The 71,119-nt window shown below is 46.6% G+C and overlaps 1 protein-coding gene across 5 annotated transcripts; it reads right to left on the bottom strand.

The window, feature by feature from the left end:
- Positions 1 to 18,574: 18,574 nt before the first annotated feature.
- E2F8 (E2F transcription factor 8) lies at positions 18,575 to 36,242 on the bottom strand. 5 transcript variants are annotated; one of them, XM_046684606.1, is made up of 13 exons: positions 36,154 to 36,242; positions 32,983 to 33,109; positions 30,901 to 31,179; positions 30,377 to 30,533; positions 28,420 to 28,734; positions 28,036 to 28,197; positions 26,216 to 26,353; positions 25,034 to 25,237; positions 24,392 to 24,479; positions 23,604 to 24,135; positions 20,143 to 20,275; positions 19,631 to 20,025; positions 18,575 to 19,267 (listed from the first exon to the last, which is right to left on the bottom strand). In XM_046684606.1, exons 2-13 carry the CDS (start codon positions 32,995 to 32,997, stop codon positions 19,085 to 19,087), a joined length of 2,601 nt encoding a protein of 866 aa, XP_046540562.1. In that variant the 5' UTR covers positions 32,998 to 33,109; positions 36,154 to 36,242; the 3' UTR covers positions 18,575 to 19,084. The 5 variants fall into 5 exon arrangements, with proteins under 5 accessions (XP_046540562.1, XP_046540560.1, XP_046540561.1 ...); XM_046684604.1 differs by lacking the exon at positions 36,154 to 36,242 and adding an exon at positions 34,863 to 34,977; XM_046684605.1 differs by lacking the exon at positions 36,154 to 36,242 and adding an exon at positions 34,291 to 34,436.
- Positions 36,243 to 71,119: the final 34,877 nt, after the last annotated feature.

Raw genomic sequence — 71,119 nt, 5'->3', positions numbered from 1 at the left:
TTGTGGGTTTTTTTAGAATGATAATACTTTTTTCTACAGATAATCTCAAATGGAGCATGAATATGTAAAGCAGATAAACGAGGGAGTCACTGCTTGAGATAAATAGGTGGTTTACAGTCCCACTCTCATAGCCTTTCTCTGAATCCCCAAAGAGCTTCTAAAATACTTCTTTGGGACAAAATTTAAAAGCCACAAATGCAGCCCAGCCCTTTCATTTTGTAGGTTCAGATATTAAGGTCCAAAGAAGGGATTTGACTTGCTCACGGGAAATGCAATGTTTGTAGTAGAATTATTTTGAGTCAGAAAATCTGGGTTTGACTCTAACGTTTCTGACCCTTAAAAACATGTTTTCTAATTACACAGGCAAGGCAGGAATGCATTTTCATTGTGAAAGACTAAACAATAAGGATGCATTTAGGGTAAAACGTGAAAGTTCCCTCCACAATCCCACTCTGCTTCCCAGGGTTAATAATGGACAGTATTTTGTGTTTTACCTAAATTTGGTAATCTTTTAAAAGGGGATTTTAGCCCATTCACATTTATGGTGATTTTGGATACATATGGACTTGTGCCTTTCATCTTGTTTTATGTTTTATTTTTATAATGTTTCTTTTTTCTTTTCTGGCCTTTTATTGGATTTAACAGTTTTATTTGTGCCATATTTTTCTCTTAAGACACAATAGATATGCATTTTTGTTGGCGTCTAGATTTAATTGGTAGCCATATTCTGTTTCTTCCATGAGATGAGAAACTTATAAGAACCTCAGCATACTTTCACCGTCACCACCTCGCTCTCTTCCTTCACCTTGACCTTGCAGTTACACACCTGCCCACCGTCTCTGATGTGGAGATCATCTGGGGTTTCAGTTCCAGGTTGTAATTAGTTTTGTTCATTATGCATCAGTAGTTATTTAAACCTAATTATAAATTTTACTCCTTTCTTCATTTGACTACTGTTTCTTGTATATTTTTTGTATCTTACGTTTTAAATTCTGTGTGTGTATGTGTGTGCGATAGAATGTGTTCTTGATGAATTCATTGAGAGAGTCTATTATAAATGAACTAAATTCTCACATAATTGAATAGTTCTTTGTATTATTTTGCTAGACCAGCAGTAACAAATACCACACATTGGGTGGTTTAAACAACAGAAATTTATTTTCTCACAATTCTGGAGGCTAGAAGTCCAAGATCACGATGTCAGCAGGGTTGGTTTCTTCTGAGGCCTCTCTCCTTGTCTCGTGGATGGCCATCTTCTCCACGTGTTTCCATATGGTCTTCCCCTCTGTGTGCCTGTGTCCTAATGTCCTCTTCTTGTAGGGACACCAGTCACGTTGGATTAGGGCCCATTCAGATGACCTCATTTTACTTTCAAAGGCCCTATATTCAAATACAGTCGCATTCTGAGGTCCTGGGGGTTAGGACTTCAAAAAATAAACAGGGAGAGACACAATTCGCCCCGTATCAGTCTTAATGTTGCCTTACACTTGAATGTTAGTTCAGCAATCTCTAAAGTTGTGCTGTCCATACAGCAGCCAATAGTCATATGTAGGTATTTAAATTGAAACGATTTAAAATTAAATAAAATTAAAAATTCAGTTCCTCGGTCACAGGAGCTATATTCCAAGTGTTTAATACGCACGTGTGGCTAGTGCCTGTGTATTGAACAGCACAGATACAGCATGTGTCCGTCAGAGCAGAAGTTCTATTGGTCAACGCTGTTCTAGAGCTTCTCCACCTGAAAAATGAAGCAAATCTCTTTTGGATTCTGTGAAGAATACATAATACGAAGCATGTGTTGGGCACACAGCAGGCTGCTCAATCAATCCTAGCTGAAGAGTGGCTCAACAGTAAGTGAACAGTGATATTAGGACTGGAACCCCCTGTTCCTGCTCCTTTCTTCCACCAGAATGACCATAAGTGAGTAAGACATTGCGAAAACATAGGACACAAAGAAGACGAGGCAAGGGAGTGAGGTGGGACAATGAAGGCAATCTGAAATACATATCTTAAAACTACCTTTATACCCCAAAACTGAGTAAATATTATTCTATTTAATCCTCTCAATAACTTTTTTGTAAAGAAGGCATTATTATACTCATTGTCTGAATGAGCACTGAAATAAATGCTGCTCATGAAAGCTAAGCAGTCCCCCCGAGGCCACACAGTTGAGTCAGCGGTGTGTCAATGGCAATGTTAGGACTACACTGTACTGCGTCCTCTTCTTGGTTCCCCTGGAATGACTAAAAACTAGAAAGTCATTGGGAAACACAGATCCCCAAGGGGACAGGGAAATTCAAACCCAGATCGAACTCTAAAACCCTTCTACGACAGTGGTTCCCAAATTTGTTTGATCATGGTCCCCTCAGTAAAAGCAATGCGTACACACACGTGTATGTATATAAACTATAAACATATTCTTGTAATATTACATGCATTATGAAACGTAGTCAAAACTAGGCACTAAAAAAGATAAAAATAAATATAATAAAAGTTCTAATTCTTTTTCTCATTCCCCAGTATTGTTTCACATGTTGCCTAGGGTGCTGCCCACCTTCCACTTTGAAAACCATCGCTCTAAACCACACCATGCGAAGAGGGAATGCGCTGCAGAAGAACTTACAGCCCTGGGAATCTCAGCTTCCATCTGCGCATCCTAGCCACTCTGAAAAGAACATAATTGGACCATAATGTATTCAATGTCAGCCACGTTCTTGGAGTAACGAGGCCTTTTCACTATTTCTATGCACCGCTGGTCTGACATTTGTCATTGGCTCTTATTTCAAAGAGAGAATTAATTTAAAACTACCATTCCGAGCTTGCTCCTGGCCATGTGTTCCATCCATGAAAGGCAGAGAAATGGGCAAAGCAACACTTAAATGCATCAAGATGGTTCTTTTTTCCCAGGAGATAAAAAGCGAATACTGTCATCGTCACTGAAATGAAGTGAGATTTGGTGAAACAAATAGTTGATTTACTTGCATCATCCAGATTTTTTATTGGTCTCCTTGTTTTTATGGCCATTCTTCACTGGCTGATTATAGTGATGAAGTGTTCCTTACATAATGGTCTTCCGGTTAAAAGCACTGCCATGTGTGTGAGCCTCGCTGGGGTGTGATCTCTATCCTCTCTGTCTCTCTCTCAAGCAGTGGGAGGGTATAGGTGTTTAGTCCCCTTTTTCCAAATGAAGAACCTGGCTGAGGAGGTTAGATCACACAGCTAGTAAGTGGTGAAGTCAGGACTTGAACCAGGCTCTCTGCTCCAGAGTCAACGCTCTGAGGGAAATTTTAACTGATCTGGTCAGCATTATGTAGTCGGGAGAGAGGACACTGGAGGTCTGAGAGCCACTGCAGGTCTGAGCACCTCCACAGCCAAAGCACCAACTCAATCTCATCTTGTACGGAGAGGCTGGCAGGGCTTTACATCAATGGTCCCTCGGGTTGCACCAAGGCTGTTCCTACATCTGCTATTCAGCCGATACAAAGCCTGTAGGAGAAGCCCGAAGCAGCACAAGAACCTGACGTGGGAATCACAGGGCCGGCAAATTGACAAACGGGAATCAACTCACAGAGGGTCAGAAGTGGACCAGTGACTTGTATTCTCAGGAGATATTTCCATGGGTTGAATAGAGTCCACGACTGCTCACCTGTGTCGACAACAGACACTTAAAGAATTCTCTGGAATCCATCCCTTCTTCTTAGCCCTGCTCCTCTTATTGCCCTGGCTCAGATGTCCTGCCTAGCCGTTTTCAGAAGCCTCCCTCTCAGTTTTCCCCACCTCTCCTCCACATCTCACACTGCGACCAGAGTTGTCTTTCTAAATACAGATCACCAGAGTTGTCTTTCCAAATACAGATCGGAGGACGGCGCCCTTCAGCTCAAAGACCGCTGTTAGCGCCCCCCTTCAGCTCGAAGACCGCTGTTAGTGCCCCGTTACTAGGAGATTATGTTAAAGGTTTTTGACGTGGCATTCAAGTTTCTTCATCTTGCCCCAAATTAACTTTCCAACTTTTTCTCCCACCACCCACTTTCCATTATCCTATCTGTCAGCCTCTCCAGTCTAATCGCTGGTCTCCAAAAATAGCCAGCCATCTCATGCCTCCCTGCTTTGCTCATGCTCCATCCTCTGCCTGGAATGTTCCCCGCCTCCTTAACCTGCCCTCTCTGGCGGAATCTTCCTCATCCTTCCCTCAGCCGGTCAAACGCTGCCTCTTCAGCACCGGCCTCCACACTCACCCCATTCCAGGTGGGATGCGCCACTCTCTGCAGCCGGCCCCCAAAACACTCCCTTCACACTTCTCAGCACAGGGTACTTCAGCTGGGTGTTCACACGTCGTTTGGGCTCCTTCGATGATGAACTCCTTAGGGGAATAGAGAGCATCTTATTCATCTTTGTGTCCTCAGTGGTGGCACCTAGTAGGCATTTGAAAATTTTGGGTTACATTTATTCATACAACTGAGTGGGTTTGAGAGGTCTTGGAAGAGCTCAGTTCCTACCAGATCTGAGATAAGCAGTAAGAGAGAAAGAACAAAATTACTTATTTAAGCGTATAGCCACTCCATGTGAAATGTTGACATAAGGATTGGGCACATTTTTAGAACAGTTGGAAGACTTTTATTGGCTTTTCCAAAAAGTTCACACTGTGCCTAAAGTGGAAATAGCACCAGGTTGGAATGGACAGATATGGGTTTCTGGTCTTAGCTTTCCTATTAACCTAGCTGTGTGCCCTTTTGTTTTATTTTTTAAGGTGTGCTTTTTGGTAAGGAAGATTGGCCCTGAGCTAACATCTGCTGCTGATCTCTCTTTGTTTTCTCTCTCCAAAGCCCCAGTGCATAGTTGTATACCCTAGTTCTAAGTGATTCTAGTTCTTCTGTGTGGGATGCCACCACAGCATGGCCTGACGAGTGGTGTGTACGTCCACATCCAGGATCTGAACCTACAAACGCCAGGCCACTGAAGCAGAGGGTGTCAACTTAACCTTTACCCAGCTGGCCAGCCCCAAGCTGTGTGCCCTTTGACAAATCAGTTCCCCTCTCTGATTTTTTTGTTTACAAATATTCATGCTGGACAAAATGACTTTTAAGGTGTCTTCTAATTCTATGATTTGATGATTCTTATTTTCTAGTTAGGAAGACTAAGTATTTTCCTTTGAGTGTGATGGCCCTTTGGTCACAGTAGAAGATACTCTACATTGTCATAAGAACGCCTTTGTCCTACTGTGGTCCCATTACATAAAATTTGGGTGTGAGAAAGACTACAAGATATTTTATGAAGTAAAAGTTCCTGATATAGGGAAAAAACGAAAGAAAAACTAACAAAAAACTCCTTACTGCCTGGACATCAGAGCTCCACCCCCTTAAAGTTGAAAGGCCACATGTGAGGCTAAGGAAGAGACCTTAGGAAGATGAGTTGATCCGCTGGGTTCATAAAGACGGAAGAGAGAATAAGCGGTCAGTTCACACCTGAAGACAGTTTGGAGAGGACGGAGAAGATGCTCAGCTGTTGAGTTTCAACCTCAGGCCTGTAGAGAATTCTACATTCCCTGCATTCTACAGAATAACACAGGTACAAAGAGAGTGAAACTCCTCCAGGTGGTGAGTGCAGCTGTGTTGCTGGCTCCTACTAGATACCGCAACAATTTCCTTTTGCATAAGAAGAAAACTGAAAACCCCACAATGTGCTGAAATGCTATTCTACCTGTTTTTTTTTTTTTTAACAATAGACTTTATTTTTTAGAGCCGTGTTAGGTTCACAGCAAAATTAAGCAGAAGGTACAGAGTTCCCGTATACCCCTTCTAAGCCTCTCCCCCCATACCCCTTGACAGCCCCCCCAGTATTAACATCCTGCAGGTACATTTGTTACAATCAATGAACCTACACTGACACATCATTATCACCCAAAGTCCATGGGATTCACTCTGGTGTTTTACCTTCTATAGGTTTTGACATGTCTGTAATGACGTGTATCCACCAACATAGTATCACACGGAATAGTTTCACTGCCCTAAAAAATCCTCTGTGCTTGCCATGTTCATCCCCCCTCTCCTGAATCTCTGGAAACCACTGATCTTTTTAGGGTCTCCATAGTCTTGCCTTTTCCAGAATGTCATAGAGTTGGAATCATACAGTGTGCAGCCTTTTTAGACTGGCTTCTTTCACTTAGTAATATGCATTGAAGGTTCCTCCATGTCTTCTCATGGCTTAATAGCTCATTTCTTTTTAGTGCTGGAATGGAATAATAATATTCCATTGTCTGGATGGACTACAGTTTATTTATCCACTCACCTACTGAAGCACGTCTTGGTTGTGTCCAAGTGTTGGCAATCAGGAATAAAGCTGCTGTAAACATCTGGGTGCAGGTTTTTGTGTGGACGTAACTCTTCAACTCCTTTGGGTAGATATCAAGGAGTGTGATTACTGGATTGTATGGATTAGTTTTGTAAGAAACTGCCAAACTGTCTTCTGAAGTGGCCGTGCCATTTTGTTTTCCCACCAGCAGCGAAGGAGAGTGGGGTCACTGTTCTGGATTTGGCCATTCTAATAGGTATGTAACGGTATCTCCTTTAAATTTGCACTTCCTAATTACATATGATGTTGAGCATCTTTTCATATGTTTATTTGCCATCTGTATATCTTCTTTGGTGAGGTGTCTGTTCAGGTCTTCTGCTCATCTTTTAATCAGGTTGCTCACTTCTTTATTGTTGAGTTTTAAGAGTTCTTTGTATATTTTATATAACAGTCCTTTATCAGATATGTCTTTTGCAAATATTTTCTCCCAGTCTATGGCTCGTCTTCTCACTGTCTTTTCAGTATCTTTTGCAGAGCTGTTCTCACTTTTAATAGACCTATTCAAGCAAAATTCTACTTTTAAATTGCTTTAGCAGAAATCCTACTTATCCAGAAACTTCTTCCTAGCCTATAGAAATAAATGTTATTTTATCTGTATTTCTTCCACTTACGAATTAATAGAAATGAAAGTTAGAAAAATCATCTGTGGTCAATTTGCGTGTGTGAGGAAGATTGGCTCTGAGCTAACATCTCTGCCAATCTTTCTCTATTTTGTATGTGGGACACCTCCACAGCATGGCTTGATGAGCAGTGTGTAGGTCTGCACCCGGGATCCGAGCCTACGAACCCTGGGCCACTGAAGTGGAGTGAGTGAACTTAACCACCATACCACTGGGCTGGCCCCTGTGGTCAATTTAAGTTGTTACTTGCAATGTGTGTTTCAAATATCCATTGAGGGGATGTCTTGGGGTTGGCAGACTTCAACCCAATTTCTTAAACCTGCTTTTACTACATCTGAAGTCGTAGGCCAAGGGGTTTCAACTAACATTCCATAAACCCACAGGAGATAAAATTTATTTCTCCTTGAGTACATATAGTGTTATAGCAATGTCTGTCCACCGGAATGTGAACTAAGTAGATAGTGAGATGCTTCGTGAGTGAGGAACAGTTTCCTGAGAAGATTAGCTGAAACCTAAGAATGGTTTCCTGTTTCCTGGAAGATGAGAGGAATTTCCCTCATGAGCATTCGAGAAAAAGTGGTCAGGGCAACAAGGAGCTCTAGTCACAGGATGACATAGTGCTGGAGGAAGTCCAAGTATACGGTGTGACAACTGCGGATCTTTTTATAGATGTGGATCCTTTTATAGATGCTGAGAGATGGTGCTGGTGATTGTGTTATAGTTATTGTTGACTTTGGTGATATTTCAAGTCTATGAATTCCTTCTAGTGAGTCGTCCCCAAATGCTAGAATTTGAAAGTGCTCCAAGAACTCTTAGAGACTATAGAACCAGTACAATTAGACCACAAAACTCGATGATCATGAGATCCTGTAATATTTTCAGTCTGCAAAGAAAGATTTCATTATGTGTTCTCTGCTGGATGTATGAAGGCAGAAATCACGGGACCAATTTCAATTAAACATTTTTTTCCCTTATAGATCTGATGCTAATTAAAAATTAAATATCATGTTCTATTCTGGAGATTGGGAAGAAACGTTCACAATAAAGATCATGTTCTGGGGAGTGATGAATCTTAAAAACATGCCGTGTGAGGAACAGCCCAAGGAACCATACACGTTTTACTCAGAGAAGAATTGATAATGGTGGGAATATGAAAACGTATAGCCAATCTCCAATTATCTGAGGAACTTTCATATATATAACGAGGGAGAAAATTGGTTCCAAGCAAGGGAAAAACTAGGACCACTGAGGGTGGACAGTGCAACTAGGCTGATATTGTTTCAGTGTATAAGACAATCTTTGAGCTATCCAATACTTAGTGCATCCTTTTTCACTTTGTGGCAATGGAAGAAAATTAAAGAATTTTTACAGCCCACTACGGAAAAGTATAGTTCAATGACGCCTATGTGCTTGAGGGCTGAGACGTTTAGTATCCTGGCAACGTGTAACCCATTCACAGCACAGTGATTGGGAAGCTGTACAATAATAGGATCAGTGGTCTCTGAAAAGAGTAAATTCTTCATCACAGGAAACCTTCAAATAGAGCCTGGAAACAACCTGGATGGAGGTGTTGTCATGGTAATTTTTAAAAATTACTTTTAAGTTTATGTACTTTTTATCGTATAGTTTTTTGAGTTCTAGCAAATGCATAGATTCACATAACGACTACAACCAAGATACTGACCAATTCCACCACCCTCCAAAAATTCTTTTCTATTGCCGCTTTATAGTCGTCAGACCCACTCCCATCCCTAACCTCTGGCAACCACTGATCTGTTCTCTATCCACATGGTTTTGCCTTTTCCAGAATGTCTCGTAAATGGAAGAACACAGCATACAGCCTTTGAATCAGATTCCTTTCACTTAGCATAGTGCATTTGTGATTCATCCCTGTTGTTGACTCTACCGTGGTTTGTTTCTCTTTATTGCTGAGTAGTAAGTATTCCATTGTTTGGCTCTATCACTGTGTCTCATCCATTCACCAGTTGGAGAATATTTGGGGGACTTCCGGTCTCCAGTCCAGTATGTAAGGAGCTTGAAGTTGTCACTCCATCCAGGTGGACAAACTGCTGCCCCCCAAATTGGAGAGACAGACAGGTGGATACAAAGAATCACAATTTATGGGAGCAGAAACCCACAAGTAGAAATCTCCGTGGGAACCAATACCAGGGTTCTTTTACCCTGTACATTATGTCTGGTTTTCAACAGAAAATTACAAGGCATACTAATAGACAGAAAAACAGAGTTTGAAGAGACGGAGCAAGGATCTGAATCACACTTAGATATAGCAAAAATGTTGGAATTGCCAGTCCAGGAATTTGAAACAACTATGATTAATATACTAAAAGCTTTAATGGAGAAAGTAGACATTATGCAGGAACAGATGGGTAATGTAAGGAGAGAGATGGAAATTCTAAGAAAGAATCCAGAAGAAATGCTAGAAATCAAAGATGCTGTAGTAGAAATGAAGAATGCTTTTGATGGGCTCATTAGTAGACTGGACACAGCTGAGGAAAGAATCAGTGAGCTTGAGGATATGTCAACAGAGATTTCCAAAACTGAAAAGTGAAGAGAAAAAAACACTGAAAAAAAAATGGAACATAATATCCAAGAACTGTGGGTCAACTACAAAAGGTGTTACATATGTGTAATGAGAACGCCAGAAAGAGAGAAAAGAATAGAGGAAATATTTGAAGTGATAATGATGGAGAATTTTCCACAATTAATGTCAGGCAGCAAATCACAGATCCAGGAAGCTCAGAGGACACCAAGCAGGGTAAACGCCAGGAACATGTCGGGTATTTCCAGTATGGGGTGAATACGAATAAATATGCGGCAAACATTACTATACAGGTTTTTGGATATAACTCTTCATTTTTTGAGGGTAAATACCTCAGAGTGGAATTTCTGGATCATATGGTAAGTTCTTGTTTAACTTTATAAGAAACTGCCACCTTGTTTTCCCAAATGTCTGTACCACTTTGCATTTCTGTCAGCAATGAATGAAATTTCCAGTTGCTCTGTGTCCTCATCAGCATTTGGTATGGTCGATTTTTTGTTTTAAAAATTTTAGTTGTTCTAATAGGTATATAGTGGTATTCTAATGTGGTTTAAATTTGCATTTCCTTAACTAATAATGGTGTTGAGAATCTTTTCATGTATTGTCATATATCTTCTTTAGTTAACTGACTGTTCAAATATTTTGCCCATTTAAAAAATTGGATTTTTTTTAATTGTTGAGTTTTGAAAGTTTTTTTATATATTCTGAACATAAGTGCTTCATCAGATATGCGATTTGCAAATATTTTTGCCCAGACTGGTTTTTAAATTTTTTAAAACATATTTCAGCCTTTTGTGAGTATAACTTTTTCATTTTGATGGAATCCAGTATAATAGTTTATCGTTCATGGATCACACTTTTGAGGTTGTACCCGAGAACTTTTTGCTTAACTCAACGTAACAAAGATTTTCTCCTTTATGTTTGACTGGTTTACATTTTCTATTTAGGCATATAATCTATGTTTTTATTTCTGTATAAGGTGTGAGGTGCATGTTGAGGTTCACTTTTTTATGTGTTTTGGTGTTCAATTGTTCTAGCACTACTTGCTGAAAAGACCATCCTTTCTCCACTGAAGTTCCTTTATATTCATGTCAAAAAACGCAATTGCGCATGTTTTGCGTGGGTCTGTTCCCAGACTCTCTATTCTGTTCTATTGACTCAGGGTCCTACTAAAATCTCTGGAGAATGCTAACTTTTGTTTGTGCTATTGAGCACATCCTATGAATCTCTTTTTATTTCTAGAACTGTATTTTTTTTATTAAGGTTATAAAAGTTAACATCCTTGTGAAATTACAGTTGTACATCATTATTAGTCATGTTGTAGGTGCACCACTTCACCCCTAGTGCCCTCCCCCCACCGCCCTTTCCCCTGGCAACCACCGATCAGTTCTCTTTGTCCATATGTTAACTACCACCTGTGAGTGGAGTCATACAGAGTTCGTTTTTCTCTGTCTGGCTTATTTCACTCAACATAATAGCCTCAAGGTCTATCCATGTTGTTGTGAATGGGACGACTGGAACTGTATTTTTAAGGTCTAAAATTTCGACTTTGCTCCCTTTCATAGTTTCTATTTTTCTAGTGAGAACATTTACATTTCTGTTCACTTCAGGCGTGTTCACTTTTACTTCATGGAGCCTGGTTATAGTAGTCACTTGAAACTCTTTATAATTCCAACGTCTGGGTCCTCTTGGGTTTGGCATGTGTTGATTGTCTTTTCCTTTGAGAATTGGGCAGATTTTTCTCTTTTCTTTCTTTTCTTTTTTGTGAGTCAAATAATTTTGAATTGTATTCTGGAATTTTGAATATTATGATGTGAGACCCTGGGTCCTCTTAAAATCCTCAAGAGAATGTTAATTTTTATTTGTTTGCTTGTTTATTTTAGCAGGTAGCCTACCTGGTTAGCTCCATACCTCGAGTTGTGTCTTACCTTCTGAGAGTGGTGGTTCCCACGTCAGTTCAGTTTTCAAATGTTTTGCTGTGCTGTGCGTGTCCGTCCAACACGTCACGTTGGTTCAGGTGTTAACCTGTTACTCGGGCAGCGATTTATAGAATAGTTTGGTACTCAAAGCCTTTTCTATGCTTCTTTGGGTCTGTTTTGTGCATGCATAACCTAGAGGCAAGTCTGAGACTAGTAGTTCATACACAGAATTGAGGGATTTTCTGCTCTAGGTTTCTCATCCTCAGCATTTCGCTGGCGCTCTCTGGCTCCTAGCGGTCCCTTTTCCCAGCTCTCTGGCTAGAAAGCCATTGTTTCTCTCAGAGTTTTAGCCCACGCACTTTCACACCATTCTGAGCACCTGGGGTGATTTCAGGGCAATGTGAAGAGAAAGAAGAGAGAGAGGAAAATAGTAGGAATGCTTCCCACACGCTTTGGACCACTGAGACTCCTTCTGCCAATTCTTGTAAACCAAGAGGTGCTTGTCTCAGAGTTTTTGGTGCTCATGCCGCTGATGCTGCTACAGTGACGGTGAAGCTTCAGGACTAGGGCTGGCATGGAGGACTGGGAGAAAAAAAAAGAAAATAGAAAAATGAAAGGGATTCCCCTCATGCTCTTCAGCTTCAGTGGCCGCGTTTCGTCATCCTCTGGCTAGAATGGGGGTTTCTTTCATATTTTTTGCTGTTTATACCTGTAGCACAGTTCCAGGACTCAGTCCACCCTTGGATCAAAGCCAAGAGATAAAGAAAGAGAGGAAAACCCTGTAAACTCGCTGCCATACCAGTCATTCTTCAGGTTCTGACTTCCGCTCTCAATCTGTTTGCTATCATGTACTTTTCAGAGTCCTCAGGGATTTGCTTTTGTATTCTGTCTGGAGGTTTTAGTTATAATCCGTGGGGGAGATAGGCTACCTTCATTGCACCAGGAGTTCTGTAATGACAACTTAAATACTGGATGACTGCAATGATTCTCCCACACCGTGATCCTTCAAACCCAGCAACAAATCTGAATTACCTGGGAAACTTTAAAAAACATAGATGCCAGAGCCCTGCTCTAGCCCCGTCTCTGAGGATGGAGACCCGAGAATCTGTAGCAGATGCATCTGGGTTTCTGATATAGCCAACCTGGCACTGGTTTGGGGGCGCAAAATTGGAGCCCAAGCTGGAGGTTTGGGAACCCGTGGATGAGATGATCTCCAAGGTCCTTTCCAGCCCTGAGAACTTCGGGCTCTATAGAATCCAGAATATCCCATTCGTAAAGCCCCTTATTAAGTGAGATGCCAGTTTACTTACTTCCCTCAAATTTTCACCCGGAGCTCTAGATCACATGGATCATCTCAAATAATGTCACAGAGCAGACAAACAATATAGAACTGATAGGCAAATCAAGATGTTAAAACCAACAGTAGAACGAATGGACCCCCAACCTGTAAGATTAGTTTCTCGGAAATTACAACTTTTTGCAATAATAGCAGCTATAAATTGTAAATCTGCTCTGTGTGGTGATAGCCAGGAGGAAGGCCATGTATGCTCAAGTCAGAGGATTAGTGGTTTCGTTAAGAGCCTCCTTTCCTCCGTTCTCACGTATTTGACGAAATTCTTTTGGCTGAGCACGGTTTCCACTTATGTGCTAGGAATCAGCAGCGAGTTTAAATATGCATTTCATAAAAAGTTATTTCTAAGGGACCGCAGAAATCACTTCCTTGAGCTCACTTCTATAATGAAAGAAGAGGAAACCAGCCCCGAGAGGTTAGGTACCTTTTTTAGGGGGTCAGAGCTGGGACCAGAAGCCAGACTTTGGCTCCTAGGTCAAGCATTTTCTATCTGACTGAGCTGAGTCAAGTGAGATCTTGGATGCAGTCTCCTGGCATCGAAACCAAGCTGGGTCAGACAGCTGCAGTGGGCGTGGCTGAGTTCCATGCAATGCATTTGTAAAGGGCACTTTGACCTAAAATGTTTCAGCTCCTGGATTTGTGGCTATGAAAACAGTGGCAACCAAAATGACCCACAGCTGGTAAAGCGCCAGTTTGCTGGCACATCCTATTCTCTGGGCCCTGGGAAGTAGACAGCCCCTGGCCGCCACTAGAACTTCTCTCACCCCATTTCCTCTTAAAATTGTCACAGTGTACCGTAGAATCAGGGTCTAATCAGGGAAACAGAACCACGATGAGTTATGAAGTAAAGGCTTTAGACCTTGCACAGTTGTGGGAGGAACTGGGGAAGCGACGGGGAGTCAGAGGGTCAGGGCAGTTGCCCACCAGTCCACCTGAGGAGCCGGGCAGTCCTCTTTTGGCCAACTCAAAAGCACAATCATAACATGGAAGAGTCTTGAGAAACATTGTTCTGGCTTAGGCAACGTGATCCAGTACAAATCATTACAGGTAGAGAGCCTGAAATAGAAACAGCTGTCACGCCTTGGGAGCAAAGCTCCTGAAGCTCTGTTCTCATTTGTCAGGAACAATCTGGAATCAGCCTATTTCCCCACAGTCTGAGCACGTGTGACGGCTGTAGTGTCATGATGGAGCTCCGGAGCGTGGTGGTCTGGAATTAGTGCAGGCTTTGTCGCCGGGCAGATCTGCACGCAGGTGCTGGGAGTGCACACTTGCTGTGTGGTTGGGACGTGATTCTTATGCTTCCTGAAATTAGCTTCCTCATTCGTAAAATGGGGCCAATAGTAAGCAACCAACAGTATGGTTTGGAAGTAGGTGTAACAGTAGATGCTCAATAAAAATTATTCTTTTTTTCCTCTAGTTCCACCCTTTCCCTAGTACGTCTAGGACATGTCCTCTTTCTCAGAATATCTCCGTGTAGAAATGCCGTTATTGTCTCAGAGTGGATTTCGATAATGAGTATAGGCATACAATTTATATTCGGCATTCCTGGCATTCCACCATGATGGAATTCAGCATTCTATACAGATTCCTGCGTCAACAAGTTTGGATTTGTGTGGGCAGTGAGAAAGACCAGTGACTGGCAAGGGAAACACCTGCGGTGAAGCTCATGGCTTTTACCCCACAGGAGAGAATTCAGGAGTTAGAAGTCTATTGACTTGGAATGGTTTATAAAAGGAGTGGGGTGGACGTCAGTTCCCCTGGAAGCCTTCAGTTTTCCTGTTAGAGGAGATTAATCACGAGGGTAGAAAGAAGAGGCAAGTCAAAGCTGATATCAAAGTTGGAGACAGAGAACCACAGAAACAGAACTTGGAAAGCATAGTATTCTGGAACCACTCATTTTAGGAAAATATACACCTACACATTCAATGGCCTCTGAGGGCATCACTGTATCATAAGTGGCCTAAACTCTTTGGTTGTTGAATTTGAATTTCACAAAACAATAGTGCTTATGAGTTTCTAAAACATGAAGAAAGAGTTAATTATAGTCAAAATATTCTATTTACGAATCTTGGGAGTGGTACTACCATTTTAGAAATGTTTTAATCAATAGTAATGAAATAAAATTGTTTTCGCTAAGGATAAACTTCTAGAAGATTCGCACACACGGGATCTTTTCTTGTCCAAAGCAGGATAATAAGCATTGTTTTAAACAACCCGTGCTAAGCATATGGTAAAAACTGAATAAATTCTTTTAAAATAGAATTCAGTATACACGGGGCAAATCAGACTCGGTGCCTAACTCATGGGATATGGAAAATTCTCTTGAAGCCTTTCAAAAGTGCAGTTAACTACTTGACTGTTGGAGGACGCTGATAACATATTCCCCACCTATATTTTTCTACAAAATGTTGACAATCATGAGAAGTCCTCATTTATTTACTGATTTGATCGAGCAAGTAATTGACCTGAAGGCACTCAAATAGGACATTGAGATGTAAGCCACTTCTTTAAAAGTTGATTCAAAGTTTGATACTTTTTTTTCAACCTAGAATAATAACACTTTTCCTTCCAGCTTATCTTATATTTGAGGCCCTCAAGATTTGAAAACTACCAGTCAGTGATAAATACTGTAAATAATCTGCAGTCAACCCGCACTCTTCTCTATAATTAAGAGGATTGCTCAGACGGCTTATCTGCTTAAGTTCTGAAAATCTCTTTATCCTTTATCTGCAAGAACCCTAATCACTTGAAAAGGACAAAGCTGAGGGAACTTGTTTCAAAGCCAGGTTTAAAAATTTTTTTTTGCGTCAAATTCTGTTGCTCTAATTTCCTGGGTTCCTTTCATCTCTTCCTTCAATTATTTCCTTTTCAGGTATTTTGAATGGCAGTTTGCAGTCACTTGAATATAGGTGAGTTGCTTGCATTTTCTGGTGAGATAAGCATTCCTTAAGGCCTTTTCTAGTCACTCTTTGGCTGGATTTCACCGGCGCAGGGAACAGAGAAATAGCTGGTCTGGGAGTTGGGAAACCTCGCCTCTGGTTTCCCTCTGTGACTTGGTAAGAGCCCTTTGGTTACCAGGCACAGAGTGATTGACAACTTTAAGCAAAGGAAACTTACTGGAAGGATAGCAAAGGCCCACAGAATCAGCGGATGGCTAAAACTCAGGCTTGCACATGGGCGGGGGCCATTGCCTTTCCAAAGGTTGGGAAACAGGAACCCCAGCTACAGTCTTGCATCGGGAACAGAATAGTGAGAAGGCCACCGCTAGGATGAAACGGGACATCACATTCCAGGGCGGTTGGCCTAGTCTGGATGACAAGCCCACTCTTGCTAGGTATGGGTGGGGCCCCCAGTTACAGTCCGCTGGGCTCCATGCAGTAATTCCTTAGGAAATTAGCAGGCAGTTCGGGAAAAGAAATTGCACGCTGTGCAGACAGCTTTGTCTATGACTGAGCTACTGCTTGCATCTTTAAAGCTGCTTCCAGCTTTAAAACTGAGTGGACAGTGCTTCTCATGAAAGCCTTTGGGGTTACTGCAGCCCTGTGATGATTGCTTCTATGAATGCCTATAAAACCAATGAACAATAAGACAAACTGGGAGAAGACGTTTATGAGTGCTAGTGGGTCATTAGCTATCTATTGCTGTATGGCAATGGTTGTATTAGTTATCTATCATCGCATAACAGTATTTCCACATATCAGCACCTTACAACAAAACAAATTTATTATCTCACAGTTGCTATGGGTCAGGAGTCCAGAAATGGCTTAGCTGGGTTCTCTGCTTAGGGTCTCATAAGGCTGCAATCAAGGTGTCAATTAGGGCTGTGGTCTCTCATCTGAGGCCTGAATGGGGAAAGATCCGCTTGCCAGCTCCCTCAGGTTGTTGGCAGAATTCAGTTCCTCGTAGCTATAGGTAGGACTGAGGATCTCAGTTTCTTGTTGGTTGTTGGCTGCGGGCCGCCTTCAGCTCCAAGCGGCTGCCCACAGTTCCTTGCTGTGTTGGGTTCCTCAATATAGCCACTTGGATTCAAAGCCAGCAAGGGAGAGAGACCCCAGCGAGATGAGTACTATCATTTTATGTAACGTAAGCACATAATCATGTATACATGATCACCCCTGCTGCCCATCACCTGTACTGTATCCTGTTGGTTAGAAGGAAGTCATAGGTCCCACCCACACTCAAGTGGAGGGGATCACACAAGGGCGCGAACACCAGGAGGTGGGGGTTAGGGGACAACCTTACGAATCTGTCAGAGGGGCAGAGATGAGTGGGACAGTCCCCAGAGCTGTCTCGAAATCTAACAGACCTCACTCTTTCTGTGCATCTGGCTTCCCCAAACCTCAGCCCTGGAGAGCGGCTTCATGTGGAGAACTGACGAGGGGGCCAGAACAAAACCTTGGCCTCCAGTCTCTCGAGCTCAGCTACAGGGGCGGGGAAGGGATATAGAGCTTCATCTCCTCAGAGCTACTGTGACTCTGTCTGGGTTGGTGTTTCTCACAGTTGTCAGAGTCCACTTCAATCTATTGGTCTATATCTTCTGTCTACACTTACCATTTGGCAACTTACCTTCTCTTTATTGAATGGAAATGCTTTCTTCATTTATTCATGTGCACATACTGCCTTCCTCAACTGTACTATTATAAGCACTTTAAAGGCAGGAGCCTTTTCCTACATCAGGAACCACTCATGCGTCCTCCAAGTGGGATAAGAGCAAAGGCAGAGGTACGCGGGAAGCAATAGCTTATACTGGTTCTCCAGTGGTGTGGAGGAAGAGGGGGTCTCCAGGTCAACGTGAAAATCTGCCCTCTCTTAGCTGTACTTGGTTGTGCAAAGAAAACACAAAAGCGACGACCTTACAAATGCTCAGATTACCCTGAAACAATGTGCTTGGTTCCTACTAGAGCTGCCAGGCCTGCATCTGGAGGCACATGGGTAATGGATAAAGAGGGCCAGGAGGCGTGGGTTGAGGCCCTGCACACCGGAGCAGTTGACTCTGGATTTATTACTCTAATCTCTGTGAGCCTCAGTGACCTCCTAGTTCTGGCTCGCAGAGAGAATGCCTTTGACAGGCACAGCACGGTGCCTGGCGCATAGCAGACATGTAGGAAATAGACATTACGAGGATCCCATACGACCCTGACCAGTGAGGGCACATGTCAATTCTCAAGTTGCAATTCATCCCACAACAAGGGGGCCAGGAGATGCACACTTAACACATTGTAGCTCGTTCCTACTCTTGGAGCTCAGGGGGGTTGTGTGGCAGTTCCGAGTGTGGAGGAAACTGGAATGCCCCCTGCTGCTGTCCCATCCCCGGAGCTGGGCCACTCAGAAGTGTGGGAAGAGGACTGTGGCTGCAGGCCCTCCTCTGCGGACAGCAGGAGGCCTGGGGTCGATGCTGGCCGTGCCGGGGAGGGGAGGGAGCACCCACCTCCCGCCTTCCACTCCTAATCACCCAGGGGCACCCAGGGAGAGCACATGAGACTCAGTTGTGTGTCCTTGGCCCAGCAGCAGCCTCTCCAAAGCCATTTTGCTTCTGAAAGTGGAGCCATACAGAGGATGAAAAGGGGACAAGAATGTGGGAACAGCTTATAAACTTTGCATATCTGAGGGAACTCAGGACTTCTTACCAAGAATTTGCCCCTGAGGTTAGATAAATTTTCATTTTCTCCCAACAGTGCCTTGACTGGCCAAATGAAAATGCGAAATACATTTTAGAAAAGTTTTAATTTGAACAACTTATGATTAAAAATACATTTTATAAATAATTTTTCCATAGACCTGATTGAGGATTGCTGCCAACTTTACAAAAAGACATATTGTAACAACAACAGATTAAAGAAATTACAAAAAATATAGCTATTGCCTTCTCACTTAAAAATATAACATTGTACGTCACAGCATCTTCTTTGTGCAAAGTTTAAGACAATGCTGCGTTAGGCATGTCACATATTCACTCAAGGAGATGTAAACTTTAACACAGTTACTTTGCATAATAGCACAGGCACAGTTGAAATATTGAACGCTTTCCTCCCAGAAGTTACTATACCTTAGTCCAACATTTTACTTTTATTTTGCAGGACTGATGGCTGAACTTAGCTTAATACAAATATATATATATATATGCGTGTATATATATATAAGTACAAAAATAAGTGTTTGGTTTGAAATTAAGTAAACTCCCAACGTATCTACAGTATTTTCAGAGAACGTGTTCTCCAAATCTGTCTGAGTACATCTTCTCCATTAAACAACGCTTTAGAAAAGTGAACGAAGCCCAGTCTGTCCATTAATGGGCATCCTCCGTTGAGACTTCCAGTTTTCGCTGAGGGACAAAGAGTGTTCCAACAGAGGTTTTACTAGCACCATCGGAATCCGTGCAGGCTGAGCCTGTCGGCTTTGTTGGTCCACCTGGGGTTCGGAAGAAACTTTCCACCACTAATTGTGACCCTTTGGGTGTCACAGGAACAGGCTGAGTGGAAAGAAAAGAATGGAAGAAAGAAGTCAAACCCACATAGATAGGCATGCCCCGGCAGTCTTAGAAGATTGGACCAGGCACACGGCGGGAGCCTCGCACGCCTTGAAATCGGCTAGGCAAGCCTGGGTGAGTTTTACATTCTCAATTATTTTTGTTAAGGCGAGAAAAAAAACCCACGATGACCCGACAATAAGGACTCCTTGGGCCCTCTTCCTGGGTTTGGGAAGACGGCAAGCCTTCAACCTCCTCACTCTTCCATCCCTTCCCAAGTAGAAAAGCGGAAGTAAGCTCCCCTGAGAGTGATACTTGGACTTGATGACCTAAGGAAAAACATGAATTGAACGGAAACACTCTCACCTGTTGTGCCCCTGTCACAGCAACTGATTGTCCATTCGGTTGGTTGTGGCCTGGCACTGGCGAGTCGTACCGGGTGGCCCGTCCTTGCTGAGTGCCCGTGCTGTCTGGGGCGACACTAACAGCCTCTATTCTTGGAGACACGGGAACGGTCCCAGGCCCGGGGCTGGCGGACACCTGCACACCGGGGGGGATGAGTCCCAAGTGCTGCAGGGTTAAGTTGACAATGGCTGAGCTTGGGTTCTGGACGGGAATGGCGTGGCTCGAAGTGAGAGCCGGGCTGCTCCCAACAGGGACAGCTGCCACGGGAGTTGGCGAGACCATTAGCTTGAAAGATGTCACAGGGAAAGAGGGAAAATTAACACCAGTGAGTTCGGATGATGTCACTGGAATAACACCTGGAAAGAAAAGCGGCAAAATATCTTACAAGCACAGGCATTTGTCCGAGAAGCTCGAAAGGCTGAAGTGAACTCGAGAGTGACCCACGTTGGAAGGGTTGTTTTCCACGCACTCACCTGCGATTGGGGAGCTGTAGATCCTGTGGCTTGGGGAAACTGTACCTGAGTTTTCCGTACTAGACAAAATGGACTCTGCCCCGAGGGATGGGCACTGGGCGAGAGGGATTAGGTATCCTGATGGGAACAAGGTCTAGAAAACAAGGAGGAAGGGCTTATTTTACACACAAATACAGAAAGAAAGGTGATCGTGCGCCTCGGCCGGGACTAATATCCCCTGGTGGTGGTTTGTCCCATTAGACCAAAGCCCCCAACGGGATGGGCCATGGGTGGGCCTTACCCCTCCCTCCCATTCCAACACTTCTCCTGAATAACACCAACCATGTGTGTCTGAAATGCCATGCATGGTCTTAGGAAGCGTCCTAAAGCTGGCACTGATCTGCTTAGGGGTAGGACTCACCAGCAAGCCCCCCCCCCACCGACACTGCCATCCTAACTCCTACTCTCAGACTTCTCGCTATGACGGGGTGCTGTCAGGACCAGGTTCAATGCAGCTGGACACCACAATGGCACTGTCCTGTCTTTATCTGACTGTTCTTGAATTATGTAGAACGGTGTTTCCCAAAAAAGTATCCTGAGGGACCCTAGTTCCATGGATGCAAAGAGGCTCTACTTGAATCACGGTCAAACGTGTTTGGGAAATGCAGAATTAAACCAAGGAAAATGGTGTCTTTACTGGGGAATTTCTGAGGGACTTTCATGAGGGCATGCATTGTAAATCGCCAGGGGGGCATCAGCATGTCGCATTTCCCAAGCTACTTGGTAACTAAATTTTTAGTCGTGTTGGTATTCAAGGAAAACATTTTAACAAATGCTGATTTAGAGAAGGGGGTTGCCAAACCATGGGCCAAAATCCACCTCCGGGCTGTTTCTGTAAACAAAATTGTACCGGAACACAGCCACACCCATTCACTTATGTAGCCTCTAGCTGCTTTTTAATCTTTGTACAATGGCAGAGTTGAAGAGAGCCCATATGGCCCGCAAAGGCAAAAATAATCCAGTTCTTCACAGAAAATGTTTGCTGACCCTCGATTTAGAACAAAGGAATTAGACAACTAAAGATTTTTTTCTAGTACTTTAGGTTCTAATGATACCAAAGAGAACACTCTTATAATATACAAATGAAAGGGCAGGGCACCAGAGTTCAAAAACTGCAGATAAAAAAGAGAATTAATTAACTCACGTTAGAGACCCAACCGTCACAGAGAACAGTTTTAGGCAATAAAGTTATATTCCAAACAGAAATGGCCAGAACGTTCGGTAGTGTGTGTCCCCCGTGGCTGCGGGATTGCTGTACTTCACCAAACAGAGACAGCCTGCAGGGGTGGCTGTGCTGCCTGGGAAGTCGGCCTCAGCCTTACACGGGCAGGACTGAAAAAAGCTAAAAGCAACTCTTGTAAACCAGGGGCCCCTCCTCTTATCTTCCTCCAGATCTTTCTTCTCGTCATTGTCGAAACAACCGTCTACACTTTGATCTAGCTGTTAATAGGCACCATCTTTTCCTTGGGAACCAGTGAATTCAGAATCCACAATGTACCACAAACTTTTAATTTTGTTTTTTAGACGCTTGGTACTGTTCAATGCCTTTACCAGTAGGTTCCTTGAAAGCTGCAGGAATAGAGAATTTTTAAGGGGTGAATTCAGGCATTTTACAAACAGCTGCTCTTTGCTGTTTTTAATCATACTCTTGTGGTAAAAGCTTTTCTGGCTGCTGGTTAAACTCTTTAAAATCTTCAGTAAAATCTGTAGTACTCATAATTATTTTTCAATTTCCTACAAACTACATTCATCACAAAATCTTTCAACCTATAATGCCAATTCCTTTTATCTAAAAATCAGAACTATTAAATTAACAAGATGAAGGAATCTGACATATTTTGACTCGCATGTCATCTCATCTGGCCGACAGTGGCCTCTTCCTCCCTCTGCCTATCACAGCATCCTGTTTTGTTTTCACTATAGGTCTTATCATTCAGTACCTGATACCTTTGTGTTTATTTGTGTACTGTCTTCTCTCCACCCCGAGAAGTGTAGATTCTTAGTAAATGTTTGTTGAATGAGTTAACACATGCTCTCTTACTTTCTTGGTTCTGCTCGGTCAGTGCTAAAAAGAAATCGTCAAAATGAAGTTGTAGAGATGAAAAAAGAAGCAAGGGGACGTGGAAAACCTATCCGCTGGAAACCCTAACCCTGAACAGCTGAGCGAGCAACAGGAGACCATTATCAAATCATACCCATTCGCCCAGAGATTAAGGACCTCCCAGAATATCGAATCAAGCTCGAGCCTTGTGATTTTCCCCCAGCATGTATATTAAATGCCAAACGATACTATGCTTAGATAATAGATGTTTTGAACGGTTACCATGAGGCCATCCTCAGGGAATATTTGACAAACTCTAAAGCCTCCTTAATAATAGTTACAGATAATACCCTTCAGCTTATTCGGTGCCTTAAAAGGATCAAAAACCCCTTTATGTAGATGGTCATGTAATAACCTCACAAAAGCTGTAACATGGCCCCGGGGCAGGTCCTCAAAAGCAACTGGCACCAAGGGCAGGTGCCAGGTTTGATTTGATCCAGAGCATGGTGCTTTATACCCAGTGGAGGATCTGGAAAAACTGTGGAACAAATTCTCTATGGATGTGGAAAACAAGATGTAGAGAAGTAACATAACTGCACAGCGGGGACAAAATGAGAGATTAACTTCTGCTTCCACAGTTAGTGGTATTTATTTGGTAATAACGCCGTTCCTACGTTAACTGTCCTAAGGGAGGAAAATGAGATCATGTATGTAAACACGCCTAATGCTTCTGATGTCCAGTAGGTGGGTGGCATCCGGTAGATGCTAATTTCTTCCTGAACTAAACTCCACCCAGGAAACAAATTATCTAGAACATCAAAATCCTTAGAAACCAATGCATCAAATATACCTACAATTTGCCAAGGTCAGTTCGATTTTTCTATTTACACAAAATAGAAAGTTTGGTTTAAATCTTAGGTTAGAAAGTAAAAACACGGGAAGCAATTTATCTTCGAGGCAACAGATGCCAGTTACATGACATCAAACAAACATTAGGTAATGACTCAGAAAGCAGGAGTTACAGGAACCCTATGCATCCATCCGTTCGTTTGGGGTTATGTCTGCTTGTAAATTATTTCAGACTTTCACGACAGGTGTTTGCATTCCAGCATGTGACAGAGAAATGGACTTACGGACAACCACCCACAGTGCTTTTAAAGAAGCAAATAATCCCTTCCTCCAAAGGTTAAAAATGTCCCCGCCACCATCGCAGCCAGGGGATTAGTTGTCTGGGGCCTTGTTTGGACTGTGGATACTAAGGAACAGTTCCTCATTTCCTGAGAGGCTGCTCTTTGCTCTGCTAAATGTCACAAGCCACCAAATTCTCCTCTAATCAATTGGGGACTTTCCAAAGCTGTGCACAGTTTAAGGCTGTACTTACCGCAGAGACGTTTTCAAGTCCTTTTAGGTCTTCTTTAAATTTCTTTTTGGAAGCACTGTCCTCGAACACGCTTGCCCTCTTGGAGCCTCTTTCTCTAGCAGGCTCCCTGTCTCGGTTCTTTGTACCTTGTCTCTCTGGCACTGGCAGCAAGCTTCCAGGTCTGGTGGAGGCACTGGGCTTTGCAGTATCCTTGGCTGCCTTCTCGGTGGTGGCATCTGCAGGGTCTTTTGATCTTGTAGCTTTAGAGGAGGGAGTGGAGCAGACTGTCGGGCTTAGACCCTGGGGTGGCGTCATGCTTTGGGCATGGGCAGGCTGCAAGTAGATGGCATAGGGTGGGCCCGAAGGGGCCTGAGGTAGGATCACGGGCACCGCCGATGACAGTGGGCTGGGGAGCAGGGGGACCACCCCCAGGGACTGGGTGAGGGATGATGCCGTCAGTTCCAGCTCAGCATTCACTGGGGTGTCCAGAGGGGCCACTGGTTTGCAAGGCCCAGATCTTGCCAGTTGTACTTTCACTTTGTTTCTAGGTTCACTAAAAGACAAGATTTAAAACATGATACCACGGAAACACATTTTCTCTAAAATTGTTCTAGCACTTGAGATTTCCCCAAATTGAAGCCACGCTTTTATGAAACTAGCAGGTAGTTTCTGTAATGATTGCATATGAGTTATAGAAAGATTATCTCACTGGTTTCCAAGGCTAGTGCCTGTTCTTACATAAAGTCAGCAAGCCTAACGAGGCAAGGTCAGAGGAATGCGTCCTGCCACTAAGGAGCATTGCAACCCACCTTGATTGCTCTTCTAACTGCATTTTGCAAATAGCTGCGAGGTCAGCCATTTTACTTTGGAAGGGTGCAGAATTCTGAGAACTCTCAGCTGGTAAAAAAGAAGGGGGGGGGTGGTTAAAGCAAAAATGAATCATACAGATGAAACATCACTAAGTCAAAAGAACAGAAACCATGCACCACCCCTCAAAATCACACAGCTATTAAATGACAAACCCCACAAATTACTTCTTATCCTTTAATTCATGTGTAAGTTAGGCTTCAAGAGGTTTGGGGATATGGATATTGAAACAATTCTCTAACAAGTCCGGTAGGGATCAAGTAAGTGGAAAAAGTCGGATAAAAAGGAATTCTTGGGGCCGGCTCAGTGGCACAGCGGTTAAGTTCGCACATTCTGCTTCTTGGTGGCCCTGGGTTCACCGGTTCGGATCCCGGGTGTGGACATGGCACCGCTTGGCAAAGCCATGCTGTGGTAGGCGTCCCACATATGAAAAAAAAAAAAGTAGAGGAAGATGGGCGTGGATGTTAGCTCAGGGCCAGTCTTCCTCAGCAAAAAGAGGATTGGTGGCAGTTAGCTCAGGGCTAACCTTCCTCAAAAAAAGAGGAATTCTTCTGAGTAGACCCCTGATATGATTGAAAACATACCTTTGTTGGTCTTGACAGGGCTGCTGGGAGCAGAGTTTATCTTTCTCCGATCACTTTCTATGCTCTTTACCAGTTTGATAAGAGATTGGTGTCGGGTAAAGTTTGGTTTCCCACAGGTGGAAAAGAGGTTTTTGGCACAGTTCTCTTTCGAGGACCGCCTCACTTCCAGATCAGAGGAGGTGAAAGTAATGTCTGGGCTGCAGCCTGCAGTAGAAAGGGGCAGTGTGTTAAGTGTAGTTCTAAGATGGTTTTAGGAATGGAAGTGGTCACAGTTACAGAGGACCGACTAAGTGCCTGACACTGTTTTAAGGGCTTTACATACAAAACCTTGTTTATCATATTGAATGAATTGTGAGGTAGTATTTCACACCTTAACATCTCTGAAACTACTGTCTCTGATAACCAGTGGTGTGCCATAGTGTAATTCTAAGTGGTTTTTCTTTCTGATATACAAAAAATCATGCATCTTAAAATCAGTGGAGCCTTAATCTGATGAAATATGGTGACTCTCACTGCTACGGACTGAATGTTTGTGTCTCCCCCAAAATTCATATGTTGCAACCTAATGCCCAAAGTGATATCTCAGGAGGTGGGGTCTTACAGAAGTGCTTAGGTCATAAGGGCCGAGCCCTTATGAACGGGATTAGTGTTCGTATAAAAGAGACCCCACGGAGCTCCCTAGTCCCCTTCCACCATGTGAGGTTACAACAAAAAGATGGCTGTCTAGAAAATGGGCCCTCACCAGACACGGAATCTGCTGGCACCTTGATCATGGACTTCTCCACCTCCAGATCTATGAGAAAGAAATGTCTGATGTTTATAAGCTGCCTAGTCTATGGAGTTCTGTTACAGCACTTTGAACACACTAAGACACTCTCAAGTCCACCAGGTAGGCACTTCTTAAGAAATGCACCCCCATCTCAGAGACATTAACCAATTGACTCAAGGTCTCTCAGCTGGTAGACTGTGGGCCTGGGACAGGAACCCAGCCAGTCGGGCCCTAGAGTCTGCACTGTGAATCCCTGTGCCAAAGGACCTCCCTCTGAGGTCATATCCCAAATCACAACCACCTCACAAAGGTGCCACGGTGGGAGGGTGGGCAGGAAAGGGAATGGAGAGTATCGCCAAATGTGCATTAATTCCAAATAGTGAAGCAAAGAACGAAAGGCAACAAGTACATACCACCGGGATTGGGGCTGATTTCTGGGCCTATCCACTTAAAAGCTGGTTTTCGGCCTCTTTCCTCCGTCACGTGAACTTTCTTAATAAGCTTCAGGCTGCTCAGAACATTAGCTATATCATACAACCTCCTAATTTTCGCTGGGGAGAAAGAAAGCATATACACCGCTTAATGGAATAATGAAAGATCAGAGGACTTCGCTTCAAAAGGACTTCATGTATATTGAAGAAGCTATCCTAACCATCAATGTCAGACAGAGAAACGTGGCTCTTCTTCAGCTATTCCAGTGATACTGCTTTCATTAAGACAAAAAATAGTTTTAAATATTGAAAAGACTCAGTTACTGCTGGTCCTGAATTTTGAAAGGACAAAAGCACATGTTGAAAAAAGAAAAATGACTTAATGAGATCACCCAGTAGAGAACTACGTCACAGATTTTTAAATAAAAAGTCACCATTGCTGGGCATCTTCTAATGGGGATTCAGAAGAATTGTATGAATGAAAGAAATAAAGCATCGCTTCCCTGCTTGTGATAGTTTATAACAATAAGGTTACTTAATAACATAAGCATGGAAAATTCCAGGATCCATCAAAATTTATAAATTTTTATATTGTTCTTGTGTAATATGCAATGCATCAATTGTTAATTCTTCAAATCTTACATATCTTAAAAAGTTTTGTTACAAAAAGTCTGCCTTTACTTCCAGCTTGATAGTACAAAATAACACATCAAGCCCCTTCTTCACAGAAACCTCATGCCAGAAGTTTCTGAATTACCTGGGGATGTAGCAAATTACACATATGCAGTTCCTGGAATAGCTTCTAAGGCTCTGAGTAACCAGCGAAACAGAGAGCCGAACCCTGGCGACTCTGAAAAAGTAGGCAGCCCACCAGTAGCATCAGGACGTGTGTTCTGAAGTTGCAGATCTCCGGAGCCAATTACAGCATTATTGCCCTTACTGTCTCCTTAATTTTGTCTTTATAGAGACACTTTCAACGTGGGGATGTCTGAATATACTTTCATGGGACTTGTACAGCTTCACAGGCATGGGGAGGAGTCTGTGTGGCAGCTCCCAGACGTTCCTCACAGCCTCTGCTGTTGCTGGGGGTGGTTCTTCCTCACCACACAGCCAGGTCCCTCAAGTGACCCGTGTTCAGGCTGGCCTCTGGCCCTACTGGGAGGTTTGTTAACGCTCTCAGGAGAGATGGGCGTGCAGCAGGCCCCTCCCCATCTGCTGAGCACTTCCGTCCACACCCTTTCTCTATTCCTCTTTGTGGGGGTTCCTGCAGAGTCTGTTACGGAGGCAGGGGCAGAGTCTGCGTTAGGAACCCAGTCAATGGTCCCTTCCAACTTAGAGCAGGCAGTCTGGCTAAAACCGCTCTTTCAGAATGGCAAACCAACTGTGCTGCAGGTCACTTCTGGGCATAATTTTAGAAGTTGTTTATACCATTACATCTGAGAGTCAGTGGAAAGAGCGGAGACCTGGGTTCCAGGCCCACTTTCCAATTACTGCTCATTTAGCCTTCAGGCACCCGGGTCGATCCGCGTAAAATGTGGGCAATGTTACAGCATCAAATGAGGTAACTTTTGAGGAACTGTTTCTAAGCCAAAGTGTCAGACAAATAGGAGAAGTTATATACACATCTTTGAGTTCTATAAGTCAGCAAAAGCAGTACTATCATGGCTTCTGGGGGAGCAGTGAAGACAAAAGCATAATTAGAGATGATCTGTTTATATAGCGAATGGACTTGGAAATCAGTTTGTAACTGATTTTCTTCTTTGCGCATAGGTCCAAAAGTCCAGGGCAGTCATGACACTTACTTTTAAACTTGCTTTTATCCAAATCTTCCACATGGTCCTCCCCAGTTAAAATCTTGGCAGCAATTTCTAGGCTTACTATCTGAGGCGTTGACACCAAAAACAGCATCACGAATTTCTGGCTCATCACTCTTAAAGACTTCTCTTTGCGGCTGTTTACAGAAGCTTTGGAGAAGGATGAGGATTAGAGAATTAAAATTCATGAAGGGACATGCGACTTCTAAAGTAACAAGGCTAAAAATACCACAAAGTGATCATACGGTTGACAACTGCAGCGTTTTAACGTGACAGGCAGCTGTAGCTTTAGAGCAGCGTTCCCTGAGGACCCTTTTCTTTAGACCCACGAGGAGGGCCAGGCAGCCCGTGCTTTTCAAGGCCATCTCTCACCTGCCCGAAATTCCATTCCGGGGAGTTCGACAAAACACACGTCTGGTTGTCCATTTTGGCCAGTGTCGTCTTTGATGATATGATCCTCTATACTGCAACCCTTAGTAAAGTCAAACTCTTGTTCGTATTCTTTCTTTTTGATCATCATAATCTGCTTGGCGTACCTGTTCTTCTCCGCGGTGCTCTTCAAAGCCTGCAGGGTTTGGTTGAGATTATGTCGCCCGTGCCAAGTGTACCTGTTTTTGGCAAGGCGGCTCACCATGTGTAAACTCTCTAGGACGTTCACGATGTCGTAAATGCGTCGACGCTCCACCTCTACAAAGAACGAGCGATTGTACGTTACGACAGGATCAGGTTTTGTCATACGTGCAGAACAGAATAACTGTTTTATTATGCTATATATGCTGGGTGCTATAGCTTTCTTTACGCTCGACAAAAGAGTGTGAAGATGAGAAGGACAAGTCCCTGCTCTTAAAGGGGACAAACAAGGTTAATATGAATCAGAAAGGGGACATTTATGGAGGGCCTACTATGTGTCATACAGCTTTTGGAAATGTTTACCCTTAACTTGTGAAGTAGGTATTATTATCCACACTTTAATGATGGGGAAATAGAGACTCAGGCCGGCTGAGGAGCTCATCCTGAGGCACAGAGCCAGTAAGTGGCAAGGCCAAGTCTTTAATACTTTAAATCCCACACTTTACAACTGTTTCTTATATTAGTCCCCAACACACACATACACACACACACACACACACACACACACACAGCTGTCATATGATAGGGACAAGGTGCTGAGATTTCTTGCTGTTCCTGGACCCTGCCAGATATGCCCTTGCCTGAAGGCCTTTGTCCTGGGCTGTCCCTTCTGTCTGGAATCCCTCTCCCGCGTGCTCACAGCCCTCTGCCTCGATTCTTTCAAGTCCTTGTCACCGAGTCACTGAGGCCGGACCTGACCACTTAATTTAAAATTGGAAAGCACGCCCCCAGCACTCCTGACCCCCCTGCGCCCTGGTCTACATCTTTTTCCACAGCACGTGTTACCTTCCAACATACATTATCAACACCGTCTGCATATTATCAATTGCCCCCACTAGAATGCAGGTTCCCTGAGAGCAGCGATTTGGTTCTTTTTGTTCAGGATGCTATCCCAAGCTGCTACATTTCCTGGCACCCAGTAGCTGATCAATAGATACCTGCTCAACTAAAGGGTACATCCCACATGGCTACAATGCAGTGTATGTGAATAGATGAATCTAAATGGCATGTTCTTAAAATGTAAAACAAAGTTGATGTTTATAAACAAGTATTAGAAAGGCAAAACTTTCTTCACGCCTGGTGGTTATATATTAAAACAGCCTGCATATCTCATCATTTCAGATTATGATATTTTCATGACCCTGAAGGTACCCCCAATTTGCTACAGATCCCTTTTTTAGCTATAACTAGATTTGAGCCTATGATGTTAGGAGTAAAAGGGGGCAAGAGGACGTAGTAACTTTTGCCAAACAAAACACTCAGCAAACACTGGTCCTCAGAATAGCGCTGAGCTGCAGGGAGCGTCTGCGCCCTGCTCCCACGCACAGAAGGTGATTTTCACCATAAACGGGTCGAAACTATTCTGCAGCCTGGCTCTTCAATGAGAAACAAGATGAGCTGCAGAGTTGTAGCTGTTTATGAAACAAGTCATCAAACAATGTTGCCTTGCTTTAAAGCTTCAGAGCTTTTGAAACGCAGTCAGAAACAATCTCCATGGTGACGTTTTGCTTCTAAGACTCACTGGAATTGGAAACTATATGCCTTTATTCTTAAATTAACGGGGCTTTAGAGAGTTATAACTTCCCTGTGGCCTTATTTGTGTCATTACAAACACTGGCCAGACGAGTGTGGGTCTGAAGGAGTGTCTATAAAGTTCCTTTAATTAGCAACGGTTTTGGGGAGCTCTGTGCATACTTACTAAGGTCCCCGGCCACTTCGTCGAGACAAATGTCATTATTCAGAGCAAGGTTGGGATACTTCGGATAGCGCTCTAAGAACTTAAGACACAACAATCCTAAACTTTTCTCCTTTCGACTCGGTTGGGATTTCTCATATTCGTCTCCAGATAAGTGTTCCTACAAAGGAAGCGGTAAATAATGGCTTATTCTGAAATAAAGTTTGACAGATTTATTCAGGGCACCTGCAGTCGATAACTGATACATATACACGTGCTTTGCATTAATAGCTGCAAAATTTGGGGGCGGGGGGGAAGGTGGGGAGCCAGTATAAACTGCTTGGAAGATCTGAAAGGGAAGCCTGAACTGAAAACGAGCCAAAGGTTCAGAGTTCTCAGGGCTATGTTTGACGGGGTCCAAACCTTTCCGGTGCTCTGAAGGAGGCTGGTAAGTCTGTGGGTGGCGATGATTTATATTGCCGGCACTTCCCCAAAAGCTTCCAGCCGCCCCGCAGCCCCAATCTCCACCGGCTCCTCTGCGAACCTACGTGTAAAGAATCTTTGGCCTCAGGTAATTCATTTCTGTTGTCAAACAACCCCCTTTTCTCGTCTCTGCTGCGGATCTCAGGGCTCGCGGCACTGATGAGCATTTTCAGGTTGGCTGTTGGCGTCCAGGGTTCTCCCTGGGCGATTTCCTTGGGTTTGGTGGGCGTGGTTAAAGGGCCGAAGTCCGGCTGGCTCTCCGGCAACGGTAAATTCACTGCCGTGGATGCTTTCAGAGGTGTTTTCATCAGTCCCCTTTTATGTGGCTCAAAAAAGAGATTTTCCTGGTTTAAAACAAGTAAATCATTAAATCCATTGTAAAACAGGATTTCTCAGATAGCTTTCGACTCTAGAAATTGGACAATAAATAGAATATTGCTAAGGAAAAAAATGCCTCATCAGGTTGTGGAGTTGTTTAAATTAGTAACTGTATTCTCATGAGCACTTGGCACTTATTGTCCATTCGAATAGCTAAACTGCCCATTTTTAATTTTGCAGCAAAGCACAGACATAAATTTTTTCATGCTCTGTTCTAAGAATTTAAAAAAAAATCTTTAAGAGATAATTTTTAACATTTTATTTTGAAATAATTTTAGATTGGAGAAGAGTTGCAAAGAGAGTATAGAGAGTCCCCAAATGCTGTCACTCAGCTTCCCCTAACAGGTCTGACAATTTTAAGTGATCCCTATCTCCTAGGAGCGACTTTTATTCATGACGCTGTAATAAGTAACTCCATAGCAGAAACCATGTCCCATGCATCTGTGTATCCAGCTAGCACAATGGGTGCATGCAGTGGTGCTCAATAAACCAGCACTGACATGGGAGAGTCAGAGAGCCAAGGAGACAAGGGTGAGGGCTAGCATAAGGTCAGACTTGTTGGCAAAGTCCAGCAGGGAGAAGATCCAGAGTGCCTAAGAGCAGGATTTCTCACCAGAAAAGTCTATGCCTTGAATATCTAAGCCCCTCGCTTTACAGACGGAGAAAACGGAGCCCAGAGAAGCAAAGTTTGTTACCCGAGATGACGAGCTAGTTCCCGCAAGAGGCGGGGCTGCCACCGAGACAGAAGAGGGTAAATGAGCAGTTCGTAAAGAAGACTCACACAGATTATGTTTCTTCTACTTTTAGACACTGGGGACTTCCTTCTTCCTATCTGTATCTATTTTAAAGAAAATGCTTGGAATGGCAATAAGTGAAAGAATAGAGAGACTCACTAATTCCTCAGTGATTTTAGGAACAAAGATTAATGGGACTATTTTATATGTCTATGACTCCTTAGGATTTAGCAAGGGCTTTTCCATTTGTATTTTCACCAAATCCTGTAGCCCTATCTGCAGAAGAGGATACCCAGGCTAAGATGAGGTCGCACAGGACTTGAACCCAAACTTCCTCAGTCCAGCTACGGTGCCCTTACATGGAAGTCAGTGTGATGGAGCCAATGGGGACCCTCCTGGGCATGTGCATCTGAGAGTACTGAGCCAAAAATGGGACTATTCTAAAAGGTGCTGTCCTTTGCCTCAGACTATCAGAAACAACAGCAATTTTCCTATTTGACTAATATCTAAAACTTATAGGAAATTTGCATGTATCATTTTTTTTAACCTATCAGTAGTTGGACACTAATCAGATACTCCTACTGTCAATTCTTCTGTAATTTTACAAAATATTTATCTCGCAAACAGTGTTTGTGCCCCCCATAGTTAAAGAAGCTGGTGATTTTGTAGAAAATTATCTTAAAAAGAAATCCAATCTCAAATCACATCAAACGCTCTTTCTGAATTCCTGCTGTTCAAGAATTCTCAGAAATATTGTAATGCAACTAATTAGTAGTATTCTTAAAAACACCTTTTCTCTCTGCTTATCTCTTTGAGACTTCCACCAAATCATTAAAAACTAGAAAGGTTACTTTAACTCTGGGCAACTCTGCCCCTCTTCAAAAATTAAATTTCCCTTCCTTCTGGGTTTTTACAGAGGCTCCCTAAAAACAGAAGCAGCATTAAAAAGATAACAGATATTGAAACTTATGGGGTTAAATCAGGATGATATTGCATTTATCACTGCAAGGATGAATACTGAAGTTAAAAAGGTACCTTTTCGTCCTCCATTCTGTAAATTTCTCATACATTTAGAGTTTCTTTAAAAATGAAAAATCTGGAGTTCTTCCCAATATTCGGATGGTTCAAGTAGTCCAATCAATTCTATTAAAAAGTTTAATATCTTTAAAGAAAAAAGGAAATGGAAAAAGTTAAAGAAAAATAAAAGCAGGAGAGCTATTGAAAATTCCTAGAGGGACACCACAGGCTACTGAAACAAAGACTAACAAATACTGACAAACTAAACGTACGTTTTATTCCCTGACCAGAGATAGCCCCGCTGGGCAGAGAACTCTATCAAAGGCCAGTAAATTCCTCCAGGAAACCGATCCGCCGTCATGAGACTTCAAGCAAACCACAGAATTTCCAGTGACAGCCCTCTTCCACCTTGAGAGAGGGCAGGCCATTCTGCGGACCCCACCGAAGGGACTGTAGCAAGGCACGAGCACCCACCTGTTCACAGATCAGGGCTCGGGACTATGCGCCTGAGCCCAGGTTCCGGCCGGGCAGACACCACCCCAAGTATCTGGATAAAAGTCTGCATCTGGATGCCTGAATTTCTCCCCTGACACACACGTGCATAGGCTCAGCAGTAAAGTTTTGGGAAATAGCTTGATAGGAAACTTCCAACTTCAGTCCTTAAGCTTCAAAGGTAATCTGGACATTTAAAGAGCGCCTTATGATTAAGTTTTCTTTCTTTGAAGACTTCCTTAAAGATGCAAAGCGCTATGTATTGGCTGTTCGGGTGGTCAGTTCATGCCACGATGTCGGACCCCTCCAGGAAGGCTGCATTTCCCTTGTAAGGCAAACAGGTACCGCCGCCCTGCCGCCGCCAGCTCCGCGCCGGGCGCTCTTCCCCCTTAGCCCGGCCAACTGCCCCTCCCCCCGGGCCGAGTGCGCGCGCCGCCTGCCAGGCAGTTCCGGACAGCATCCTCGCGGTTTCCAGGGCAACGAGCCTCGACCAATCAGAGAGCAGGCCGCGGGCCTACGATTGGTTGGCGGCGCCAGGGGCGGGTCCAGACCGTCCGCCTTCGATTTAAAAATTTGGCGCGGAAAGCCGGACCGTGGCCGGCGCCGCCCCTTAGCTGCGCGGGGCTTGAGCGCGGGCAAAGCCGCGCCCGGAACCACGACATCCCCGCCCCACCCCCTCGCTCGCCCCCTCCCTTCTGCGCGGGAGCTCAGCTCCTCCCTCCACGGCCCCCGGCGGAGCGAGAGGCGGGAAACGGCCGCCGCCGCCGCCGCCCTCCCGAGCCTTCTCCCGGTGCCGAGCCGGCCAGGCACCGCATCCCCTTGCGTCCCGCTGACCTGTCAGTCCACCTCACGGTTGGAGCCTGCGGGAGCTGAGCGGGGACTCCTCGGCACCCCTTCCCCGCTCAGGCCCGGGAGCCCGCGTGTCGGGCCGTCAGTCGGTCCCTATGCCGCGCCGAGGTGGGTGCCGGAGGGGAGCGCCTGGACCGGGACTGGCGGGCCGGCGGGCGGGCAGAGGGAGCGTGGCCGTCCAGGAGCAGTCAAGCCCCCGATTTGAAATTAACCCGCTCCCGGCGCGAGCCGATCCCGCGGGCTGGGAGGGCCGCTCCCCTCCCCCACGCCCGCTCTTCCCGGCCCCGGAACCCGCGCACCAATCCGAGCCACCGGACCGGAGCCGTCGGCGAATCAGGGTTCAGGCGCCGCCCTCCGGTCCCGCCCCCACGGCAGAGTTGGGGGAAAGTTCAGCAATTTTCTTTTCCTTTTTTTTTTTTTTTTGCAAACACCCCCTCCCCTCCTCAAAGTTGGGGAATGAAGTTTGGTTCGCCCGGGACGCGCAGGCTGGACGCCGGCGCCCTGCGATCCCCAACCTGGGGCCGTCTTTTCCCTTGGCCGGCCCCAGATCCACTCACCTGCCCTTCGAACCCCAGCCGGGACACTTTCCCCTTCCATCCGTGGCCTGCATTACTGTGCGGCCCACCGTCTGCTCCAGGGCTTCTAGAAATCGGTGTGTGGAGGGAGAATCTTGGCCAACTGGTGCCCAAACTCGATGGGCGCGGGGTCTTGGCCGAGACGTGAGAACTCAGGAGTGGGAGCAGCAGGCGTAAGGTTGAAAACTCGCCAAGCCTGTTTCGGGCGTCCGCCCGTCTTCTCTCTCCTGGTCTCCCACCCGCTCCTCCCTATCCCCTCCCTGTGGTCTTCCCTCGCTTTCCCCTCTTTTTCCGGTTTCCGAGCCTCGGCAGCTTTAGCATGGAATATTGTAGAATTCTAATTTAATAGTAGGATTGGGAGGCGTTCTAGCCCAGCCCCCTCGTTTTGCAGACGGGGAAACCGAGGCCGGGGCTGATCGTTGGTGCCCGCGTTGGCTTGCTCCGCGCTTCTCTGCCTTAGAGCATTTCTCCTTTTCTGAGGACCTGTGCTGGGCTTGCGGGACCGCATGTATTGCCCAACCGCGCCTAGACCGGGGCGCCCATCTCTCGACTGTTTGGTCTGAGCTGTTCCCCCCGTTTTGTAATCTCGCGTCTCTAAACCTCCAGCAGGGCCCAGGGCCGCGATCCCCCGGTCCCGTCTAGTACTTATGTGTCAATGAATCACGCAGTGCTGACTTGCAGCGCGGGACATTCTTAGACTCCCGCATGCGATGTCAGGGCGGGGATGCTGAGATACTGAAGCCAGAACCGCCGTGCGGCAGCGACAGGCTGTAGCGCCCGGGGGTCCGGGTGGCGAGCAGTAGCTCTTCCCTCCCCGCCCCCACCCCGCCCCCCCGCCCCCAGCAGAACGCACGTAGAGTAGTGGCCCCGAACGGTTAGCGCCATGGTGTCCCAGTATACCCCTCGCTGCCAGCCGGGACGCTGGCCCTGCCCCGCTTCGGGCAAGTGTTGCCCAAGAAAGCGCTTCGACCTGAAAGCCGGCCTTCTGCGCGGCGCCGCCACCCGTAGCTCTCAGAGATAAAATATAAAGCGAGGGTCACCGGGGAGGGCCCCACCTCCCGCCCCCGACAGCACTGAGCAGCTGGTTCTTACTGAGCCCTGGGACACCTTTTCTGGAGCAAGGTGTGGTTATAAATGCATCAACATAGGGTGGGCAGTTGGTGCTCTGCTTTAGCCACTATCTGTTTCATAGTTTGTTGCCACCACCGGCCCCCGTCCCCGCCCCCGCCCCGCGTTTGTAGGAGTGCTGCCTATTCAGCTCTGCCCAACCTACCTTGAGTTTTTGCAGCTCAGGAGTCCTCTTTAAAGGGACTCTTTCCAGAAGCAGCCAGCCCGATGCCACCGTGTTCACTCTGCGGTGACATGCGTTCACATCTGTGTTCTACAAAGCCATTCATGCCCCAGGTGTCTGAGTGCCAGGTACCTGTAAGGCAAATAATGCAAGGAGCAGCCACCTCGGGTGACACTGCACAGATGGCATCTCGTTTAATAGTCAGCGCAGGTGTTAACCAGAAGGTGGAGCAGAGCATTTTTAAGTAACAAACCCCAGGTCTCAGGGTGGGCGGTGGGGCTGGGACTTGAAGCTGAGTCTGTTTCCTCGTGAGGGCTTTCCGCTGAAAGCATGTTCTGCACTGTGCTGGTGCCCGTCTTTACTCCCTTCATAGGATAGTTGTGCCCCACTTTACAGAGAAGAAAACTGAGGCACAGAAAGGTTTAAGTGATGGCCAAGTTAGCGATAGAGTCGGGATTATAATCTAGGTGTACCCGCTCCCAGTTCATACATCCCATCCCACTGCCTTTGAAAGTTCCTGTGAAACGGAGTTGGTGACACCTTAGACCAGCCCTTAACCTTCTAACCCCTCCCCCACCAGAACAAAACCTAGAAAAAGTGGGATGTGTAATTCTTATTTTAATGCCAATTGTCCTATTTTATTGAAGCATGTGAAATTATAATCCGACTCACTGACTATGATGGAAAGTGGCACTATTAGCAGTGAAATGGTGTAGTTTTGAAGTCTTAACAACCCTTTCGTGTAAAGTAATGAAAAAAGGAAGCCAGCTGAAGTGATCCTACTCAACACAGCCTAGTGTCCATTGGAAATTCAGCAGAAGTGTAAAGGGAAGGTATGAGAGTACGGAAAACTCGTGTTTACTGCACAGCCAAGAAGGAAGGATGAGGGGACTCGTTTGAAATCTTTTTCTATTTTCCCATCAAACATGGTTTCTAGTGATTGGTTACATAATCCAAGGGAATATTCGTGTGTTCGTTTCTGGTCTTTTGCTCACTGTGCTGTGTGATCTCTGTCTCTGGAGTTAGACCAGTTTTTCGGCTCTATGCTGCCCCCCTTATGACTTACACAACTTGGAGGGCGAGATGTTGGCGAACAGGTTCAGCACTAAGCCATGAAAAAAGATATGGGAGGCAGGGAAAAGACAGGCACCGTCTGAGGTATACATCAAAGGTAACATTCAGGATTTCCGAATCTTGTCCTTTTCATCATCCCCAGAGCCTCCCACAGCGGGCGTGGAAAGCGCAGGCCCTTCCCCCACTGACGGGGGCAGGCCCAGGGGCTAAGGAAGGCGTTGCTGTGGCTGGTGGGCTCCTAGACCTTTTCCTCTTGCTCTCTCACCGCCCCCATCTCCCGCGTGTGTCTCTCACCAGCTCTACTTCCTGACCCGGTGGGGCAATGCGGGATTGTACTATTTCTGCAGCACGTGTAGGCACAGCCACCACAAAACAGCTGTCTAGAGCTTTAAATGGCGCAAATCTCCCTGTGCTGGGTTGGAGGGCAGCTGTTCGTTCACAATCAGCTCTCAGCTCTCCCCGGTCCTTTAAAGTTGGCTACTCTGCCTGAAAATGAATCGTGCTCGCTCCAATGTGGGCAGGGTTTAAAGAGGGCGGATATGACAAGGGACACAGGAGGTGGGAGAGCCTGGAGCTGGCTTGTGCTGATGTGGAGCTCGACTGGGTCAGAGACTGCGACAGTGGTAGCCGGGCTGGGTGAAGTCCCCAACAACTCTCCTGTGACTTCCTGTATGAAACTCTGCTCACCTGATGAGCCTGGATGCATATTTGCAGCCCCGGACTCAGCTGCAGCAGCAAGATTTGCTGCTATTTATCGAGCCATTACTGCATCTAAATTTTCAAAATGCTTGGCAATGATAGAACACAAAATACTGAGGACCTTTCGTGGAATTAGTCTGAGTTCTGTCCTCATTGTATTACTGTGTCATCTGATCTTAAAATTGCCATAGAGCTGAGGATCATGTAGTCTTAGGGCTTATCTGTGGATTGGAAGAACCCATCTTTCCAGGTTCCAGAACTTTAGAAAAGTATATATAGAGATTCCTGGGCATGGGGGCAGGAATTTATTATGTGGAAAAGTCCCAGTCAATGCAAGAATCCCCAACCTCCCCTTTGCTAGAAGTCTGGTGACGGCTATCTGTGCCGACCCACTTCAGGCAGATTCCTCATGTCCATCCTGGTCATAACCGTGTGTGTGCATCTCTGTTACAGACACCCCACCCCCACCACTGTGAGCTCCTGGAGAGCCGGAGAGGGCCTTCCTTCTCTTTCTCCCCAGTGCCCAGCTGGGTACCTGGCCCAGAATGGGGGCTTGATAAATGTTGGTTGATTGAATAAGGTCCTAGTGTTGTGTGTCATCTCGTCAATCCCAGAAGATAGCTTATCTTTTAACCTTTTTATCTTCAGGGCCAAGTTCAATGCCTGGCACATACTTGGTGCTCAATAATGTTAGAAAAAAATGAGCTTGTAATTACCAGCTCTTTAAAAGCTTCTTTTACTGTAGCTGAGTACTGTTTCCACATCCTGCCCATGGCTTCTGCTTCCCGTATTCATTCACTCTAACGTAGATTCCTGAATGTCTACTGCCCTGAATGAGGTGCTTCGTGCACACAGGTGAGTGAAAGAGGAAAGTCGTTGCCCTTTGGGAAGTCGGTCAAGCAGCAGAACAGTGTCTGGCACAAAGTGGTAACTGCTGGGAGTATTATTACTGTTGTCGAATTATTTTTTTCCTACAAATGTGACCTTTCTCTGCAGCTCTTTGATTTAGCAAACATGTCTTTTTTCTGTGTCCTACCTCTATAGTACTTTTCTTTTAGTTTTCTGTAGGTATTTTTCTTCCCTGGAACCCAAGTTCTGTGCATTCCTTTCAGCCTACACGCGTGGGTCACTTGCCCTGAGCCTGGGAACTGTGCTGGGCACCAGCTACAGGACACAGTGGCTGCCCTTGGATCACGGCGACAAAGCCCGCCTTTCGCTCACCACCCTTCCTTCTCCCCCTCTCTTTTTCTTTCCCAGGGACATGGCCTTCATTTGGTCTGATTTTCTGAGTCTCTCAAACTGCTGCTGCAGGGTCCCTGGAGACAGCTCGTTTCTCCTGGAAGAATCGCCAAAGTCAGCTTCAGCAGGTTGGTTAAACCTCTCCAGCTCTCTGTTGTCTTAGATTCAGGAGCTGGGGAGACAGAACAGGCCTCTGACCGGTTAAGTTGGGCTGGGGCATCTCCCCCATAGGGTTACAGGTGGGCGGTCACCAGAGGCGCTTCTGCCTCTCACAGGTTTCTGTGAACTCCTTTGCACTTGTGAATTCCCCTTAAAGCCCCGGTTTTCAGGGTCTGATTTGAGCTAATATTCCCCACGAGACACAGATACGTTATGGTGGCGTTTAGCTGCCCACTGCACTGCTTCATCTCACAGTAAGAGATGAATAGGATGTACAGAATTAATTTTGTTGACAAAATACTTAGGATCTTCCAAAAGCAGTAGATAGCTCTCCTCTCAGCTTTAATTGGAAACGCTCAGTAAAAGCTCCCAGGATTTTTCAGTATGGCAGTTGGTTGGAGTAATTGTATTTGAATCTGCCCACAAAACAGAGAGTTCTACATATGCTGTTTATAGAGCTAAACTTTCTTACAAATTCAATCTTTGCAATTAAAATTTGTAATTGTTTTAAAATTAGTTTGAATAATATGAAAGGACATTACTTTTTTATTAAAGAAAGGGAAGATGTTTGTTAACCAAACTTTTTGGATGCTGGTCATCTCGGCATCATTGTGATGATAATGTCCTATCTGTGTCATATCATAGATGGTTGCTTCTTAGCGAAACTCAGGGTCTGGAGAATGGAGAGGCAGCTTCTAGTCAGTCGTCTTCTTTGAGAGAGGATGGAATGTGGATAAAAGTTAGGACTTTGGAGTGGAATACACCTTGGCTCAAAGCCCACCTCATCGTTACAGCTGTGTGACCTTAGGCAAATTACTTAACTTCTCTGAGCCTCACTTTCCCCTCCTCTCTAAAATGGGGATCAAAATTCCCACCTTGAGGTGTCGTTGTGAGGATTAGATGAAAAAAATGGATGTAAAGTGCTTAGCACAACGTTAAGCATATGATGGAAAGTACTCAGTAATAGTTATTATTATATATTATTATAACCCAAACAAATGTAGACAAATCAATATTCATTTTGCTTTTATTTTTTTCTGGTTTTAATCACTCTGGGGAAAGAGAGTCCCAGTAACCAGGTTGTTTGGACAGGAAATGGTTCCTCCTGACCATCTGAGTCTGTGTCGTCTGCCCCTTGCACCTCCGCCGGCCCCTGCTGCAGGTGCCCCCGTGGCCACACTCAGCTGTCGGGGGATGTCCAGTGTCTTTGGAAAACTTACAACTAGAGGCGTGTTTTATTTTTTTTCTTTTAGGACTTAATTTATAGAAATGCTTGAGAAAGATCCATTAAGAGGAAAAATACTCTAAGATAACATACTCTTATCTCTTAGTAGAATTAGTAAGTGCATCGTAATTTAAGGCTTCCCGTCTGGTTTATCGGCTCTATTAGTACGTTTCGACCTTCCGGCTCTTTGCTCTCCTGTCTCTCTGCTCGCAGCTCACAAACGTCTTCATTGCTCTGAGCACAGCGCTAGGCATAGAATTGGATTCAGCTGATACTTGCCACCTGGCTTAGAGAACAAGGACTCCAGCTCCAGCCCCAGCTGCGGCACCTGCTAGTTCTGTGACCTAGGGTAAGCCACTTACCTCTTTGAGCCTCAATTTTCTCCTCTGTGAAAGGGGCTGGTAACGTCTGTGATAAAAATACTTCATTGATGGTGTGGGACCGACCGAGGCAACATAGGCAAAAAAACAATGTTTGAAAACATTAATTGCTATTGGGTTATAAGGAAATAGTCTTATTAATATGATCAAATCTCTTGCTAGCTTGTTGATTTCCTCAGTAGGAGCTGTCATGCGCTGTGTGATCTTAGACAAGTCGCTCAACTGCTCTGAGCTGCAGTTGTTTCCTCGGTGATATGGGGAGAGCAGACTTAATTACTAAATCTCCCAACATCGTATGATTCTGTGCTGACACTGAGCTTCCCTTGGAAATTGGAAAAAGCACAGGCTTTGAAGTCTGACAGAGTGGGGTCAATACCTCGCTTCACAGCTTGCTGCCTTTTTGTCTTTCTGGACCCTTAAAAGTTTGTCTCGCAGGGTTCCAGGTATTTTTGAAAACTAACCACAGTCCTGCTGAAGGGCAATTTTGCCTGCAATGAGACGCCAGCTGTGAGCAGAGCTCTGCAGGACAGAAAATGGGTCAGGCCAAGGTTCGGGTCTATAATTTTCAAACTCCAGTGGCCCATGTGATAGAACCAGTTTGCTTTTGCGTGTTGAATTTTCATTGACTGAATAACAGTGCTCCGAGAGCTGGGATGGCCTTTTGGTCCCCTTGCTGTGGGTTGTGCGCTCTCCAGGTGCAGCTCAAGCACCTCAGACAGGCCCCTCGGCCCCCGGCCCAGGGTATGCCACTGGGTCAACAGGGCTTTGAAGTCCACACACTGGCTGACGGATCAGCAGCCCCTGGGGTCATCTCCACAAGCTTTGTCACTGAAAATTAGGAAAGGCACACAGAAGCTGGCATTGCCCGAGAGGTGAGAGGAGGAAAATGATGGCGTCTTTGATGAAAACAGTGGAGAAATTCACCCAAATTCACAGTCTGACTCCATCAGCAGGATGTGGGATTGTTGCTCCCTACTCTCCCTCCTTGTGGCTCAAAATCCATGCAGTGAGCTGGTTTATCTTTCACCTGAGCCGATGTGTGCCAACCAGTGCTTCTGTGGGGATCGAGCCGGTGAGAGGATGCTGGTGCTCTGCAAGGTCCAGAAGGAGCTTCTGATTCACCAAACATGCGTAGGCCACGTTCAAGAGCATTTTAGTGCTGAGTGTTACTTATTTCTTTTTCCGTATTCTCTCTTTGGGGCACTGGTTTTCCTGTCTTCAGCATTTACGGAGAGCGCCCTCTGGGACAGGCGCTTAACGTGATTGTCACATTGTCTCACTTAATCTCCACGGCATCCCTGAGGAGGATGATGTATTGTCCTTGTGCTGCACATGAGGAAAGCTCTGGGAGGTTAGACCTGGCTGAGGGGAACACAGCTGGAGGCGGCGGAGTGGGGGCCCCTCGCTGTCTGACCCTCCAGCTCGTGTTCAGAACTCCTGCTGGTAGAGTTTTGTTCGGATAAGGTGCTGGGTAAGTAGGAATCAGGATATTTGGTGGACTAGCAGGCCTCCTTTCCTGTCCTTGCTCCTCAAGTTCAAAGCCTTACAGTCACCTCCTCTTCCCCTTTATCCTTGTTCTGCACATCCTCTTGGGCACAGAGTCCTGTCAATTTGTCCTTCCCAGTGTCCCTTGCATTTCTTTTTCTTCTTACCCTCATGACTGCACACTTGGGTTCTTGCAGTAGCCTCCCAGTCTTTCCCTTTTCCATCCTCTCTGCTCACCCTGCCAGATTCATCTTCCTATAACACTGCTTTGTCCTATAATGTTGCTTTTAAAACATCCCAGGGGCTCTCTGTGGCTCACAGGATAAAGTCAGTACCCAGGGCCTAACATCGAGACCCTCCCCTTGCAGCCAGGATTGACCTCAATGCTGCCTAGAATGCCACACGTCTTTCCAGCCAGCCTCCCCTCTGTTAAGATCTCATCCCGGCCCAGCTGACACGGCCTGTCTTCCGTGAAGCTTCCTCTCCCTGGCTGGCAGGGCTGACGCCCCCCTGAGCATTTTGTAACATTTAAACAGCCCAGCTCACTTACTGCTTCACTGCACTGACGGAGGTGCCGTGTCCTCTCTAATCCCAGCGTGAGGATGGAGCCCATGGGTGTGTCACGGTCCTTAGCTGTGCCTCGCACATGGGACCCTTGCCTGGTTGAAACAGGGAAAACCAGATAGTGAGAAATCAGTCACTTATTTTTACTATGTGCCAGACAGTGTCTTAATCCTTTTATAGGTAATAATTCCCTTAATCCTTGCAACTGTCTGAAGAGGTAGGAGATGTTATGGTCCCCGTGACAGAGATGAGGAAACCAGCGCACAGCCGGCTGAACTAACTTGTCAGAGAATGAGTGATGGACCCAGGGTTCAGATCCAAGCAGTCTGCCTCCAGGACCAGGCTCTCACTGTGGCTGCCTCTCCGGGACTCCTGCCTCTTCTCCGTGGAAGGTCCCGCAAGCTGACAGGTGTACTCTCATAAGAGCTACCCCGTGGGCTTAGAGACTTATCATCTGTGGCACGTTCAGGAGGGTCTGGGAATAAATAGGATGCAGCAATTCTTTAAGCCATTACAAGAAGCCTCGCCCACCTCAGCAATGTGCGTTGGGCTAATTGGTGAGCTAATGTAACTGGCTCCAAGTGCTGGGGTTCCCGGGTGACAGGTGCTATGTAAAAACAAAGCACATTTTCTGTGTCCTGTGTGACAGGGTGACTTCATTCCCCAGTAGTCAGACTCTGGGCGTGGGACTCCTGAACACTCCGCTTCTGGCGTGAGATGATTACGCAGTTAATAATCCTAACTGGCCTAGTGCACGTGCCCTGCGTTTATCACCCCCATCTCATAATTAATTTTTTAATTTTCCCTAACTTTGCAACTCAATCTGTGCACCAGAGCGACTGCAAACCCATATTTATCTAATTTAGCAAACATTTGCATGTGCTGCAATTAGGCTCACTTGTTGTGTGAGCAGCGTCCTTTGCTAATTGCGTAATTCCTTTTGCATTTAATTGTCAGACAGCGTCCTTCACTTTTTTGTGTCTATGTGGTTTGCTGCTTGTGGAATCTCAGGCTGAGGCGCCTGCAGTCAGAGAACTAAAGACATTCTGGAGCTGGGAGGAGCAGCCTTCCTTGCCTGCAGGTGAAGAAACAGAGGCCCAAGAAAGCAGAGGGCCTCGCCTATCCAGACAGCTCATTACTGAGTTCCTGCAAAAGTGGAGGGGTGAATACATGTGCAAAGAATATGTCCCGAACCACCCCAGTGTAGACATTCCATGAGTAATTCAAGCCGGTCTTGACAATTAGCGTGGAGCTTGAGTCTGGACAAGATTAGGCTGGGCCTGAGAGAAATCAGGTTAGGGGCAAGGAAGACTTGGGATGTTCTGAAGTTATAACCCTTAGCAATTGTTTTCCAGCTGTGGGCCGCCTGTTGCCAGCAGATGCTTCATTATAAGGAAGGCTGGCGAAACTCTTTTCCCTTCCTTTTGTCTCTTTTTGTAAAATTTTTTATTCCTCTATAAAGCTAGGTTAGAAGAGGGTGGAGGGTTCATCCAGGATTTGGGGATTAGCATGGAAAGAATCAGAATATTAGAGCTGAGTGAGAACTCAAAGATCTTCTGGTCTATCAGCTGATTTGACAACGAAGCCCCCAGGGCCATATCTAGAGTCACAGAGTCAGTTGGTCGCAGCTCTGCGACTCGAGTCTGTGTCTCCTTGCCCTCATTCCAGGTCTCTCACTACAGTGCTCTGCTAACGGGGAGACCAAGAGGACAGGTGGCCCTGACTCCTCGCCCGTTCCCTCCCTTGGCACTGTTACGTAGTGCCTGGGAGAAATAAGCTGGGGCTGCAGGGATGCAGAGGCTCAGACCTTGATCTTGGCCGGGAGGAAAGGGCTGGGGAAGGGATCCACGACGTGGGGAAGGCACCTGCACCCCATGGTGGAGACTGTGAGCTCAGAAAGGATTTAAGAGAAGGCAGCAGAGCCTAATACAGTCCTGGCCCAGAGGAGGGGCTCTACGACATTTGCAGAGTGAACGTGTGTGCTGGCAAGGGGATGGGGGTGAGGCGATGAGGACAGAGGGCTAAGAGCTGGCTGGCCTTTGCCCCCTGCAGTTTCTTTGCTGGGAAGGCAGAGGAAGCCAGGAGAGGCCCGTCACAATGGACTTCACCACTTCATCGGCCCAGGTCGCGATGCGGAAGCACCGAGAATCATCGGAGCTGGAAAGTATAGTCCCCTGGTGTGCTAGGAAAGAAGAGGAGAAGGCCTTTTGGCCTCTGCCACGTCTCTTGACTTGGACACCTTCCCACTGCTGCTGACAGCAATCAGACACCTGCTCCCTGAGCCCATGGCAGCCAGCATGCCTCTTCTACAGCACTCGCCACCCTCTCTCAGGTATGCCCTCTGTCTCCTGGCTCCTAACATAGTCCCTAGGGAATAGTAGGTACTCAGTAACTGCATAGTGAATGAATGGATGCATGAATTGCACACTGTTGAAATGTGTGCCTGTCATCCGGTCAGCGCAGGGAGAACATACGCAATGACCAAGGTAGGGCTGGAAGCTTTCTTTTTTTTTAAGGAAGATCAGTCCTGAGCTAACATCTGCCAATCCTCCTTTTTTGCTGAGGAAGACTAGCCCTGAGCTAACATCTGTGCCCATCTTCCCCTACTTTATATGTGGGACACCTGCCACAGCATGGCTTGATGAGCTGTGCCATGTCCGCGCCCGGGATCCAAACCGGCGGATCCCGGGCCGCCAAAGGGGAATGTGCGCACTTAACCGCTGCGCCACCAGGCCGGCCCCTGGGAACATTTTAACAGCCTATGTAGATGGGCCAGAGCAATGAGATTGAATTTACCTAGTGCAAAGTAACACAAAGTCTACCTCTAGTTTCAAAAAACCGGTTGCCCAAACAAACAGCGGATGATACTTGAAAGGGTACAGTCCATATTCAAAAAAGCCAGTAGGGGATGGGTCTTAGTGGGCCACAAGCTAATGTGAAATAAGATTGTGACAGAGATGCTAAGATGGGACCGCATTTCCTAAGTAGAAGCTGGGTCGAGATCGATGCATTGGAGCCTCCCTGTAGGTTTTGGGCTCGCTCAGGTCACATCTGGGGCGTGATGTTCATTTGGTCTAGGACTTCAGTTTACAAAGCGTTTTCCCAGGCACCATCTTGTTGCACTGTCCCAACGAGATGGTTTACGTACTGGCAAGGGCAAGCCGACTTGCTCAAGGTCCCCTAGCTGGCGGGTGGCAGAGCCCAGCTTTCTGCCCCCTTGTCCATACTCTTTCCGCTTCATCGTGCCGCGTTATGCAGACCAGAGCTCCTGCTGTGCAGCATCTAAAAGCAAGACCGGCACGACGCTTGTCAAGCGCTGTCAACAGGGGACACGCTCAGATGGGCACCTCGCCATCAGGCAGCCCGACAGTGATGGCTCAGAAACCATGTTTCCTAACGCAGGAGGGCTGTGACGGGCCAAGTCACACCCGCAGCACAGTGACACTGCTTGTTTCAAAACTGACAGCGAGCACGGAACGTCACCTCACCTCTGAGTGAGCCCAGGAAGCGACAACTCTCCATGGCCAGGAATCTCAGCTCCTCAGATTCCGTGGAAAGGAGTAGCGAGCTGGTCCTAAAGGAGGAAGAGGAAATGGAAACGAGCTAAACTGTCAGCTGCCTAGTGAGTGTCTGGCTCAAGACTCCTCACGTTTGCTTGATCTCCTGTTTTTAACGCAGTACCTGTCTCTGCAGCCTCTCTGCTCACCCTGGTCACCATTTGACTCCTCCGCCCCCTGGCGTTGGGTTGTTATCATAATCCTTCACATCCATCTGGCTTCCCTCAACGGTTATCTTATTCACTCTCCTAAAAAAAAAAAAAATCCTGTGAGGAAAGAAGAAAACTGCACAACTCACTTTTGTGTGGAGTCTAAAAAAGTCGAATACAGAGAAGCAGAGAGCAGGCTGGTGGTTGCCAGGGCAGGGAGGTGGGGGAGTGGAGAGATGAGGTCAAAGGGGGCGGAAGTGTGGTTATGTAGGGTGACAAGTCTCGAGAGCTAGTGTCCAGCCCGATGGCTGTGGTTAATAATACTGTATAGATACTGGAAATATGCGAAGAGTAGAATTCAAGAGCTTTCATCACAAAAAATGACTATATGAGGAGATAACATGTTAGCTCAAATAATAATCATTTCACTATGTTTATGTGTATCAAATCATCCTTTTTATCAAAAGCGAGAGAAGAGAAAACAAAAAAAATGCAAAAAAAGCCTGTGAGATGGGAAGGGCAGAGATTATTCTCTCATTTCACAATGACGCACAAGACTGCCCTTCCGTCCTTTTGTCCATCCATCCGTCCATCATCCATCCATCTATCCATCCTTTCATTCATTCATTCATTCAAAAAATATTTATTAAACTACTCCTGTGTGCTAGCAACTTTGTAATGCTCTAGGGGAGCAAAGATGTCTGGGAAGCTCTTGAGAGAGCTATCAACGCATGCAAGAAAAGGACGGAGCCTATTTTGGGTTTATAAGCAGGAAGGCCATGCTGGCAAAGGAAGGGGTGGTGGATGTCATTGCAGACCACGGCCAGCAGGTGGCACTCCGGGTCCCACGAAGCCCAAGAGCCCTTCCAGCCTTCCGGGCCCAGCTTTCATTTCGTATTCATTACGGTACTTAAAATCAAATTCTAAGTCATATCATTGAAAGGCTGCATTCAATTTGATTTTAATTCAATTTATTTGCCGTTAATTGTTCCGTGCACTTCTAAAAATGGTCAAATTAAATGTGGTCGTATCAGGGCTTTCTGGGTAAGAGAAAGGCGTCCAGGGAACTCAGACTCCTGCATAAACCAGCACCTCCAGTGAGTGGTTCTAGGTCCCGGTTCCGTTCTTAGGAAATGCTCGTGAAAAGGTAATGCTATTGGGAAAAGATCCGGAAGGACATCCTCTAAGATGTTAATTGTGGTATCTCCCAGTGGTGGGACTACCAATTTTTTTTTCTTTTAAATACTGTGTGTACTTTATTTTTTAGAATGAACAGGTATTAATTTTCATGCTTGTCTTCCGTTTTTCATTGAATAAAACCTACAAATGGAAAAATACAAATCTTAAATGAACAGCTTGGATTCATATATTTATACACATGCAGAATCTTCACTCAGATCAAGATCCACATTACCAAGACCCCAAAATCTCCCTCGAGTCCCTTCCCAGGATCCTCCACCCCCCGGCAGGAGCCACTCCATCACCATGGCTTAGTTTTGCCTGCTTTTGAACTTCATATAAATGGAATCATACAGGATGTCCTCTTTTGTGTCTGGACTCTTGTTCAATAATATTCTTTAAGTTGATGTGTATAAATACACAAAAACTCACCAATCTGTTCTGTTGCTGTGTTTACGTAAGTGGAAGTCTATTCTTTTTCATTGGTGTGTAGTATTCCATTGTGTGACTATATATTGCAGGTATGTATTTTTATGATCAGAAAAAAATTTACTAAAAATGATTAAATATAGATATGGAAACTGCTTCCTTGCTGGAGGCCAAGGAGACATTTCAACTGCAAGGTAATCCTCAGAGTACATGGGCATGACAGCCAGGTAGGAATCTGCTTAGGCACAGGTGCCCAGGGTCTGCAGGAGGATGAGGATTAGCTAATTGTCGGTCAGCAGGTTAGGCTAGTTCTGGCTCTCCAACTGGCAGGTCACTTACATCGCTTGTTCTCACTGAGCCTCAATTTCCTCATCTGCAAAATGCGTAGCAGTACCAGATTTAGAGGAAAAAAAGAAAAGAGAGAAAAAAAATAGAACATCTAGTTAAATTTGAATTTCAGATAACAATGACTAATTTCTTAGTAGAAGTATGTCCTGAGTATTGCCTGGGACCTACTTATCCTCAAGAGTTACTCATTGTTTATTAGCAATTCAGATGTAGCTGTATTTTACCTGGCAAACCCCAAAACAGGTATAGTGATCGTCCCTGCTTACGAGATAACAATTGTTTGTGAGGAAGTGTTCATAGGCAGAAAAGCACGTGCAGATGAAAGAATCTGGAGAGGGCCAAAAAGGCAGAGGAGGACCCCTGGGTTCAGAATTGAGCCCTGTGAGCCCCAGCAGGATGGGGACCTTGCCACCCTCGCCCGTCACTGCAACCCCAGTGCCCAGTGTGATGAGTGACTCTGAGAAGGAGACACGTAAATATCACCTGTTGAACGACTGAATGGATTAGATTTCCAGCTCCTGCACTTACTCGATTTTGGCTTTAAGTAAGCTGTTTGATTAATCTGGGTTTCTGTTTTCTTCGGCATTCATTCAACAAATCCTTCAGGGAGCCTAACTCTGTGCTGGGGAGAGACGCATGAACTGGGGAGGTTTCTGCCCTCCTGGAGTTTGTCACAAAGAGGGGGGAGAGAAAGTAAACAAGTAAACAAATGGATGAAAAGACAGCTTCTGACAGTGACGAGTGCTGTGATGGAAAGACGTAGGGTGTGGTACCGGAGAGGGTCAGAGGTGCTGTTTGCATAGGGGTTGGGGAGGCCACTCTCAGGAAGTGATGTTGATTAGAGACCCCAAGGCTGACAAGGAGCTGACCCGGTGAAGAGCCCAGGGGAAGGGCATTCCGGGCAGAGGGAAAAGCAGGTTTTCTTATCCAAAAATTAGGGGCGAGAAAACCCACCTCTCACCTCCCAGAGCTGTAGAGGGTAAAAGGAAGGAAAGCTGATTTGTGACATTTTCCAGTTCCCTGCAGGTAGAAGGGCTTAGGAGCTCTCCTCCTGGAGCCTCACCACCGGGCCCCAGACCACCTGGGGCTCTGGAACATTCCATTCTTTTGGTGCAGAGCTGCGCAGGGTGCATCTGGACTGAACTGTTTCCACCAGCTGTGGCGAGAGAAGGACAAACACTGACAGTGTTTAAAAACTTTGATGTTGCTGTGACATCCAAGCACATATGGTGTTTTATCATTTTTTCCCCATTTCACTTTTCTATTGTCAGTCTGTGATGGACCAAGAAAAAATAAAAACCAACCAGTCCTTCATCACAGATGGTTCGAGAAGCATCAGTATGGTAGCTATGGAGTCAGAAAAGCTGGGCTTTATGGCAGCTCCATCTCTTGCTAGCTGGTTGACCGTAATTAAATTGCATCATCTCTCTGTGCCTTGGTGCCTTCACCTATGAAATGGGCATAACAGTGCCCACCTGTGACGGCTGTGGGATGTCAGTGAGGGAACACGGATAAAGCACCCAGGGCGGTGAGTGTTGCAAAAGCGTTGATTCTCATTATTACTACTGCTGGTATCCGACATGACTCATTCATTCGATCGACAAATATTTACTGAGAGCCTGGTATGTGCTAGGTCTTCTAGGAATGGGGGATTAAAAAAAGTGATAAAAATCCCCTCCTCTTAGTTTGTGTGGGGAGAGATGATGAATGAACAAGTAAAACAAGTGGTAAGTCCGATGGTGATTTCTGTGGTGGAGACAAATAAAGCAGTGATTCTGTGGCTCAGATGCATCTTTTTCTCCTGAAACAGGACCAGTTCCAAAGGCGCTTGCGAAATCGGTTCTAGATTGTGTCACCTGTCCCTTTCAACGGGGGTGAGCTTTTTAGGGTCTTCATATAGACACAGTTGGTCCGCATTTTTCTTGGATCCTGTATTTGCAAATTCACCGACTTGCTGACACTTACTTGTGGCCTCCAGATCACGGCTTCTGCGATCAGCCGCTGACCTGCGCAGAGCGGGGACGCGTGAGGTGCCCATCACGCTTGTTCCCAGCTGAAGCGGAACAAGGCCAGCCCTGCCTTCTTGTTTCAGCTACTTTGTGAACAAGCGTCCTCTTCGAAGTCGACTCAGGGTCATGCTTTTTGCATTTTGGTCCTTTTTGTTGGTGATTTTGCCGCTTAAAACGTCCCCCAAGCATTGTGCTGAAGCGCTGTCCAGTGTTTCTAAGCACAAGGAGGCTGCGATGTGCCTTACAGAGGAAATATGTTTGATAAACTTCTTTCAGGCCTGGATTATAGTCCCGTTGACTATGGGTTCAATGTTAATGAACCAACAATATACAGTATATTAAATAAAGTGTCTTTAAATAGAAACGCATGCAAAACAAGGTATGTATTGATCAGCTGACAACAATGTTGTGAGCAGAGGCTCCCAGTGACCTACCTGTGTGCTTCTCCCAGGATGAGTGGTTCAGAATTCGTAATTCAGTGTTCACGGTGACTTCATAAAACTTAACTACTCGGGATAACAAGAATCGATCGTAGTCGGCCACAGTGTTTTCCAGAGAAGTACGGTCAGTGTGCACGGTTACTAGCAGGGTGTAAGAATGCCTGTTTTCGCTCCATTTCTGCCAACATTAGATATTATCATTTAAGAAAATTTTTTTTAATTTGATAGGTGAAGAGAGTATCTAATCTAACTTGTGTTTTTTGACTCGTGGCAAGGTTGAAGGTTTCTCTTAGTTTGTTAATGTCCTTTGTGACTGTCCATCACATTTCAGGACAAATTTCCTCGAGTCCTTTGTGAGAGGAAGAAAGGATGGAAGTGCTTCCGGGTTGTCCCGATTGCAGGAAGCCAGCACCAGGCTGCATGTGGCGAATTATTTTATCACAGCATTTTCTTCAGGTCCCCGGCAACCACAATTAGACTGAGTCGCAGGCGTGTACAAACATGGTGCCAGGCTGCCCTGGGGGACACAGCCAGCTCTGTCTGACACCAGTGCTTCTGCTCGTAGCGGTCAGAGAAGAGCCTTCTGGTTGGATGGCCTCGGTTCAGAAAGAAATACCATCAGCTGGGAGATCACTGGCTGGGAGATCTTGGGTCAGTTTCTTAACCCGTGCCTCAGTTTCCTCATCTGTAATGATGGAGACGATACTAGTAATACTTTACCTCATAGAATTGATAAACAGATTAAATGAGTTAGTGCAGGAAAATCGCTTAGAACAAAGCCCAACACGCTGTAAGAGCTGCACAGGTGGCTGTTGTTGTTAAGTACCACGAGCCGTGGGGAGCACACAGTCCTCGTCCCGGAGAACGTTGCTGAGGAGACAAGACGTGCCCCTGTGGGGTGATGCTGGTGGGCGTGGGTGAGTAGAAAGCGCTGGAAGAGGCGTCGGGATTCAGGTCCTGCTCTCCACTGGCTGATTTCTTGGTCTGAAATCACCTCACCTCTCGGGACCTCAGGGCCCTCGCTGTAAAAAATACAGACAAACGGCTCACGTTTCCAGTGCGTTCTCACAGCTCCTATTCAATCTGCATAGCAGTCGTGTGACACCAGCCTCAAGGTTCCCCTTTTACCCACGAGGACCTTGCAGCTGAGAGGCCCAGGTGACTGGCCTCTAGTGAGAGGAAGATCTTTCCGCTGCCCGCGGTGCCCTTCCTGCCACAGCACCGCTGTCTCCGGTGTAAGATGTAGGGTTTGGAGGCCTGTCGGGTCCTGCCAGCCAGGGGCCAGTGACCGTCTAAAGAACAAGGTGGGGTGAGGGGACCTCATTTGCTTAGCAGGCTGGTTCTCGCTTGGTGAAATCTGCAAGTTCATCGATGCTTCCCCTCCTCTCAGCGTCCCACCTCTCTCGGTGTCCGCTGAACAAGTGACTTTTGGCCACTCTCTCTGCACCTACTTGTTTTCTGCCTGCCTCCGTGAGCAGAACCATCGCCTGCTGTCCTTGTCACTCCTTTTTGCTCCTCTCTGCGTCTTTCTCGAAGCTGCAGTAAATGAGTCTTCTCAGGAGTCGTTCTGTGCTTTGAATGGTTAGGCAAGTCTTGACTTTTTGTCTGCAGCCATCTGGGCGACAACTTCTGTGCCTGCTGCCCCCCCAACCCAGCCTTGCTCCCTCCTTCACCTCCTGCTCTCACCCTGTGCAAATTGAGCTCACAGTGGCTCACACGTCCTCATGGTGCAATCCATACCCCTTGGCAAGGTCAGACACTACTTTGCTATTTGACACTTGCAAACCAAATGCCCTATTATCTTTCTGGCTCAGTCCTAGGTGGTAAGTGTGGTATTAAGGTTTAGTCTTTTTGCTTCCCCTCCAAGTCACGGCCACTGCATTGTCACAGGCTTCCTATCCTAATCCCATAGAGTCAGAAATGAACTTGATTTGCTCATGTCGCTACCGTTCCAAGTGGCAGTTGTACACAAATGGCCTTCTCAGCTCTGAGGCTGTCACCTGAGCCTGTCCCAGGGCCTTGGCTTGTCACGGGAGGAAGGATTATGTGCGGTGTCAACAGTCCTTTTTTTGCTCCATTTTTCTCATTGATTAACGCTCTTGCCCCACAGCTGGTGGCAGCCTCCTCTGCCGCCAATTTCCAGGCAAATTTAGTGCACAAACTGAGTATGTGTGGGAGTGGGGTGGAGGGGGTACCTGGACCCTTCTAAAAAATGCAGCCACTTGGAAAGCCTCAGCTGTGTCCCTCTGTTTCTTGTCAGGTAACTTCCCTCTTTGCAAACACTCTGTCCACTGCCTGCTCCGAGCCGGCCACAGGACTGCCCTGCCTCCATCAGTGGAAGCTCTCTCCTCCATCCTTTCTAACTTGCTTCCTCTTCATGACCACTTAGAACGTGCCGTGGCTCTTTGACTGGAACTCCTCCTTCCTGTCCCTTGTTTAATGAACATGTGCTGTTTATTGTTCTAGGTCCTGGGGATGTAGCAGTGAGCAAGACGAGTTCCTGCCCCATGGGGCTGATGTTCTCGTGGCCTGTGTGTGTGTGTGTGTGCACACTTGTGTAGAAAGTGACAGTCTGCTAGTAAATAAGTAAAACTCAGAATGCTGCTAAGTGTCATTTAGCTGATGAACTGCTACTCATCTTCTGAGGTCCAGACTAGGGGCCACCTCCTCCATGAAGACTTCCCTGGCCTGCACTGCTGCCTCAAGTCTTTGTCCTTGTTCCGTTCTGTGTATAGGCCTTGACCATAGCTGTTGACCTGCTACACTGTAATTTCCTTTTCTATAGGCTCGTTTCTCACCTGACCATGAGTTTCTTGAGATCAGAGGCTAAGTCTTATCTTCATTTTCCCAGCGTTAGGGAGGGGGCCTGGCACAGTAGATGTTTAATAAATGTTGGTTGAATGAATGAATGAGTGAATGAATGAAGCAGTGGGTGGATGCTCCCTGTGTGTCTGGGTAAGTGCTTCTGCCAGCTCATTCTCTTAGTGGTTACAGCCAGATGTGAGTGCCATCCGTCAAGTGGACACTGACTTACAACATCTGAAAATCACAGTATGATGATTGTCACGTGCTCAGCCACACCCAGTTACAAAAGGCCAGGGAACCCCAAATGGAACAGACCCTAAGCCCGAACTAGGGCCAACCATCCTGCTTAGAACCTAAACTTAACCCCAGCATCTGCCGTCTATTGGAATTTCCCACCAAATTACAGTCATCTCCCTGTGCCCCGCCCTACAAGCCACATCTCACTTGGTAAACGAGTCACGATGGAATCACACCTATGTTTCATTCCAGAACAAAGTGAAGAGTTTGAAAATATTTTCAACCCTGCTTAAGCCAAGGCTTCATTTCCTTGGCATGCTGCCCTCCCGAGAGTCTGGTTCTAAATGGTTATATAAACAATGCCTCGTTTGACAAATCATTACAGCCACAGAGGTGGGCAGGACCATGACCTTGTTTTGAGAGGGAAACCTGACGCCAACCACCCTTGCCCCAAGGCCGAGGGTGGGGTCACCAGTGATGCTGCTTAGCTCCTCGTCCTGTTGCTTCCAGGACCCAGTGGAGCCACTATCTCCCTCAGTCCCCACCATGGCCTTGAGCTGGGCACACTAAGGATATTATCCCCATTTTAGCGATGAAGAAATGGAGGCCAAAAGAGGTTAAATGGCTTGCCCAAGTTCACATACACACTTATCCAGGTGGTAGAGACAGGGCTCAGACTTGATTTTGGGGGGTTCCAAGTCAACTTCTCTTATCTCTGTGACTCAGCTACACCCTCTGAGCGATGGCCAGCTGGGCACCACGAGCAGTGCTGATCACTGGCATTCACAGAATCTGGTTCCCCAAACAATTCCATCTTCCCCAGGTGAATTTGTACTCTGAGCTAAAGAAAACCGTTCACCTGGTCCAGTGGGGGACCATTGCTTCCTGTGCCATCAGTTCCCTGCTTTTCCTCCCTTCCACCGTCAACACAAGAAAACCCCGGGTTTTATGCACAGAGCCTGACACCGGGGCAGGGGGCGAGGGGTGGGAGAAACGCCGTCTGTGAGATGCTGCGGCTGCAGAGGTGTGGTTAACGCCGTCATCCTGGAATCCCTCTCTGGCAGGGGCCCACGCAGCCATGCTGGCACCCAGCCCTGCACCTGTAGTCGCTGCTGGCGTTCCCTCAAGGGCCCCCGGGGACCAGGGACAGGGGAGAATTGTCCACTGCTCCAGCGGGAGATTGGACATGCCTCCAGAGGGTTGTCTTTTGAGAAAGCAGAGAGCAAAGAAAGCCGTGAACTGGGGTGTTGCCAGCCCGAGTGGATGCGTCCGTCACCCACAGGGGAGGAGGCAAGGGAGCCATCGAAGTCCCAGGCTGCTGACAGCTGAATTCCCTGGAAGCCCTCACAGTGTGTGTGGCTGAGGGGCACTCCCATGGGCTGTAAGGAGGGTCAGAGAGGGGGAAAGGCTGTCTGCCCCCAAGCTCCTCCCCGGGAAGCCTGTAGATCCCTGGAAACGACAGACAGTCACAGTGCCATGGGGCGGGAAAGGCCATTAGCACGTCCCCTCCAGATGTCCCTGCGTGTCCCCTGGTGCGAGATGATCCTAGCAGTCACATGGAGAAATACTGATTGTTAAATTTATGCATTTTAATGTGTCTCTTCTATTTATGGCAAGTCATATAGGTTTTCAATTGATAGCCATGATATGAAGCTTTTTTAAGAAAAGAAATTGACATAAAAAAGTGAATTGGCTTAAAGAAAAATATTAAGAGAAGTAGCATCCTGTAACAGTTGAGAGAATGAAGTCTGAAGCCAGATGGCCTGCATTGGTTCCCAGTTCGGCCCCTGATGGCTGTGGGCCGAGAGGCGAGTACCTCCGTGCTGCAGTTTCCTTAGTGTAAACTGAGCCACTTCGTAAGGCTGCGTAGACGGTGAAGTGGGCCAATGCCTATAACACACTTAGACCATTTCCCAGCTCACACTAGGCGCTGTGTGAGTAACTGTGAAGTAGAATCAAGTGGATTGAAGATGGAAGGGGTGGACAGGACAAGTCATAAGGATGTGCCAGGACAACTGAAGGTTGCAAGAAAGGTTGGCTTCTGCAGCCCTTCGTGTGAGCATGGGGAGCCCCGAGCCCCAGAGAGCAGAAGGCTGTGTCGGAAGTGATACAGTGGCCCGGCCCAGTGGAGCCAGGACGGGACCCCTGCTCACCTGGCTTGCTGTCTGCTGCCAGCCGCAGGGGTGGCCACTTCTATGGGGAAAGGCCGTTTGTCCCATAGGCCCCTCCACAAACTGGCAAACAGAGTCCTCAAGGGAGGTGATGCAGACGTTTCCTCAGAGGAGTCCTAGCCACCTTGAGCCCTCAGATGGATGCAGCCCCAGCACCCCCCCACCGTAACTCCCTGAGTGATGGTAAACTGACTGCAGCTGGAAAGCCATACTATTTGAGGAAGATCCCCATAGGCTGGGGCCGGGCCGGGCTCGTTCGCTAATGGAGCCTTCTGGCCTAGCACACAGGCTGGCACAGAGAAGCCTCTAGAGGAATGTTTGATGACTGACTGACTGACTGACTGACTGACCAACCGAATGAATGAATGAATGAATGAATGAATGAATAAAGAAATGACCCTCCACCATCCCCCCGCATGGATCAGCTGATCAGCCGAGCAGAGGGCAGGGGCGTGATCAAGGGCCCGCTTAACTGTGTGTGTGTGTGTGCGTCTGTGGGTGAAGCTGTTGGGATACGAGTCTCAGGGGGTCCCAGCACAGTGCCGGCTGTGTCAGACACTGAGCTGTGCCCTACGCGTCATAGGTGTTCCCCGGGACCTTTGGAATCTCAAAGGTCAGCATTTCCCGGAGTGCTGAGACACAGTGAGGGCAGGGGAGTCTGAAGGAGGGAGTGGGGGTGAGACAGCCCCGGGGCCAGGACAGGGACAGCAGGAAGGATGGTGTTTACTGAGGCGCTTAGCTGCAAGGGCCAGAGCCTATAGGCACACTTAGCGTTGGTGATTACAATCAGCTTGGCATGAGCAGCTGGCAGGGCACAGTACTCTACAGTTTACCTGAGGCAGGCACAATGGGGGATCCTCACCACCACATGAGGTCAGCAGAGCAGTTATTATAGTTGTCACTGAAAGACAAAGACAGCCCAGAGAGGTTAAATAACTTATGTGAGGCCACACAGCTATTAAATGGCAAAGCTGGACTAGGTTCCTCTGATCCCACGTCTGGTACTGCCTCTACCAAACCAGGCTGCCTTCTGGTTGTCTTCATCTGAGGAACGGCATGTGACGGCAGTCGCCTGTGCTCAGGATTGTTTTTTGATGAGTCAGTGACCAAATAAGTAGTGGGAATGAGAGACCTTGGTGGGGGGGGGGGGGGGGGGGGAGGGGGGGGGGGGGGGGGGGCCAGAGGGTCCAGGAGGAAGAAGAGGCTGGAAGGAATTCTCTGAAGACAGGCTACCTATTTCATGACTATGCAGTTGGCCAGGCCAGGCCTCGGCTTGAGCCTCCCCTTGCTTTTGATTTATCAGAAAATTTCTTATTTAGTTCTTTAAATACTCAGAATAGATCCAGAGTCCTCACAATTCTCTTCTAGATGCCACGTGAGCCAGCTGCCCCTTATCCTCTCTCCCGCCACTCTCCAGCCCCTCCAGGACTTGCTACATTGGCATTTTTGCCATGTCTAAAACATTGCAGCTAGTGTGGGCCTCAGGGCCTTTGCACTTGCTGTTCCTGTGGCATGAAATACCTTTCTCTCAGGCGTTGAGCCATGCTCTTCAAATGTCACCTCCTCAGAGAGGCCCTCTCTGCCACCTTACCCCTTGTCCTGTTTTGTTTTTCTTCATCACACTGGTCACTCCCTGGCATTATATTGTAGATGTATTTGTTTCTGTCTACTAGAAATTAAGCATCCTGGGGCAGGGAGTTCCGCCTGCTTGTTCATTGCTGTCCACTCAGTGCTCTGCCTGTTGGATGAATTCCTGCATTTTGAAGCTTTCCCTCTGCGGCTTCTAGGTGTGCCCTGTTCTCAGGAGCGGGGGTCCTGGCCGAACTCGCTGGCGCCCACGACGCGTCAGGACTGGCACTTTATTAGGTTCACTGGGTCCTTGGAGAGACGAGGCACGTTTGGCAAGAAGCAGCCCCAGCCCCAGAAACCTCTGTGCAAACTGCTGTGTCCCGGTGTGGAGGCAGAGCCCAGCTGGGCGGGGGCTGGGGGGAGCAGCTTGAGGCTGGTGTGGACCCACTGGCCAGAGCAGGTGGGGTGGGCGGGCCAGGAGAGGTCAGGGCTGAGACAGGCTGGTGTCTGGATCCGGACAGCAGGGCTCGGAGAGCAGGTCGGGGCTTGGGGGTGGCCCGAGGGGAAGTAGGCCACGAGGAGACAATGGGAAGGGGTCCTTGCTGTGCGTTTGGGGGAGCTGAGTGGCCAGCATGTCTGGGACGATAATGGGGCACTGGTGCACATGGCTCCCTGTTGGCATCAATAACTTAGGGCTTCCCGGCTGGCCCTGGCTGAGCCCGAAAGGTCCATTTCCTGGCAGGAGCAATGACAACAACACTATTGAAATATGTGAAGAAATTTCTTGTCTGTTATAACAACCATGTGCAGTACATTCATTCACTCAGTCAACAAACGCTATCTGATCCCTTGCTAAGAACTAGGCATTGTAGTTGTTGCCTTAGTCACATACAGCAAACGTCTACATCTATAGGGGTAATACTTTTCGCCTAAATGGGTTAATTATTTACTAAAATACATCAATTGTTTTATCATCAGTGCTAAGAATAGAGCTCGCATAGTTAGATGCTCAATATTTTTGAGTTGCTGCATTAATATATAAGTTAATCAGTTTCACCATTTAATAAACAAGGAAGCAGCCCAGAAAACTCAGATGTGGAGGTCTGACCCCAGGATGGCCTCGCCCTGGAGGCCAAAGGGCCCTGGTCCAAAGCACAGGTTCTAAGACTTTGGGGTTTCACACTGGTACATTTCTCAGCTAAAAATGCCAAAAAACATTAGAGGGAAGAGATCAAAAGTTGGCAGCCTTTCATATTTCCAAGAAAGGAGATGGAGAAAGATGTCCTTATTTCACAAAGGCACATTTTTAACCCTTCAACTGGATGAAAGAAAATCCCAAAATTTTGAAAAAATTTGGGTACATTTTGACTCTGGAAAAGCCACTACATTGTTCTTTATTTTTCTCATTTCACTGAGGATTGGTGAAAACGCCGCCGTCATCACTGGAGGGGCAGGCTGGGGCTCAGATGGGAATCTGGGCGTCCCAGCCTGGAAGAACCAGCCGCCCAAGTTCTTGCGTCTCTTTTTCTCTCCAGGTCTTCTCTCGATGTCTCCCTCGCTTCCCTCTTTCCTGCAGGTACACAGAGGCGCATTTCAAAGAGAAGCGTGCCACGCACCAGAATCGGATCTCAGACGGAGAAGAAAGGCATTTCTCCTGTTTCAAGCACGGAGTCCCTAACTCTGCGAGGACAGGGGGAGCATCTTCCCACCTCCCCACCGACCCTCTTTATTACGCTCTCAGTATTCATTTATGAGTCCTATTAATCACATGCAATAACCGTCCCCATTATTAAGTGATAGAGACGCGCATTCCCTCAGCCAAACAGAATAATTATTTACTAAAGTGAATTAACATATAGAAAAGCCTCAGTTCTATGAAACTTGGCATAATGAGTTTATCAGGCTTACAAGAAGCCCAGACAGGCTTTTTTTCGGTGAAATAAATACACTGATTACGGCAAAGCTCATCCACGCTGGCATCGTGCCATTTGCTATTTCTTTAATAAACACAGCTCGAACTGTGTATCTGTTTTTGATATAATTTATGGAAGCTCCGCTTCGCAATTAACAGTCCTGGTGGGTGGGGGCGGGGATAACATGTCCTCACCAGCCTCCTCCAGCAGGTCCCCAAAGTTGCTCATTTGGGGCCATCTTTGTGATTTAATAGGCCTGCCAATCAGTGGGCCTGGCGCTTGGATCTGATCTGTGTTGACAATATACTTGTCATTCGGAAAAGCATCTCTGAGGCCTCAGCCTCGGCAGGGAGGGCAGCCAGTAGAGGGGAGACAATTATGCAAATTTAAACTCTCTGGAGCCCCTGCCTCGGCCTGGCGAGAGGATAGAGGTCTGCCTTCCATCCCTTTCTCTAGCAGCAATAGGTTCTCTTGCCACTGTCTTCCAGAGGGATTCCTAAGTTATTTAAGCATCTTGAAAACGGCTTCATGAGCACATGGTTGGAAAACTGGATTTATGGGTAATTTGGCCTGGAAACTCAAGTTTTCATGGCACCCACGAAATCACTCAATCTACTAAATTTATCTTTAAGAGTGATAATGTCAGATGTTCGCCAAGGGACCTTCAGATCGTTGATTCATTCATCTGACAAGCAGGTATTCTCCCGCGCGGTACTGGGAGCTCATAGAGCTTATGGTTTACCTCGTTCATCCATCTAAAAACATATACTGAACATCCGCCATGTGTCAGGCACCGGGGTGGGGAGGAGGACAGGGCAGGTGAGGTTCCTGCTGTCCTGGAGCTTGCCCTTGGAAGGGTGGGTGAAGGTGTGTGACAGCCGTGACTCCTGTAGCCACAGCCTTGTGTGGTTCCCAACTCTTGAGTTTGGGCTGGACCTAGTGACTCACTTCCAAGAAAGAGAATACAGCCAAAGTGTTGGAACGCCGCTTCTGATTAGGTCACAAAAGACAGTGCCTTCCCTGCTTGCTCTCCCCCTTGCCCTCTGGCTCTCTCTGATGAAGCAAGCCTCCGTGCTGTGAGATGCGCCATGGAGAGACCTCCTGGACAGGGAACTGAGGGCAGCCTCTGACTCACGGCTCCTGAGCAGCCGAGGCCTCAGTCCCAGCCCGGAGGGACTGAATCCTGTCAACGACCACATGAGCAGGCCAGGAAGCTGGTCCTCCCAGTCTGGGCTTGAGGGGACTGCAGCCCTGGCCCATGCCTTGATGGCAGCCTCTGAGACGAAGCCAGAGGACCCAGCGAGCTGCCCTGGGATCGCTGACCCACGGAAACCAGGAGATAGTAAATGATGCTTTAAGTCACTAAGTTTTGGGACAATTTGTTATGCAGTCATAGGTGATAATATGGGAAGGAGGTTATAAACTGATAAATGAAGAAGGAAATAGCTGGTGATAAGGCAGGGCTGAGCATTCACAAAGGGTGACCTCCTGAAGAGCGGCAGGGTGGGTGGGGTCGCGGGGTGGGACGGGCCCTGAAGGTCCAGGGCCCCAGGTGAGGCTTTTGTGTGCTCTGCATGTCCTTTCCAAGGGGCATCCAGCCTTGGTCAAATCCCCCCAGTGACGGGGCATTCACGTCTTCCCAGTTACTCTGTCCCATCTTTGGGTGGGAAAAGTATTTGCTGCTGGCTGAAATCTGCATGCCTGTCCTGGTTCTTCTCTTCGAAGCTCCGTGCCTGCTCTGGCCCTTAGAACCCCTCTCTCCTGCACAACTGTGCAGCCCTTCCCTGACGCCCTCTGGTTCTCTGAGCTGGCTCTCCTGTCCTTCCCCGACTCCCGGCTTCGTCTGTTCTCATATTGCTTCAGCCTTTATGATTTGACTGCCTTTCAGACTACCCTTCCTCTACCCCTTGGGTCTCTCTTCACAGTCTCTGCTTGCTCCTGTGGTCTTGGTGTCCCTGTAGCTTGAGTTAGAAATTCTGCAGCCCTGGGGTTGGTTGACGGCCCCCAGATGCATCTTGGCAGACCTCTCACTCACACAGCAAGCCTTTCTGTTAGCTGAAAGCAGCTCATCTCCTGGCTGAACGTGCCTGGCTCCTTGGCACTCCCCTCTCCCCGGGGATGTCCTTCCCTCCTCCACCAGCCTCAATTATCACCCTGCAGACAGCTCCCTAGAGGACGGCTCCTGTCTAGCCAGCTACCGGCTGGACATTTTCCTGTGACAATCCTTCCAGCCTCTCGAGCTCAGCAGGCCTCCCTTCCTGTCCTCCAGCCACGTCATCCGCTGTGCACTCTCACAGGCTCCGGCCCCTTCCCGGCACCATCCCCTCTCCTCTGCTGCCTGATGGGCCAGAGTCTCCTGCGTTTTCTGGTGTCTCAGGCTCTAAACTCAGGGACATCCTGGGCTCATTCTCTTTCCTCCTCCTTCCATACCAGATCTGTTCTCTAGTCTGCTGATTTTTTCTTCCCAGCAGCTCTTTCCTCTGCCCCTTCCTTCTGCCACCCTTGTGGCCCAGGCCGCGTCAGCTCACCCCTGGACTATGACAATCCCTGTCCCCCGAGAATGTATTACATGGGACAGTGCTGGGCGCTGGGAGGGCAGTAATGGGCAAAGCAGACCTGGCATCAGTCCTCACGGAACTTACAGGTTAGCTTGTTCATCCATCATCCATTCGAATATTTACTGAGCACCTACCATGTAGACTTTTTCTGGTTGACCCGGATTCCTAATAGTTGGGGGTAAGTTCTTTTCGGTTTAGTTGTACCAAGGGGAGCAGTTTCCAATAAGTAGCTTGACAATTGCTTTGATAATCGGTAGCAGTAAACGAGAAGGACTGTCAGAAAAGTCAGGCACGCTTTCATCCTCCACCCCAAAAACCATGGTTCTGAGTATTTCGGGGCTGGAGCCTTATCTACGACTGACTGACTACCAGAAGCCGCTTGGTGACATCCCAGGAACAGCCAGGACTGGGGAAGCCCCCGTAGGGCCTGCCTCTACTTTCTTCAGATAGTACGAGTTCTCTTATCCCAGCCTGTCTTCTTCCCGTCACCTGTAGCTGATCCGCCCGCATCATCCCAGGGAGCCTGGCTACTGGGGATGGGGTTGTCCTGGCTGCTGAGTGGCAGCTGAGACATGCAGGCAGCATCAGAGAGGTCTGTGTCTAGACAGCTACCTGTGGGCTCTCAGGGGAGGACTCCAGGCCGGAAGGAGGCAGGGAGGCAGTGGGGAATGACCTAGTGCAACTGCAGGCTGCAGCTGGGTGTATGCTGGCCACGTAGGCCAAGGAAGGTAACAGCGTATCAGGGTTAAGAATATGCAGATTTTAGGGGTCCCAGAGCCTTTCCCACTACTTAGTGGTGTCCTTGGGTTAGGGATGAATTTCTCGGAGTAGCTTGTATTCCCTCATCTTAAACAGGACCAGTGGTACCTACCTTAGAGGACTGTTGGAGGTTTATGTGAGATAACGTGATGAAGCGCCTGGCACGGAAGGCCAAGACATGGTAGCTACTCTTTACTATTATGGTTGGGCTACTGTTGAGGTTGGGGTCGGGCAGAAAGAACCAGAAGATGGGAAGGATCCAGAGTCCGCAGAGAGAGTTTAAGTTCAAGCTGGGGAATCCAAGATCCTTCTGCAAATACAAAGAGCAGGGTGCAGCGATGAAAGTGGGAGAAGGCTCAGGTCAGGAGTGAGTGGGAGGTCAGAGATGTGGGGAGGCCCTCGGCAGTTGCCAGGAATTTTTCTGGATTCTCAGCAGCTGCCTTTATTGGCTATTTGCTGAGGAGGTCAGACGGAGGGGACAGAAAGTGGGGCATCTAAATTGGAGCATCTGAATGGCTCGTCCCCTGGCTCGGGCCAGAATTGTTTCCAGAGCAAAGCAGAAGCTCCAGATGACAGTCAAGCAGTCCTTAGATGAGAGACTGCAGAGCCATGGGGGCAGGGAGCCGGGTAGGCCTGTCCAGACCTGGTCCGCAGAGTGGGTACCTCCAGAAAGATAGCTTCTGGGCCCACCTGGAAGCCCTGCACCCCCTCTCCTCCTGTGCAGACTGTTCAAGACTGTGCTCATCTCACCTCTTTCAAGGATGTTTGTCTGACAACTCCAGCCCTAGGCAGGACACCTCTGCCCAGACTGCTCACGGCCCTTTCTCTCCATTCCCGCAGTCCTTGCCTAGCTGCCTTAAATGCACAGCGGCATTCATTCCTCAAAGCATCCATGGGAGGTAGATGTTATCCCCATTTTATAGAGAGGAAAAGCGAGGCTCAGACAGCTTAAGGAACTTTGCCAGCATCCCTCAACTAGGAAATGGCAGGGCTGGGATTTAGAAATCTAGCTAGGTCTGCCTGGCTCTAAAAACCCAAGAGACTAAGACGTTCCTGTTACCATAACTGAGTAACAAATTTCTCCAAAATGTAGTGGCATAAGCCAGCCATTTATTTGGCTCACATAGAAATTCAGAGAAGCCCGGCTGGAAGGGCTGTTTCCGCTCCACGGTGTTCAGCGCCTCAGCTGGCAGACTCGAAGCCTGGAGGCTGCAGTGCCTGGAGGCTCGTTCAGCCCGTGGCTGCTGGCTGAGGCCGACTGGGGGTTGGGTCCTCAGCTCTTCTCCATGTGGGCCTCTCTGTGAGCTCTCTCTGTGTGGACGAGTTTGGGCTTCCTCACAGCATAGTGGCACTGCCTCCTCCAAGCCACAAGTGACTATCCAGAAAACACAGAAGCAGGCAGAAGTCATCTGTTGGTTTTTGTGACCTAGCCTGGGAAGATGGGCAGCGTCAGCTCTGTTGTGTCCTGCTTATCAAGGCCGTCACAAACGCCCATCGGGACCCTAAGACAGGGGACACAGACGGCACACTTTGGTGGAGTGGCAAGGTTTGAAAGGAAACCTATGACCAGAAATGTTGCTGTGGCTGACTACTTTTGTAAAATACAGTCTGTCCCATGAAGGAACCTGGAGGAACACATCTGTGAGCGGCTGAGCTCATGAGAGCCAACCTTGTCCTAATCTCTGTAACACTTGGGGACCCAGCACGTGGACACACAGTCAGTTGTTGAATTAAATGAATAAGTATAGAAAATCCAAGTCAAGCTGTTCTGAGCATTTTATGATTATCCTTCCAATTTCCATTTACTGCTTTCTCTTTTGCCTTTGCAGGCGAAATGTGTCATTTCGTGGTCGTTTTGCTTGAGGGTTTGTTTCTTCCATCAGAGATTCAACAGGACGCATTTCATTGTGGGCACCTGCTTCACGCCTTGCCTGAGCGTCTGGGGGAAAGCGTTGGAAAGCCCCTAGGGCGTGTCCTCAAACTTCCATCAGAGCCTGCGGCTCTTAGGACAACATTGCCCTTTGGCTTTGCCCAGCCGTGCCTCAAGCCTGGTTTTTTTGTTTTTTTTTTCTCCTTGGGTTTTCCGTGGACCGTGCATGGAGGTGACAGGGGCCTCTGAAATTGTAGTCTTTAAGCTTGTCATCGGACTAGTTTATGGCTCGAATCACCCAGGGAGAGTAGGGGTGAGACCCTGGGGGGTGAGACCCCAGGTGGTGATCTTTTGCTGGTATGTGTGTCTTTTGCTTGCTTGCCTTTCTTCCTCCCTTCCTCCTTCCTTCCTTCCCTATTCCCTCCCGCCTTTCCTTCCTTCCTTCCTTCCTTCTTTCCTCCTTCACAGCAGCTATGGCCTATTAACCCAGTAGGCACAGCCCTGGTGGCTTCTGAGGAAACGATTGGGGAACCAGGCTGACGACTGGGGCCCAGACCACGGTGCCTTTTCCGTGTTCACAGAGTGTCCAGGATTTAGAAACCATTCAAGGGCCACATCTAGACAGCCATGAGGTTCAGCAGAGCTGGGAAATCTATGGTTCTCTAGAAAAAGTAAACTAGAATTTAAAAATTTTAAAATCATCAGAAAGAGTAGGCTCATTATAAAGAAATTAAAAAATACAGATAATCAAAGGAAGAAAACAAATACTCAAAAAACGCCACAAACCAACCTTGGTCATACTTCCAGCAACTTTTCTCTGTATGTATATATACACACAGGTACCAAATATTTTGAAGAAAATAAACACGTTTTATATCCTTCAAACTGGTGAAACACCCCCACCCCCATATTTCCACCTATAAACATTCCCCCTTGACGCCCACTTTGATGAGTGATTATTTGTTTTATGGGTGTACCATGATTTATTTGACCATTTCCTATTTTAGGACATTTAGATTTCTTTCTCCCGTTGGAACTGACAGTGTGATGAACATCTCCTATTGTTTCTTCAGTATATATTTCCGAAAATATATTTAGTTGAAGATATTTCAAAACAGCTTTTGAAAAAGCTGAAGAAACTGTCTTCTGAAAGTTTATACCGTCCTGTGTCGCTTAATGACCGGGATTCGTTCTGAGCAATGATCGTCAGGTGATTTTGCCGTTGTGTGAACATCACAGAGTGTCCCTCCCAAACCTGGATGGCAGCCTACTGCACATCCAGTTTATATGGTACTGTCGTATACAGGGTCCATCGTCGACTGAAGCATTGTTATGCTTAATGTAACTTGAATGTGATTTATATAATCGCAGCAGTGTTTGGGGATGCTAAGAAATCATCATCAACACCCAGTGATTTCAATGCGACAAGCATGATAAAGCTGTTACAGACGTCATCGCAATTAATCTCTCCACTGACCTGATGAGAGCGTATTACTATCCCCATTTTATAGATGGGAAAAATGAGGACCAAAGGGACTAAGTAACTTGCTCAAGGGGTATACAGCCAGGAAATGGCAGAGCTGGGATTCACGCTCAGCTCAGACGGATCCCAAAGCCCATGCTCCCGTCCTCACGCTGCCCCGCCTCCCACTTGCATATTCATAAAACCTCTCTTCTCAGAAGCACCTGAGTTTTTCCGACTCCCGAGCTAAGTGTTCTTGCTCCCTTTGGCTGCTGTTTTCGTGGGCTGAAGAGGCTCTGAATGACTAACAACAGTTTTTGATTAATTAGATTTTTGTTGCCAAGGAATTAATTTGGTCCTCCCCGCGCCCCCGCCCCTCCCTTCTTGCTCCAAGAGCACACAAGAAAATGATTTTAGCAGCGGGAATAATTACAGAAAGTGTGGTGTTAACTCGAACGGAATGCAAATATTTTCGCTTTTGTATTGTTCTCCGGGACCGCCAGAGAGGAAAGAAGAAGGTGAAGTTAGCCTCAGTCCGCAGGAGGAGAGGGCAGCCCTGGAGCTGGGGACCTCACGTCCCTCGCTTCTGTGCGTGCCCCTCTGAGGACCTGAAAGAGGAGCAGTCTCGGGATTGAGCCCGGATTATAGCGGGAGGGCCGGGGCCCGCCGGAACCATTGGGCAGCGTCACGCAGAAGAGAAAGGCCCAGCAAAGGCACAGGTGAAGTCAAGGCCGTCCTTTTTCTGGCACTTGCCTTGCCTCCTTGTAGTAATTTCTCTCTGACGTGCACACGTACACCTCAGCCCCATCGCAGGTTCACACCGGTGGGTTTAAACTTGGAAGGCTGCGGGAGACGCTGGTGAAAAGGCTGGAGAGGGAGTGGCTGTGCAGGGGGCCTCTCTCACCCAGGTGGTCCAGGTTGGCAGGGAGAGGACTCCAGCGTTCGTCCCCGTTACCGGCCTTGTCTTACGCTTTCTTGATTTACTCCATTGTGCTTGAACACCTCTGAGTTGCTTCCTAGGAAACGATTCAAGAGGACAAATTGTTTTCATTTTTGCGAGTCTCGACATTGCATTATTCTGCTCTCATCACAATTGATAGCTTGGACATAAGATTCTGGGCTGAGAACTAGTATCTTGAAGGCATTTCTGCTACCACACCGCTACTCAAAGTGTGGTCCAGGGACCGCTGCCAGTCTGCAATCTATGGCATCCATCTGTGATGAGAGAAGTACAGAAATTGAGAGAAAGCATTTCAAAACTTTTATACTAATTTGACTGTGTCATTTTTTTTTCTATTGAAATTGATAATAAAATTTGAGGGGCTTTTAATTTGTATGTCGTTTTTGAATTTTATTTTTCGAAGTAATTCCTTTTTAGTCTATTTTATGAAGGCAGCAGTCAGTAACAGGTTGAAAACAAAGTAAAGTCCTTCACTGCATATTTGAGAAGTGCTGTTCTAGGATACAGTGTTGTCCTAGAGAAGTCCTTTGTCAGTCCTTGCTATTTTGTAAGTAACCTATTTTTCTTTTTAAAGCTTTTTGGATTTTTCTTTTTATCCATAGGATTCAGAATTTTGCTATGAGCCGTCTTAGTGAGGGCCTTTTGTTATTCATTGTGCTGGGCCCACAATGGGTCCTTCAACCTTAAGACTCATTCATTCATTCATTCATTCATCCATTCATCCATCTTAATTTCTTCCCTTGCTTTTTCCTCTGTTTTCTTTTTCTGGAATTCTCATTAGTCGGATATTGGACCTTCTGCTTCATGTGTTGAATCTTTTATTTTCTTCCCATATTTTCAGTCTTTTTCTTTTTCTTTTCTTCTAAGATTCTTCTACTTTCCCTTCCAACTCTTTCATTTATTTACATATGCTATCCTTTGTTATTTGTGTCTGCTATCATATTTTTAATTTCAAAAGCTCTTATTATTTGATTACATCTCTTTCGTAATACTCTCTTCTTGTTTTTTCTATGCAATATCAGATTTTTTGGGGGAAACTAACTAGATACAGGTACTTTTTCTTTTTTTTTCCTTTCTGTCCTTGCTTCCTGCCTTGTCTCTCTTTCCTTCAGCTTCCTTTTTTCTGTTGATTGAGTTTAGCGTCTCTTCAAGTTGATGACTCATCAAAGATCTCGGTTGTCCATGCCTATCCAATGATGAGGCATTGAGAAGCTGATGGACAGCTCTGTGTATGAGCATTGTTGTAGGAGTTTGTCAATTGGCAGACTTCACTCTTGGGTGATTAGGGGGAGGCTGGTACTGGGAGGAAACCCAAATTATCAGCGTGTGAAAGTCTTTCCTTTGGGACTGTTCAGATTCTCCAGAGAGGAGTTTCCTGATCTTCTCCGTGGGGAGGGTAGGGATGGGGAGGGCGGTGTGCATATCTAGATGTTGGGATTCTGCATAGCTGCTGGGAGACAAGGCCTAGGGGTGCCAGGGTTCAGACACACATGGTCTGCAGCTCTTCTTGCCCCTGACCTTCTCCAGGGACGTTTCAGTCAGCTCTTGGGTTTCTCCAAGGTTCTGTGGGGCAAACTGGCAATCTTTTCCCCTAAGCCTCCTCTGCACACATTTTAGTTTGTGCCTCTCTCTTCCCTGCTACATCATTCATCACTCTTCCAACAACTTTTCCTCTTCCAAGAATTTATTGAAATTTCTTATCCACTGATGTCCCCTTTCCCACTCTTTTTGCCTAGGAGGGAAAGGAGATAAATGTATGTGATCAATTGATTGTTTTTAACTAGAAGTCTATATCCTGTTCTTTTTGAGTTAACTTGTGCATGACTGAATATGTATTCACATTCAGTTTCTTTTCATTGGCTTCAACCCATTTTGCACTCTGTCATGTGATACATAGATTGATAGTCATGCCTTCCATATCTTCCTCCAACTGGTTGGTAAGAATGTTGAACAAGATGGGATCAAGGAGAGAGCCCAGGGGCATATTTGTAAAGACCTCCTCTGATGGAGACAGATACTGTGTCTGTCTTGTTTACTGCTCTAGCCCCTAGAAGAACTTAGGCACAAGAACTTAGTTGTTGTATGATAAACGTTTGTTGAATATAACCGTCAGATCAAAGAAAGAAATGAGGGTGATCCTGTGAGATTTGCTCCTAGAAACCCATGCTGGTTGTAGTGCTCACTGCTTCCCTTTTGCTCAGGAAATGTTATTATTTAATTATCCCTTTACGGGAGTTTTCTAGGGACTGATATTCAATTCGTGGGTTGTGGCTTTTGGAATATGCCTCTTCAACCCTTCTGAAAAGAAGAACATTGCCTTTATCTGGCGCCTCTCCTGATCTCATAGTTCCCAGGACGTTATAACACTGGTGCTGGAGATGCCTCTCTAGCCTGGGTTCATTGGTGTGGTTGTGGTCCATCCATCTCATTTAAAATAGGTTAAGACTGTCTTATTCGTTCTCTTTACCTTGTGTTTCAACATCTTCCTAAACATGTATATTCTACGCTTTCTAGTTTGAAGATTATTGTTGTTGATGGAGCTAAAGGGGTTAAGTAGTTTTTGCTTGCTTGCTTTTTTTTTTTCATTTGTGAACACGGTCCTGAAGCACTCAGCCAGTTGCTTCCTTATTCTTCTTCATCTGAACATTGATTTTAAGAAAGGAGGATGCCGAGAAGCCACTTGATCAGGTGCCTAAAATCTTACTACTGCATGAATTTATTTTACTTGACTCTGTCTTCTATTGGCTCCAGTGAAAACAGGTGTGTTTTCCTTGGTAGGGGAGCCTGTTGCATCGCAGCGTTTTCAGAGCACCTCCAGGACTGGCCGCACCTGATGGACGCAGGCGACCGGAGGAAGGTCCAGAGCCCGGAGTGTCCAGGTGAGTAAATGAATGAGAACAACTTTGCTAACTTTATAGTTCTCCTGTGGGTAATCCTTGCCTACTACAGATACACCCTGAAGATCTGCAGTCTGCACTCTAGACACACGGGTCTAATCTGGCCCACCACCTGTTTTTATAAATAAAGTTTTATTGGAACACAGCCACGCTCATTCCTTTCCATATTATCCATGACTGCTTTCACCCTACAACAGCAGAGCTGAGTAGTTGAGACAGAGACTATATGGCCCTTTACAGAAAAGTTTGTCAGCTGCTGCTCTAAAAGGAAGATTCTCTGGATTATGTCAGACCTTCCTTTCACGTGAGTTGATGCCATGACGGCAAGCGGCTTTGTTGTTTCCCAGCTCAGAGCCCTCTTTCATGCGAGTGTCTTCAGATGTGGAACTAAATCTTCCTGTTCATGAAATTGTTGGCCTTAGCAATCTGCTTAATTCAGGTGGAAAACTACTTTGACCTGAATTATTCAGAGAACAGAGATCAATGTATTTTGTCTAATTGTTAATTATCAGCATGCCACGTGGTATGAGCCACTCTGCTCATCTGTCTTTTTATCAAGAGGAAGGTTTTAGCGTGTGCCTTGGTGGCATGAAAGATAGACTTTGACTGTAAGATTTTATTATTTTTATTATTTCCCTTTGCTTAGATCTCTATAAGAATCATGATGTTTCCTAGGCAACACATGGCTTGGGGAAATTGGAGAGAATACTCTCGATGCAAAAGGATAACATCACAGCTACCACAACAATGCTATCCAGCACGCAGATGTCGGGTGTTCAGAGGGACCGAGTCATCTCGATTAGAATCTAA

The sequence above is a fragment of the Equus quagga genome, chromosome 14, assembly GCF_021613505.1.
Source record: "Equus quagga isolate Etosha38 chromosome 14, UCLA_HA_Equagga_1.0, whole genome shotgun sequence".
Taxonomy (NCBI): Eukaryota; Metazoa; Chordata; class Mammalia; order Perissodactyla; family Equidae; genus Equus; species Equus quagga.
The sequence above is the reverse complement of the archived record's forward strand: the minus strand, read 5'-3'. Positions and strand labels throughout refer to the sequence as shown.

Coding starts and splice junctions, on each gene's coding strand:
- E2F8 (XM_046684606.1), bottom strand. Junction 24,136..24,391: donor CAGTTAGAAGAGCAATCAAG/GTGGGTTGCAAT, acceptor CTTGTCTTTTAG/TGAACCTAGAAACAAAGTGA. Junction 19,268..19,630: donor CTGTGACAGGGGCACAACAG/GTGAGAGTGTTT, acceptor CTTTCCACTCAG/CCTGTTCCTGTGACACCCAA.